General features: G+C 44.8%; 1 protein-coding gene across 5 annotated transcripts; it reads right to left on the bottom strand.

The window, feature by feature from the left end:
• Nucleotides 1-25,722: 25,722 nt before the first annotated feature.
• On the bottom strand, nt 25,723-51,963 carry TMEM250 (transmembrane protein 250). 5 transcript variants are annotated; one of them, XM_077468210.1, is made up of 4 exons: nt 51,797-51,963; nt 45,332-45,470; nt 41,312-41,441; nt 25,723-26,324 (listed from the first exon to the last, which is right to left on the bottom strand). In XM_077468210.1, the coding sequence occupies exon 4, from the start codon at nt 26,189-26,191 to the stop codon at nt 25,772-25,774; it is 420 nt and encodes a 139-aa protein (XP_077324336.1). In that variant the 5' UTR covers nt 26,192-26,324; nt 41,312-41,441; nt 45,332-45,470; nt 51,797-51,963; the 3' UTR covers nt 25,723-25,771. The 5 variants fall into 5 exon arrangements, with proteins under 5 accessions (XP_077324336.1, XP_077324339.1, XP_077324337.1 ...); XM_077468213.1 differs by lacking the exon at nt 41,312-41,441; XM_077468211.1 differs by lacking the exon at nt 45,332-45,470.
• Nucleotides 51,964-72,089: the final 20,126 nt, after the last annotated feature.

Genomic DNA, 72,089 nt, shown 5'->3' with positions numbered 1-72,089 from the left:
TCTCCTTGATGGTTTTAAGGAGGATTTTTCTAGGTTGAGTATCCAACTCAGATTCCAGGTAGTTTACAGCTGTGATCAGACTCTGGTTTAGACCTGAGACTGAATGATCTATTAAAAAAGTAGATAGTCTAAATAGGCTAGGACCGTTATGCCTTGAGCCCTTAATCTGGCTAAAGGAGATACCAGAATATTTGAGAACACCCGTGGGGCTGTGGCTAGACCGAATGGCAGGGCCACAACTGAAAATGATGATTTTCTATTTCAAATCGCAAAAATTTCTGGTGAGCGGAAAATAATGGCACATGGATCTATGCATCTTTGATATCGTCTGAAGCCAAAAACTCCCCACCTTGCAGGATGGACACAACCGATCGGATTGACTCCATGTGAAAGGATCGGATGTATAAGTGCCGATTCAGACCTTTGAGATCTAGAATGGGTCTCACCTCTCCATTTGGTTTTGGAACCGTGAAAAGGTTTGAATCAAAACCTGTGCTCTGTTCTGCTAAGGGAAATTCTGATATCACCGACTGGGATAATAAATGATCCAGAGCCAGAAAGAGAGACTTCTTTTTCTCTGGATCCTTGGGAACATTTGACCTAAGAAAAAAAAAAAAAGAGGAGACGGAAACTCTCGAAACTCTAGTTGTACCCTAGAGAAAACTGCAGAAGCCACCCATCTGTCCCTCTTTGAGAATTGCAGGAGCCTACCCCCCACCCGAGAGAGCGGGGGCACCCCTTTATGAGGAGGCTTTAGCATCCTGCTTTGTGGGCTTTCTGCCCCAAGATCTCTTCTGACCCTGGTGCTGCCCTTGGGGGTCTTCCCCTTGAACCTGACGGTTGAGGCCGTCGAGACTGCCTAGAGGCTGATGCCCCTGGCACAGGAGAGGCAGCACGCTCAAAAGGAGAAATATTTGAACTTCTTTACTGGTAAAAGAGAGCTTTTCCCATTAGAGATCCTTTGGATGTATTTTATCCATATCGTTAACAAAATAGCCATTCATCACGAAAAGGGGAAACTGGCTATGAGCTTTTTACAGGGTGCTTCGGCTGACCAATTTTTTTCAGCCATAGAACTCTGCGAGAATGCACTAGTCCAAGCATAAGCCGTGAGGCTTAAATGATAGAATCTTTCATAGCATCTACTGTGAAACATAGTGCGTCTGATACACCAGCTCATTGCTGGGCCTGCTGATCAGGCAGAATTTTAAGTATCTCCACAAACTGTTCCTTAATGGACTGGGATACACCAATTGCAGCAAGAACCGGCTGCGCTACTGAACTTGCTAAAGACATATTGCTTTTAGAAAGACGTTCCAACTTTTTATCTGTTGGATCTATCGGCGCATTATCCACCAGACATGTGAGATTCTTGTTCACTGAGGCGTTTGCAGCATCAATTGCTGGAACCCTCCCATTGTTTTTTTTTTTTTTTATAGAAAACCTCTTCCATAGGATAAAAAGTGTGGAGAATTCTTAGGAGGATAATATTGTTTATCCGGATGTTCCCATTCAGAATACATAAGCTTTTTTTTAGCCATACATGAATAGGAAAAACATTGCCAGATGGGGGAGGTTCTAACGAACCCAAATTAGAGGTGGGTTCCACAAGAGCCTGCCCTGCAGGCAGCAAAAAAAAGGTTGAACAAACCAATTTAGTAAGGGAGTGCACAAGCAACCGATCTTGTGATGGTTACTCCTTCTATATTAGGATCCTCGGAAGAGGATAAATAAGTATCTTCCAAATCTTTGGGAAGATGTACCTGATCCCCAGCCTCCTGCACCTCAATAAGAGGGTCCTGAGCACTGGATGGGAATCTGCTATGTTTGGCCCGACTATGGAGAGATATCATAGCATCAATCTTCTTTCCAAATTACAAATGGTAGAAGAAAAAACCTCTTGTGTGATATATACAGGGACTGAAGTGTCTAGCGCAGCTGCAACAACAGTTCCCCCTGACGGCTCAATCTGACCAGCCGCATCACTCTCAGAGGAAGATGACATTCTTTTGGAAAAGGATTTAGTTTATTGTGAAACCATAGACCCCTTTAGAGGAGTTCCTGGTCCCAATACCACCGCCTGAAGCATAAAGCAGAGGCACTACCAGCAAAAGAACGTACACTGCTAGGTTATGGTCCAGCGCTAATAGCTGATATTAATCCTAGCCTGGTAAAGTACAATGTGTCAAAGGGAAATGCCTGTGTCACCAACCTGAAATAAGCCATCCTTCTGCTCTGTCCCTCCACAGCCAGCAGCAGCTACATGCATACAGTGGTTTAACAACTTCCTGCACATGTGGCCGACGTCTGACATTGTTAGCCACGCCCCCAGCATGAATTACGGTCCCCCTTTCCTTTCAAAGGAAAAGAGTTTTCTCGGGCGAGCGGCGTCCTGTGAAACAGCAGACATAGCGGGGGGTAAATCCTCCACTGAGCAGCCGGTGCGGTCTGTCTCCCTTTTTTTAAAAAAAAAAAAGAAAAAAAAAAAAACACAACATTGGGAGCGCAGGAGGAGAACCAGACCCCCCTTTCTAGTAGCTGGAGAGGAGAAATTAAGGCTTCTACGCTGTTTCCAGCATCAGGACAGTGAGTGCTCAATACAGCCCCCAGTGGTGACACACATGCATGACAGCATTATAACTTCACGGTGGGCTCCGAAACCTTCAGGAACAGGGGAACCTCAGGTTACCCACAATCCTGGACCTGCGACAGCACCCTGCCAGTAAAAAACGTTATGGCCTTACTACCAAAAAGTACTGGATCCCAGGGTCCAGCTCTCTAAAAGAGAAGCGTTCGGAAGCAAAACCTAATTTCTTCGGACACGAGGCCTGGGTACCATTCATTTAGCCCATGAAAAGGACATCAGAATGGATCCGGTCAGCATGGCTAGCCCCAGCAAGGAAGCTTCCAGTGGAGCTCAGCACAGCATATCTTTACTTGTTACCAACACCTTAGACGCTGGCGAAAAAACTGAGGACTCCCAGTAGTGGGAGGGTTATATAGGGAGTAAACTTCTTGCCTTAGGGCATGCCAATGTAAATCACCCATCAGTGGCCCTATAACCCACATAGTAACTACTATGGCTCTGTCTCCCCTGATGTAAGAAAATAAATAAAAAAATTTCTGCTTCAAAAACGCTTCAAGACTAAAATAGTGTGCATGGACACATAGGATAACACAAATTTGCTTCTAGAAGTAGATTTTTTTTTTCAAAATATGCTGCTTAGAGCATTTATTTAAGCTAGTGTGCAAGGAGCCTCAATCTGGTTAATGAGACAGGTAGCACCAGACATCTCTGTCCATTAAAATGCCATAGCTTGGCAGGCATGGCATGCATTACTCATAAGACCTGCTGCCAGAGGGATTGTATATGGACCTCCAACCACCCTCCCTGGCAGTTTTACCATTGCTTACCAAATTTAGGTGGAAGTTGGCTTTACAAACATAACTCAACTTACCAAACAATTGTTTGGGCAAGGAGAGCATTAGTCAGAGAAGCAGCCTCATGGTAACTCTGGAGGAGCTGCAGAGATCCACAGCTCAGGTGGGAGAATCTGTCCACAGAACAAATATTAGTCGTGCACTTTTGGAATTCTGGAAGTCTGGCCCTCATGGAAGATTGGCAAGAAGAAACCCATTGTTGAAAGAAAGGCATAAGAAGTCCCATTTGCAGTTTGCGAGAAGCCATGTGGGGGATACAGCAAACATGAGAAAGAAGGTGCTCTGGTCAGATGAGACCAAAATTGAACATTTTGGCCTAAAAGCAAAATGCTATGTTTGGCAAAAAAAATAACACTGCACATCTCCCTGAACACACCATCCCTACCGTGAAACGTGGTGGCAGCATTATGCTGTGGGGATGCTTTTCTTCAGCGGGGACAGGGAAATTGGTTAGAGTTGACGAGATGATGGGTGGAGCCAAATACAGGGCAATCTTAGAAGAAAACCTGTAAGAAGTCTGCAAAAGACTTGAGACTGGGGCAGAGGTCCACCTTCCAGCAGGACAACGACCCGAAACATCCAACTGGAGCTACAATGGAATGGTTCAGGGGTCTCAAACTGGCGGCCCTCCAGCTGTTGCGGAACTACAAGTCCCATCATGCCTCTACCTATGGGAGTCATGCTTGTAACTGTCAGCCTTGCAATGCCTCATGGGAATTGTAGTTCTGCAACAGCTGGAGGACCACGAGTTTGAGACCTCTGGTTTAGATCAAAGCATATTCATGTGTTAAAATGGCCCAATCAAAGTCCAGACCTAAATCCAATTAAGAATCCTGTGGCAAGACTTGAAAACTGCTGTTCACAGACGCTCTCCATTCAACCTGAGAGAGCTTGAGCTATTTTGCAAAGGATGAGAACAAATTTCACTCTCTAGATGTACAAAGCTGGTAGACAGATCCCCAAAAAGACTTGCAGCTGTAATTGCAGCGAAAAATTATTCTACAAAGTATTGACTCAGGGGAGCTAAATATGCACGCTACACTTTTCAGATATTTGTAAAAAAATTTGAAAAACATTTATCATTTTCCTTCGACACTTTACAATTATGTGCCACTTTGTGTTGGTCTATCACATAAAATCCCAATAAAATACATTTACGTTTTTGGTTGCAACATGACAAAATGTGGAAAATTTAAAGGGGTATGAATACTTTTTCATTGCACTGTACCTTAAAGATCGGCCTTTACTCACATCTAGATGTTCCAGTGCGCCTGTAAGACTGTTAATGATAACGCCCCTCTGATACTGTATTCAGTTTGTCACTCTGCTTGCTATTGTTAGGACATGTATTGCTAAATTAATCACATGAAATACAAAACACAATTTTTTTTGACAAAGGGCAATCTCTGCCATCAATTCTAAAGTTGTTCAGCAAGTGAATGGTTAACATCATTATTCCCCCCAGCTCTGAGAACTCCGCAGTCCTCCTCTCCCAGCACACACGGTTTGAATTTTTGATTTGCCGCGGATACATTTGCATTGCAGTTAATGCGTGTGTCTAGACAGACAGCAAACTCCTGTTCTTTGTTCCATCATATAACACGCACAGCTTAGGAGGGATCAGTCCTATTGTTTAGACAGTGCTTTAAACTATACACTGCCACAGCCCTTCCACTGTCCGATGCAGACACAACCAAGGTTACACCGCAGTGACAGTTTAGGTTGTGGCTTTGGAGAGAGGGCTCCCAAATTCTCCCTGCAGATCTGCAACTGTGCACTTATTCTGTGTTTTTAAAACGACAACCTTAAGAAAGTGCTATTTTTTCTCCACATAAAGAGTAGTAGTTTTGCTTTAGAAGTACGTGAAGCTGTCAGGTCACCTTGAGGCGAGGTGACAGATGCACACCGTAGGGATCAGGAGTGCACCGCAAGGTTGTGGACCCTACGGCTGACTGCTGCGGACGGGAGACAGGTCCCACCGGGGTTAGAGCGTAAGATTCCCTGGGGCGCAGAGTCTAAGAGCCAGCAGGTGTTCACCAGAGCTTCGAGTGGTGATGATGGACTTGGCTGCAACTGGCTCCAGGTCGCGACCCCCAGGGTCCCCCAGCTCACACCCACAGTAGGCAACAGGAGGATAGGGATGGTGAGGGACAAAGCCAAGGTCGGGGCCACAAGCAGACAGGAATAGTCAGGGACACGCCAAAAGGTCAGGATCACAGGCAAACAGGGATAGTCAAAGACACGCCAAAGTCGGTAACGGAAAACAGAAGAGCACACGGCAGGTAACAGGAAGCTAACACACAATTAATACACAATGGTTGATCAGCGGGGTTGGCCTGCAGTGCACAGGTTAATATAGAGTTGTCTGATAGGAGCTAGGGTGGAGTCATGCCAGAGGATGGATTACAAAAGCAGTCAGGTGAGGGTCGGCTGGTCTCTAGAGATGAACACATGGAAACAGGTAAGCAGACCAACTCTATTGCATAACCATGACAGAAGCTTCTAATACCATGGGTAAAATAAGTATTGAACACGTCACCATTTTTCTAGATAAATATAATTTCTATATTATTTAATTCACATTAAATTTTCACCACATGTCGGTAATAACCCATGCAATCCATACATACAAAGAAACCAAAACAAATAAGTTCAGAAATTAAGTTATGTGTAATAAAATGGAATGACACAGGGAAAAAGTATAAAACACACAAAGAAAGGGAGGTGCAAAAAAGGCATGGAAAGCCAAGACACTAGTGGAAATCTATCAGTAATTAGAAAGCAATTTAATATCAGCTAGTTCAGTCTCAACTGATGGCCTTTAAAAAGATGTCTCATTACCAAGGTGTCACACAAGAAACATCTCATGATGGGTAAAAGCAAATAGCTCTCTCAAGACCTTCACAAGCTTATTGTTGGAAAACATAATGATGGCATTGGTTACAGAAGAATTTTTAAACTTCTGAATGTTCCAGTGAGCACTGTTAGGGCCAAAACCTGGAAGTGGAAAGAGCATAATTTTACCATAAACTGGCCACGACCAGGTGCTGCTTGTAAGGTTTCCGACAGAAGAGTGAAAAGAATCACCACTTGTGGAGAGCTTCAGAAAGAACTGGAATCAGCAGGTACAATTGTTTCAAAGAAAACAATAAGTAATGTACTCAACCGCCGTGGCCTGTATGCACGCTTACCAAGAAAGACTCCATTGCTAAGGAAAAACACGTTGAAGCTCATTTAAAAGGTTTCTGCACATTTAGACAAGCCTGTGAAAAACTGGGAGAATATAGTCTGGTCAGATGACACCAATCAACAGCAGAGAGGGGAGGCGCCAACTGGATGTATAAAGTTCAGAAAAAAAAGTGTGTGCAAAATGAACACTTACACAGTCCAAACAGGTGAAGATGCCCATCAAGATGATCAGTCCTGGGGTGATCTGATGCAGCAATGTGGGCTCTACTGCCGGGCCCCCAGCAGTTGGGGATGTAGATCTTGTTACTGGCTGTATTGTGTGTCCCAGGAAGCTCCACGTTGACCAGTCTGAAATGCAGAAGCGGATGTGACGTCACCGAAACTGGGCAGGCATCAGAGCTGGGGGCTGTCCATCTGAAAATAACAGGCTATGCGCTTGGAGCCAACAGTTCCTCCTACTGGCCTATAGGAGTTGTGAGCTCTGATTGCGTAGCCTATGTTATTTTCAGATTGACAGCCCCCAACCCATCAAATGCAGCTTCACTAGCGCCCATCAAATGCAGCCTCACCGGCGCCCATCAAATGCAGCCTCACCGGCGCCCATCAAATGCAGCCTCATCGGCGCCCATCAAATGCAGCCTCACCGGCGCCCATCAAATGCAGCCTCACCGGCGCCCATCAAATGCAGCCTCACCGGCGCCCATCAAATGCAGCCTCACCGGCGCCCATCAAATGCAGCCTCACCGGCGCCCATCAAATGCAGCCTCACCGGCGCCCATCAAATGCAGCCTCACCGGCGCCCATCAAATGCAGCCTCACCGGCGCCCATCAAATGCAGCCTCACCGGCGCCCATCAAATGCAGCCTCACCGGCGCCCATCAAATGCAGCCTCACCGGCGCCCATCAAATTCAGCCTCATCTGCGCCCATCAATGAATGTTTGCTTGCTTCCATTCATTTTGGAGTGGGAACACAGACACAGTCCTCCGCCGGAGCTGCTCCTCTGACAGTATGTGCGAACAGAGTGGCGGCTGCCTGCTGATGCTGAGACTTAGTTGCTTGCTGCAGATAGGAGAGTAGGAACACCAGTGGCTGGGCACCCTAGGCAGCAGTGCGCCCTAGGCGGCTGCCTAGTTTGCCTAGTGGTAGCACCGGCCCTGATTGGATTTTCGCCAAACATATTGTTTGGTGTTGAGGCCAAATAATAAAATTTTAGTCTGAACTGACAACACCACCTTTTTCCATCTGGCCTCAGAATCTTCAAGGTGCATTTTGGAAAAGCTCAGTCATAAATTCACGTGGCCTTTTCTTGAGAAATGGCTTTTTTTTCTTGCATCCCTCTCATACAAGCCATAATAGACTTCACTGTGTTTCTAGGCGCTAATAAAGCCTTTGAATTTTTTTTTGTATCCATCTCCTGACTTGTGCCTGTCCACAACTTTATCCCGGAGATCTTTTGACAGTGCCTTGCCTCCCATCAGTGTGGCGGTCAGCGGCTTCCCTTGCTCAGCGGCAGCTTTCCCTTCCCCTGCTCTACGCGGGCATTGGGGCGGCTTTCCTTTCCTTCCTCCTCCTCAGCCAATCGGAAAACAGGTGTCAGACCTGCTTTTAATTGGCTGGATTGAGCATCAGTGTTCCAATAGCGAATATTCATTCACTGTTGTAACACCTGGGTGAGCTCCTGGCGCAATGCTCTGCGCCACGAGCCCACCCTATTTTGAAGCCTATTAGATCTGGCTCTAATCAGGTTCTTCAGAAAAACACCCCCTTAAAAGGGGCCGAATGCATGAATAGGGGGTGGCCATGTTCTGTTAAAATAGCGGCCATGGATAGATAATGGGGGTGGTGGCCGTGGATAGAGGGGAGGCGCCCAGGCGCCCCCAATAGACGGGCCGCTAATGCCACCCATAGTTTCAGTTGAATTAAACTACCAGGGACTGAAATGCTCCAGCAAAGCTCTTTTCATGCTGAGCTAATCAAAATGACCACAACTAATAACAGTTGAAAGTCAAGTTGGACTGTTAGAAGATGAACCTTCGCCCCAGTCTGGGGTCCAGATAACTCTGGAGCAGGTTTTCAATCAAGGATGTCTCTGTACATTGCTGCATTCATCTTTACCTCAATCCTGACTAGTCTCCCAGTTCCTGCTGCTAAAAAAACATTCCAACAGCATGTTGCAGCCACCACCATGCTTCACTGTAGGGATGGTACTGGCCAGCTGATGAGCAGTGCCTGGCTCAATTTTGAGTGTCATGGCAAAGGCTGTGAATACTTATGTACATGTGATCTTTTTCATTTTTTTATTTTTAATGAATTTGCAAAGATTTCAAATCAAACTTCTTTCACATTGTCATTATGGGGTATTGTTTGTAGAATTGTGACGAAAATAATGTATTTAATCCATTTTGGAATAAGGTTGTAACATAACAAAATGTGGAAAAAGTGAAGAGCTGTAAATACTTTCCGGGTTACACTGTAAGTAAATACAGCTGCATAAAACAAAAACAGTGTCTGTCTTCATTTTAGGCTGCAAAGCAACAAAATAAGATTTTAAGGGGGTGATTATTTTCTATACCCACTGTACTTTAAAGTTGTATTGTTTCTTTAAGTATATGTAGACCTTAAAGTTGAACTAAAACCTCCTGTCCTTTACAGCCAAAGGAAGCTACCATCTTAGCTTCTATTTGATCTGCAGTTGCCATGGTGCTGCACATGTGATCAGTTTTGACACCAGCCACTGGATGGCTCCACAGTTCAGTTGAGAGCACAAGCAACACAAATGGTTGTTTTGCAGCATAACCTTCAAAAGAAGTTGGTCGGTTTCTGCCGAACAGACAGTGTTACACACGTACAGAGAGTTGCCCAGTTCTTGCTGACCTAGGCAATTTTCAGTAGGTGTGCACCCTGTAACTCTTTTGGTAAACAGTTAAATCAATGGGGTTAGTTCTGCTTTAACTGAATGGCAGGGAGGTTGATTTACTAAATCCAAATATACTGTGCATTACTAGTGCAAGTGCAGTTGCAATACATCTGAGGGGAAGCTCTGTGGATTTCTATCATCCAATCATGTAGAAGTAAAAATGTACGTACCTCTCAGATCTAGAATCTAGAGTACTTGAAGGTGCACTTGCAGTCCACACTATTTGCCATTAGTAAATCAACCTCACTGTGTTGCTAATGCATGGTATATCAAACAACCTCTTTTTTAATAAAATAGTTCTTCCTTTGTTACATCTTAGGGCTGATCTCCTTCCCCTTCTTCCTTTCTACATGTTCCCCAGTGATAGCTCCACAGCATTTCTCCCAGCGGGTTTCTTAACCACTTCCCGACCGGCGCACGATGATGTATGGTTGGCAGAATGGCACGGGCAGGCAAATGGGCGTACCTGTACGTCCCTTTAAATTCGCCGCCCTGCCATCGCGAGCATGCCGCCGGTGGCGCGCTTGCGTGCCGGTCAGGACCCCCGTGAGTCCGGTCGCGGGTCCTGCGGACTCGATCGCCGCGGGATTCCCGCGATCGTCTCACGGTGCGGCTGAACTAGGAGATGCCGTTGTAAACCGCATCTCCCAGTTCTGCTTAGCAACAAGTGATGCTGATCTCTGCTCCATGCGATTGGAGCAGAGATCAGTGTTCACTAAAAGAAAGCTAAGCCCCCAACAGTTAGTAACACACCCCTAGGAACACTTAACCCCTACACTGCCACCCTCTGGTTAACCCCTTCACTGCCAGTGTCATTTACACATGAATCACTGCATTTGTATAGCAGTGATTGCTGTATAAATGACAATGGTCCCAAAAATGTGTCAAAAATGTCCGATGTGTCCGCCATAATGTTGCAGTCACAATAAAAATCGCTGATCGCCGCCATTACTAGTAAAAAAAATAAAAATTCTTAATAAAAATGCCATAAAACTATCTCCTATTTTGTAAACGCTATAACTTTTGCGTAAACCAATCAATAATCTCTTATTGCGATTTTTTTTACCAAAAATATGTAGAAGAATACGTATCGGCCTAAACTGAGGGAAAAAAATGTTTTTTTATATATTTTTGGGGGATATTTATTATAACAAAAAGTAAATAATGTGTTTTTTTTCAAAATTGTCGCTCTATTTTTGTTTATAGCGCAAAAAATAAAAACCGCAGGGGTGATCAAATACCACCAAAAGAAAGCTCTATTTGTGGGAAAAAAAGGACGTCAATTTTGTTTGGGAGCCATGTCGCGTTGTCAGTTAAAGCGACGCAGTGCCGAATTGCAAAAAGTGGTCTGGTCTTAAGCCAGCAAAATGGTCCGGGGCTTAAGTGGTTAATCGTGTACGAAAAAAATAAATAAACACACTTGCGGTCTTTACCAGAAACTTATGTGACATGGTGACAACGCAGGTGCAGAATTGGAAGAGAAATAGAAAGTTGTCATACTCTAACAGGAAGTACCTGAATAAGTAATTTCAGGGCGAGATCACCAGATACTATTTAAAAAAAAAAAAAAAGTGCATATTTAAACTTAGGCCGCGTACACACGAGAGGATTGTCCGCCCAACTAAGTCCGTCCCACAATCCGACAGACAGTCCGTCCTACTTTTGAATGAACGGACTTGACCACACACGATGAACAGACAGTCCGTCGAAAGCTTGCGCGATGACGTGTACAGCACGTACGACGGGACTAGAAATACGACGTCCAATACACTGCAAAGCAACCTTCGGCCGTGTAAATCCTTTCTGAGCATGCGCCATACTTAGTCCGTCCAACTTGCCTACTCACGAGCGGACTGTCCGCTGAAACCAAGTTTGGACGGACAATATTACGGAAATTCCGAAAGACTTAGTCCGCCAGACTGTCCGCTGAAAAAGTCCGCTGAAGCCCAAACACGAGCGGACTGTCCGCTGAAACTAAGTTGGACGGACAATCCTCTCGTGTGTACGCGGCCTTACAGAAAATTGCTGTTAAAATTACAATAATGTGTTACTGTAATTGGGATTACATGTACTTTAGCAGATGGCTCTGTATTGAAGATCATGCATTTCCCAAGAGTCGTGGTAATATTGTGAGGTACACCAGCAGTGAAGGCACTACAAGGCTCAGCATGCCCTAGCAGTCTTTTTGGCTTGGCTTCCTGTACAGAAGTTTGCAAATACAGCATTCCATCACCCGGCCAACTTTATTCAGGCTAAGTGTGTTTATTTTTCAGCATGCGTCTATTGTCTGTGCCCAATACCTAGCAGCGCTTTGTTGACACATCTTGACTAGATTTAAAAAAACATATATTTCTATCCACACACTTGGTATAAAGCTACAGAGTCCTTTTTCCTTAGAAAAGTGTTTTGATTTACAGCTTCAACTTCTGTTGGTACTCGTTCAAATCAGGTAACAAAGATTCAACCACATGCATAGTCCGTGTCGTGGTCATAGGGGATGTGACAGCATGCTAAACCTTCTGCATGGTTAGAGCATAGGTAAGCAAGTCAAAACTATTTTTTAGTTTTGGATATAGTAAAACCTCTTGTTTTGTATTTATTTACTGCTTGTGTCCCTTTGGGGAAATTTCCCTTCAATTCCCATCCTGGAGATAGGGTTGCCACCTCATCCCTTTAAACTAGGGTTGCACCGATACCGAGTATTTGCCCGAGTACTTTTACTTGGGCAAATGCTCCAAATACCTGACCCGATACTTTTTGTATGAAGAGGCGGCTCCCAGAGGTCAGTGGGTGGAGCGGAGAGCGAGTCTTGGCAGTGGAGAGCAAGTCCTGGGCTGGCAGCACCGGAAGGTAAGCTGGCTGGGGGCAGGGGTGTGGGTCGCACTCGCAGCCGTCAGAATCAGTGACGGGGGCCGTCACATTCGCGAACGGAAGGGAAAGCCCCGGTGATTGAACAGTGCCACGCCCATCTTGGTACACCTTGCACCTGGCTTCAGTAAGCCAGCAGTCACAAGGTGGCAGTGGACATCTTGTTACGCCCAGTGTAACAAGATGTCTACGGTTGCCTTGGGTGTACCAAGATGGGCATCGCAGCATTTATATGCTCGAGAAAGTTTTAACTTTGACTGTTATTGATCGTCTCCCTCATCATTTTATTGCCACTGCCTGCCCATCAGTTGCACCTATCAGTGCCCATAAATGCCGCCTATCAGTGCCCATAAATGCCACCCATCAGGACCAGCATATCAGTACCCAGTCAGTGCCAGCACTGATATGCCCATCAGTCAGTGCCACCTATGAGTGCCCATCAGTGCTGTCATGACATAAAAAAAAAAAAAAAAAAGTATAGGTGTCGGCGAGTACTTGAAAAAGTACTTGTACTCGGTCTTAAAATAGTGGTATTGGTGCAACCGTACTTTAAACTAGAGCTGTGGAAATTGAAGATTAATTCCTCGATTAATTTTTTTGATCGGTACTCACCTCTCCGCCGGCTTCCGGGTCTTCAGGGAGTTCCATCGGAGATTCGGTGAGGTCACAGACATCAACGTCACTGGACTTAATCAGTAACAGCCGTACTTTAAACCCAAACACATATTAATTACACAGGTTCTGTGGCTGATTAAGGTGGTAATTAAACTCACTTGGTGCCTTATCTGCATCAAATTAGCCTTAGAACCTGTGTAATTAAACGTGCGTTTGGGTTTAAAGGGATGAGGCAACAACCCTACATGGAGTCACAACAGGAAGTCAAAGGAAGTCTTCCCAAAGTAAGATGAAATCACATCTTAGACAGCTGTCAACAGAACCAATGCCCCCCTGCTGGAAGATTCCACTCTATTTTTGTTCCTGTGACAGGCATAAAATACACATTTTGTCCCGGTGTTTTATCACCAGCTCAAGTAGAGAGCGTGAACCTTCGCAGTGGAGGCAAAGAGTAAAAAGTAAAAAGCTGACTGGGGTTCAAAACTTCTTCCCTCTATCAATTAAAAAAAATGTAGAACTCCAGGCTGGAACACATAATTATCCTTGCAGTGGGGTCCCCCACATTGTAAGGGTTGAATGCTCATTATTGCCAGAGGTAGAGAAACAAGCAGTATTACTTACCCTGTTCTAGCAGGCTCCAGCTCTGTCCTCTGCGCCCCCAAAGGTCTGGCCCCTCTGCATCATTCGGAAACCCTGCAATGCATGTAAGTGTCAGCTGTGAATGGCTAATGCCACGTACACACGACCAGACTTTTCAACATCAAAGGTCCGACGGAACAATTCCGGCAGACCATTCGATCGTGTGTGGGCTGCAGCGGACTTTTGATTTGCAAAAATCCGACAGACTTTAGAAATGGAACATGTTTCAAATTTTTCCGCCGGAACTCCGCCGGACCCAGTTCCTACCGAGAAATCCGCTCGTGTGTATGCTAGTCTGACGGACAAAAACCGACGCGAGGGCAGCTACTGGCTATGAACTTCCTTATTCTAGTCCGGTCGTACGTCATCACGTTCAAATCCGTCGGACTTTGGTGTGATTGTGTATGGCCAAGTCTGTTCATTCGGAAAGTCCGTCAGAAGTCCGTCAGAACGCCGTCGAAAGTCTGTCGGACCTAGTCCCTCGAAAAGTCCGGTCGTGTGTACGCGGCATTAGAGAGAAGGCTGCACCTTGTCGCCTAGATAGAGGGAGCCTGCTGGGGCATGGAATAGGGTAAGGCTGGGTTCACACTAATGCGAAGGTTTCCACGCATCCAATTCACAGGACAGAAAATTGTGACCGGCTCTCTATGGAGCCAGTTTACAAATCTCCAGGGCGGCTGTGGAGCAGCTTTCACAGAAATCATGTGAGTCTTTGGCTCAGTTTCAGGGCCGAATTGAGGCAAAAATTTGTCCCCGATTCGTCCCTAAAACAGAGAACAGGGATGCACCGGGCCCCTGCTGCGAGCCACGGCCATCTTAGATGTGAACCCTGCCCAAGTATTTCTCCTTATCCTGGCACCCTTAGACATAACAAGCATTTAAGATCTTCTCTGTGGATATGTCAGAAATAAAGTAAAAAAAAAAAAAAAAAAAAAAGAAGTGTGAGAAAAGGAAACGCTTCAGCAGATGCTTTGCAACCACTAGGGGAAAGGGTGTAAATCTGTCAAAATAAGTTTGCCAGATCTATTTCTTATCCAACATGCCAGCACGGATGTACAGCAACTAATATCAACCAATCAGATTTCTCGGTTTAATAGTGTTAAGCAGTCAGTACAAGGAAACATGATTGCTTGCTCCATCCATTGCATTTTGTAATATTAAATAAATTAGATGGACAGGACATGCCTACTGCTCTACTGATATCTGCTGGAACAGGCAACATTCGCTTAGAGCCAAACTGAGTTCACACCGCCAACCCCTCTACCGCCATAATGCCCTCCACCCTCATTGGAGTAAACCCGCACCCTTTAATAAAAAATAAAACAAAACTTATATATACATAGATACACACACACACACACACACACACACACATATATATATATATACATACATACCTTTGTTTCAGGTGTCTTTGGCCTGATCCAGTCATAACCTCTTAACGCTCTTCTCACTTCTGCGATGGGCAGATCCTAAAAACTGCATAGCCGCACCATGTAATGATGTGATGCCCCTCTCTACATGATTCTCCTGTGAGTCCAGGGTGGAATATGGAGCCTTGACACCCTGAGCTCAGTGAAAGTGGGTTGAATAACACTGGCCACTATTCAATCTGAAACAGGAGGGGCATCACAACAATGGATGACTAGACTGCAGGGTACAGTGCCAGAGATCAGATGAGTATGACGGTAATCTTAATTGCGATTGGCCTAGGACGGAATTTGCAAAGTACAGATTTCTTGGCCAGCCAATACCATAAGATGCAACATATAAAGACAGATGCTCATCCAGTACAAAATTATTGTCGAGTGATCACTTAGGTCCCCATCTTAAAGGAAACCTATGCCGATCAATTGTCTTTAATACTTTTAGATTCACTGACCTGGATTAAGTATGCAAATAAGGCCTTCTAGATTTGGTGTGTATCTACCACAGGGTGGTCCTGAGAAAACATTGCAAAATAAAGCCCCGGTGTGTGGCTACGGACATGCTAAGGGTCCCCCCCCCCAGGACCATTGGAACCCTAATAGGAAGCAGCTCCTTTATATACTGAAAGATCGACTTACAACTGCCGACCAGGATAAGATCCTTTCCCCCCATTCTGGTATCCTGGACGGTTGTAATTTGGAGGAGCATAACAGATTGGAGGATTATAACTATCATGGTTTACACTTTCCTCTCTTCCTTGTCCTATTTTTCTGGAGTCTTCGGTTTCCTCTGTTTTTTATATACCGTATATAGGCTACACTACTGCCCATATCTTTGTAGAGACACTTTTCTCCCTGGCTATCTTTAGGGAATAAAAACGTCATAAGCTCCTGATGAAGCGTTTTAGAGAACGCGTAACATGTAGAGCATCTCTGAGCCGAGTCATTTATGATACATTGTTTTGTAAATTTTATTTTCTGTATTGATGGTTCTTCTTTGCTAATGTCCCCATGTTGCATGTATATGGGAATATATGTAAAATGTGATGTACCTTTATTATACTAGACAGTGTAACTATTATGCTCCGAGGATCGGTTCACACAGGGGCGACCCGTCAGGCGACTTAGCCGCCTGACAAGTCGCGTCCTGCTCTATGCAATGGAACCGTTCTAATCGGAGCGACTCAAGTCGCTCCGACTTAGAAAAAGGTTCCTGTACGACTTTTGGGGCGACTTGCATTGACTTCTATACAGAAGTCATTTCACAAGCCGCTGCTAAAGTCGGATCCCGGTCGCCTGAGGCAGTCGCGCTGCAAGTCGTGCTGCCTCAGTGTGAACGGGCTCTGAGGCATTGAACATATGTTTGTTTGTTTTTAGAAATAAAACATTGTTTAAAATTATTCTTTTTTTATCTACGTTTATGCCTAAAAAGTCCATCACGATCAACATTAGTTGTGTTTCTTACTAAATCCAAATAAGGCCTTCTGACTTTGCTGTGATTTCACTGGCTGCATGCACTAAAGGGAAAGGATCAAGCAAGACAAGAAAGGCAGCAATGACAGCCTCCATGTTTTTCTTTAAACGGTTTCCATTTCTTACAATTCCAGAGCAATTAAAAAAAATTAATTTTCTTATGGCAGAGGCCCTGTAGAATAAAATCATGGTAGTTGCCTATTTTCACTATTATTTACCAAACTAAATGCCAGTTTAAGTGCACACCAAACACAATATAATCCCAATTTTTTGGTAAAATATAAAAAGATAAAAGGTTGTGTTTAATAAATAAATAGATACCAAATATTTTGCCCCCAAACTGCATCCACCTGCAGAATAGCAGCAAATGCAAAAGGTGTCCATAAGTGACATTTTAGAACCATTCACAGCTCATTAAAAGTTAACCATAAAAATTGATCATAGACATTTTTAGTCTCACTTAAGTGTGTGCTGCAATACCTAAAATGTGTTGTGCAATTGTTGTCTATGCATCTAACACAGGTTGGAGGGTAGAAGTGATTGGGTGACTGCAAAGAATCACTTCTATAAAAAAGCTGACAGCACCACTGAAGAAATGTATTCAAACTCTCAGCTGCTATTATGGCCATGAGTTGTTTACATGCCGACACTGCTGCTGTTGTGATGGTTACAGTGGTGGCGATAGAAGGGTTAAAGAGGAAGTAAACCCTGATGGGTGTTATTTCCTCTTTGATTCCCTGCAAAGGTAAAGCATAATGGACTACTATGCATCGCATAGTAGTCCATTAGATGTCACTTACCTGACACAGGAGTCAGCGAAGTCACCGCTGTCCCCTGTAGTCCGAAGCCTCCATCTTCTCGGTGGGTCTCGCTGCTCTGCCGACGAAGCCGCGCATGCGCCGTAGACAGCGGTACCTGTCTTTCGGCAAATATCTCCTAAACCGTGTAGGTTTAGGAGATATTTCTTATGCCACGTACACACGACCGGACTTTGAGGGACTAGGTCCGACAGACTTCTGACAGACAGACTTCTGACAGACAGACTTCTGACAGACAGACTTCTGACAGACAGACTTCTGACAGACAGACTTCTGACAGACAGACTTCTGACTGACAGACTTCTGACTGACAGACTTCTGACTGACAGACTTCTGACTGACAGAGTTCTGACAGACAGAGTTCTGACAGACAGAGTTCTGACAGACAGAGTTCTGACAGACAGAGTTCTGACAGACAGAGTTCTGACTGACAGAGTTCTGACAGACAGAGTTCTGACAGACAGAGTTCTGACAGACAGAGTTCTGACAGAGTTCTGACGGACTTTCTGAATGAACGGACTTGGCCACACACAATCACACCAAAGTCCGACGGATTCGAACGTGATGACGTACGACCGGACTAGAATAAGGAAGTTCATAGCCAGTAGCTAATAGCTGCCCTAGCGTCGGTTTTTGTCCGTCGGACTAGCATACACACGAGCGGATTTCTCGGTAGGAACTGGGTCCGGCGGAGTTCTTTCGGAAAAATTTGAAACATGTTCCATTTCTAATGTCTGTCAGACTTTTGCAAATCAGAAGTCCGCTGCAGCCCACACACAATCGAACGGTCTGCCGGAATCATTCCGTCTGACTTTTGATGTTGAAAAGTCCGGTCGTGTGTACGCGGCATTAGACCTACAGGTAAGCCTTAATCTAGGCTTACCTGTAGGTCAAAGTGGTTTGTAAAGGTTTACAACCACTTTAAAATGAAACACATCATGAGTTAAACCTAGGGGCGGCAATGCATTTGAAAATACTAGTAGTCTTCCTGTCATACCAACCCACTGGATTTACACCTGGAGTGACTGACATTGAACAAGTATGAAGATAAGGAGTCCTGACATACTTTCGATGAGTCTGCAGTTCAGTGGTGAGCAAAACAGCCAAGCAACTAACATTTTTAGGAGGCCAGCGATGGCAGAAAACAGATTTCTAATGACAGGTTTACATTTAAGTCCAGTGGGATCTTTAGCGAAACAGCCTTATGCACAAATCTAATTACCAAGCTCACATTTTCCACAGTTTTAAACCAGTGTGAGGACACTCCATAAAAAACAGCCGCCTGTTTGAAGTTCAGGGCAATTAAAATGCAATCTCTGTATATCAAGTAATGTCTTTTACAACAAGTAATATGTTTCAGCTTCATGGCGCGGCAGAGCAGGGAAGAAGTGGGTGAGCTCAGCGGAGAAGGGCAGTTGGCAGTTGTTGCAAAATTAAAGAAACCCTGTTCAAAATACATAAAGCTCTATCATTACAGTTCCTAATGGCAGGCTTGTTTAGATAGTAATAATTTCTGTTCCTGAAAGGGTAGGACTACTAAGGTGACAACTGATCTCCATTCACAACAAAGAAATCGGTAGCATTAATGTAAGGAAGTCCATTCATTAAGCACGGGCTGCCAACACACAACGGATTAAAAAAAAAGCATGCTGGACCCTTCTTTTTTTTTTTACCAAAATGCAGCACATCACAACACAAGTGTTTTTGAAATGTGTTTTTCTGGATATTTTTGTTCTTATTCTGTCTCTCACTGTTAAAATAAACCTACCATTAATATTATAGACTGATCATTTCTTTGTCAGTGGGCAAATGTACAATATCAGCAGGGATCAAATACTTTCCCTCACTGTATTACCATAAAACGCACACACACAGGTTGAACTTGTTTTTTTTAGCCTCACCAACTATGTAACTATAATACCAAGAGTATTGTGACGCCTGCCTTTACACGCACATGAACTTTAATGGCATCCTAGTCTTTGTCCGTAGGGTTCAATATTGAGTTGGTCCACCCTTTGCAGCTATAAACAGCTTCAAGTCGTATGGGAAGCCTGTCCACAAGGTTAAGGAGTGTGTCTATGGGAGGGGTAGGCAACCTTCGAGAGATGGAGATCTACTTGAACAACACTAATGAAGTCAAAGGTCACTGCGCAGTAAGTCAGTAAACCTGACCTTTTTTTTTTAATATTTTATTTTAGTTCTGAATGAAACTATTTTAAGTATTACAAGAGTGCAGGGTTTAGGAGTGCGTTATGCAGAGAATGCAAGGTTCACCAGTGCATTACGCTCAGAATGCAGTGATCATGAGTGTATTACACTCAGAATGCAGGGTTAAGGAGTGCGTTGTGCTCAGAATGCAAGGTTAAGGAGTGCAACATGCTCAGAATGCAGGGTTAAGTAGTGCGTTGTGCTCAGAATGCAGAGATCTGGACTGCGCTTTACGCTCAGAATGCAGGGATCAGGAGTGCATTTTACGCTCAGAATGCAGGGATCAGGAGTGCATTTTATGCTCAGAATGCAGGGATCAGGAGTGCATTTTATGCTCAGAATGCAGGGATCAGGAGTGCGTTGCGCTCAGAATGCAGGGTTCAGGGGGTGATGTGAAGGGTGGTAGAGGACACTGCTAGGGGGGTGACCCTGCCCATAACACTGTCCTCTGCCACCTTCACATCACCCCCCCCCTCCACGCACACAGTGGTGTCTTCTGCCCCCCCTTCCCCTATAGCAGTAACCCGGGATGGGATAGAGTGGCGGAGCCGGCTGGGAGGAAAGGCAAGGACCGGCACTTAGAAGGCAGGGGTCAGCGGCGCAGGAAACTGTTCACAGTCCACCTGTCACCTGTAGGCGGTCAACAAGTGGACCGCGATCGATGGGTTACGGACCCCCAGTCTATGGGAATGTTTGACCATTTTTCCAGAAGCGCATTTGTAAGGTCAGGCACTGATCGCAGTCTCTAATCTAAATAATCTCAATGGTGCTCCATCCGGTTGAGGTCAGGACTGTGCAGGCCAGTCCAGTTCCTCCACCCTAAACTCACTCATCCATGTCTTTATGGACCTCTTGGATCTATGTCTCATACAGGCAGTAGGGGGCAATAACTGCAAAAGGGGCCAGAGACAGCAGTAAAATTTGACAGCGCGTCCAAGACTTCTGCACTTCAAAGTGTTTTGAAAGTAAAAACCTTAATTTTATTTTGGAAGTGGGGAAGGCTCAGAACCTTTGTCAGGTTGATGTCACTGTTGTGGCCCAGCTGGGAGATTTCCTTTTTGCGATATGTCCTGGAGACAGCTGCCACAGGGACAGAAAATGTGAAATCCGAAATATTACAGCTGTCGTGAAGCAAGGTTTCCAAAAGCAGACAGATGAGATTATCGCGTTACAATGGCACCCAAAAGCGGGTGGGATATATTAGGCAAGTGGGAACATGTTGTCCCTAAAGAGAACATGTTGAAGGCTGAAACAATGGGCAAGCATAAAGGATTTGAGAGACTTTGAAGAGGGCCAAACTGTGAAAAGCCTTTAGTACCACTTTAACCCTTTCATGCTGGAAGTACGCATATATGTGGCATCTCAGCAGGTGGGACTTAATGCTGAGTGGCTGCATATATGCATACTACAATGTAAACAGAGCTGTGCCGAGAGTGCGGGCCCTGCACGCTCACGGAGCAGTTACCTGCAGGTAATGGAAAGCTCTCGATCTCTACTTGCGATCGGGAGCTTCCTGATCATGTAACCGCTTTGAAAGCCAACCACAGATGATCAGAAACCTCTTAGTCCCTGTACACACGGTCGGAGATTTCGACAACCAAATCCGTCGGATTTTGCCCGTCGGATCTTGTCCGAAACTGTTGCATACACACGGTCGGACTAAGTTGTCGAAAAATCCGATCATTCAGAACGTGATGACGTAATTTCGTTACGATGGGACTACGTTCAGGCTAGTAGCCAATAGCTTTGATGTAGGAATTTGATCTGAGCATGCGTGGCACTTGGTCCGATCAAAATTCTCTACACATGATCGGAGTATGTCCAATTGAACCAGTTGGTCGGAAAATATTTCCAACATGTTGGAAAATTGGGTCCGACGGATATTCCGACGGAATCAGTCCGATGCATACCACACACAGTCGGATTATCCGACAACACGGTCCGATAGGACACATTCCGATGGATTCTCCGACCGTGTGTACAAGGGCTTAAAAGGGCTAGGAGGCGCTGGCGTTAAGTAGGTAAAGTAGAACTAAAAGGCAAAACATTATTTATTTTTTTGTGGATTGAGTAAGGGAGGGTTATAACCCCTGTAAAGTGCATTTTTTGTCTTTCATGTCCTATTAGGGAGATCTGCCTGTGCTATAACCAAAACAGGAACGGAGGGAATCCCTCCTCACCAGAGCTAATGTGCCCATTGGAAGATATCCCCAATATTTCTGTTCTGGGGACAACCCAAAAACTTTGGGATTTTTTTTTTTACTTTACTTTCAGAGAAAATAGTAAACAAGACTAAGAGAGGGTGTTCTTCCCAATGGGGGCACAGACAGCAAAAAAAAAAACAGACAGATGTTCTAATCCTTCTCCATTCCATCCAAATCTAAAAAATAAATAAAAAAATAAATAAATAAAAATGTTTGCTTTTAGTTACACTTTTAGAAAGGCGTCAGGAGTTGATTTTCTGAAATTATATTGTCCCTGTATAATAGAGTCAGCTTAGATGCAAACGGTGCTTAAAGATTTTCTAAAGTCGAAAGGTGCATTTAGGGGTTAAAAAAAAAAAAAAAAAAAAAGAAAAAAAAAAAAACCCTTTCACCTTTTGCTCCCTCCTTCTTCCTAAATACTTACCTTTTTTTGGAACCAGCACTGTGCCTGTCTGCAGAAGAGCTGCTCTTTTGCGCTTTTCTGGTCTCACAGGACAGATTGATAGCAGCGAGAGCCATTGGCTCCGGCTGCTGTCAATTAAATCCAGCAAAGAGGGAGTAGGGCCAAGCCCCTTTGTGTGTGTTTATGGCGCACACAGCCCAGCTCAGGAGCAAGCCCGCATGAGTCCCCCCCATAACACACAGCTTGCTATCAAAGCGTTCAGAGGAGAGTGCTGGCAGGGCACCAGATGAGTAGGCAAGGGGCTGCTCTGTGCAATACCAGTTGACAAAGCAGGTGTATAAACTGCTCTTTTTTTTAATTTTTTTATTTTAGGTAAAAACATTGGCATCTTTAGAGTCAATTTAACGCAGATCCGTCCCAAATTTACGGCATTTTGGGGAATTATGGAAAAAACAAAAATCAGTTGTAAGCAAGGGTCCTTAGATAAGCAAATCGCATAAACGGCCAAAAAACCTAACATGGTCAAAGACCAGGCTTTGAGGGGGCATTCATCAAAATCAAGGAAATACATAGTCCAAACAGTTCAATTTACATGAGTGTAAATTTATGCAAAAGAATGTATAAAGTCTGTAAAGATCACCTCAACTGTACACGCTAGCAAAAAAAAATTTCTCTTGTATTTGAGCTCATAAAAAAAAACTGCAGCAAAGGCAAAATAGTGATGAGGTATTTGCTTTCCCAATGTAACTTGGGCTTGAATAGGATGACTTCTGACATAATGCTATAGGCAGTACGGTACTAAAAGAGAGCGTATGGAAGAGAAATAGCTGCTATTGCTGCAGGTAAAGGGTGCAGGCTCTGGATCTGTCATTCCAACCCTGACTTCACCAACTCCTGGGTTGATTAGGTAAGAAAGCAGGGATCAACTTGACAGACCTGGGGCCTGCAGGGAATTGGTTTGGGTTTGCAAAAGAAACACTACTAGAGTTCTTCCATTTTTTTTCATGGCTTTTCTAACCTATACACTAGAGTTGCACGATTCTGGATAAAAATGAGAATCACAACTTTTTTTGCTTAGAATAAAGATCACGATTCTCGGTGCAATGCCATCTTTCACGTTATACAAAAAAAATTGGGCTAACTTTACTGCTTAGTTTTTTTTTTTTTTATTCATTGAGGTGTATATTTTTCACCCCAAAAAATTAGTCTAAAAGACCGCTGTGCAAATACAGTGCGACATAAAATTTTGCTACAAATGCCATTTTATTCTCTAGGGTCTCTGCTATAAAAAAAAAAAAAAAAAATACATAACGTTTGGGGGTTCTAAGGGTCCTTTCACATTGACGTCCCGTTCAGGCCCGCCTGTCAGTTTTTCAGGCGGACCTGAACGGGTGCTCCATAGAGGTCTATGGAGCGTCGGATGTCAGCGGTGACATGTCCGCTGACATCCGACCCGCTCCGATCCGAAAAAGTGTAACGGAGGAAAAAGCTATTTTTCCATCCGTTTGTGGATCGGATCGGGTGACGACGGGCACTGTGGTCCGTCGTCATCCGATCTCCCATAGGGGAGAGCGGCGCTGTGACAGGTCCGTCCCTGCACAGTGTGCAGAGACAGACCTGTCATCTCCCTGCTCAGCGGGGATCGACGGAGTGATCCCCGCTGAGCAAACGGATATCCACGGGGCGGATCAGAACTGATCCGCCCCGTGTGAAAGGACCCTAAGTAATATTTAAGAAAAAAAAAAAAATTATGATTTTAAAGCAGAACTTCAGTCATTTTTTCATCTTTCCATCTATTAAATCTTCTGCCCTCGTTTTAACTTGGGATAGTAAAACATTTTTTTTCTACCAGTAAATACCTTATACAGTCCACTTCCTGTTTGTCTGGTAAAAAGCCTAGGCTTATGGCACAGCGCTCTCTCAATCTCAGGAGAGTTTGCTAGGAAGGGGGGGGGGGGGGGGGTGAGTCATAAGCGGGCCAATGAGAGCTGGAGGTGTGCCTCTGTGTAAATTCAGGACGTGAACAGGCAGCAGCTTTAGCTGCCCACTGTTGAAACGTTGCAGCCAGAGAGGGAGATTTCTGCAGCATATTTGGCAAGTACAGAATCACAGTATATATAAAATAATATGCAAAGTGGTTGGAGGTAAGCTTCAAAATGGTAAAGTTTTTTTTTGTTTTCTTTTAATTATGTGAGCAGACTGCAGTTCCTCTGTAAAGAGGGAGTCACGCGATTTATTTATTTTTGTTTTAAAGTCAGCAGCTACAAATACTGCAGCTGCTGACTTTTAAAATAAGGACGCTCACCTGTCCCAGGGTCCAGCGATGTCGGCACCCGAGGCCAAACCGTCCCTCAGTCCTCGGATGCTGCCTCCATCTTCGGTATGGGAATCAGGAAATGAAGCCTTGCGGCTTTAATTCCCGGTTCCCTACTGAGCATGCGCGAGTCGTGCAGTGCAATGAGAATGGTCCGCGCTGTCTCTGGGACCCGTGTGTCTTAGGAGACAGTGCGGCGGGACAGGAAGAGGCATAGACTCCTGCAGGAGTCTATGCCGGGAAGTGGGTGCAAATACCTGTTTTAGACAGGTATCTGCACCCCCTTCCCCCCGAAAGGTGCCAAATGCGACACCGGAGAGGGGGAGGGTTCCAAAAAGCGGGAGGTTAAATTTTTGTGTGAACCTCAGCTTTAACTTGTAAGCAAGTGTCAAACTGACCTCATTTACAGACCAAAGTTCTTCCCTTTGATCTCTAAAAGAACAGATGGATACAATGTTTCTTTTTCACTCGCTTTCAGCAGCTGCTTTTTTTTTGACAGCTTTGAGCGGGAAAACTGCTTTGCACAGTTTACATCAATCATGGAAATGCTGGGATTAAGATTGTGAGGGAGAGTTGAATCAAGATTGCGATTTTTTAACAACTAATACATATACAAATTTACTAGTAATAGGCATAAATATACAAGAGAAAAAAAAAAAAAAGAATGACAAAAGAAGACAGGCAGAAACCTTTCTACTGCTTAGAACACCCAAATTGTCACCATGAATTTAACGCAGACACACTAAGGTGCTAGCATGTACCCTGCCTTCTGGGAGCCCTGGAACATTCTAACATGCAAACTTTAAGTCAAGTGATGGCCTTCCCACTCACACAACACCTTGTTGGACACTGTGGCTGGCCATCACTTTGAACAGCTGATATTCTGAGATGGGCCAGCCCTTGACTTTCTCAATAAATCTCAGATTTCCCAAATTTAGAGCACCACAGTGGGGGCGGGGGGGGGGGGGGAAGCACTCTTGCAGCGTTTGAGAGGCTATAACAAAGTATGAAGACACATCAGAGGACGCCTTCCTTTAATTTATGCTGGCAGTTTAGGGGCTGTAAGCAATGGCTAGGATTACTTGAAATTATTGACTTATCCAGCTAGACTACTGCCTGCCTTCCTGATGTGTAGTTACATGCATTTATTATAGAAAAAAGTGAACTTTTTCATCAATAAATAAAAGAAAAACACAAGAACAGCTCATACTTCATCTGCCAAGGAGCAGTGTTCTTCATCGGCATGCATTTATTTACATATCTATAAACACCATAAAACACCAGCCGAGTCCACCGACAAGCAGCATGGTTACATGAATCCCATAAATAAGCAGTTCGTTCAGGAGGCTAAAGTCGACCCGCCTCCGCCCTAGCAGCAGAAGGATGATGGACAGTTTGTACTGTAAGCGTAGGAAAATTCGGATGCCAAGATACTGAAGGCAAAATAAGATCGAGAGTGCCACCCAGAGGATGGAAGTGAAAAGGCTGCAGCTGAAATACAGCAGGAAGCGGATGAATCCATACATCCATCTGGACTTCAAGTAGATGTCAAAGTTGTTGTACTTGGTGCGCACCAGGTGCGTGGTCCGGACAGGTCCGCAGGCGGAATGCAAGCAGGTAGTGTGGGGGCCGTGGAAAGAGCGAACACGGCGGGGAATGGGGATTACAGGCATCGAGCACCCCGGCGTATGCAGAGTCGCAGGGGAGGGCGTAGTAGGTTCATATCACCAGGTTGGCAGGTTGCCATGAAACTGAGAAGAAAAGAAATAAGGGACAAGGGGGTCGGAAATCCAGCATCATCCTTACCTGGAAAAGGAGAAAGGTCTTAAAAGCAAAAATTCTGGCTTAGCTCATACGATCTTCATTTATTACAATTGTAACATAACTAACCATGTCATGTAAAAGTCATTCGCTAATTTAAGCTGTAAAATGTATAAAAATACACATCAAGAAACAATTTGTTATTATTGATTTCAGGTTTCTGACCTAAATGGCTATACTTGCATCAATTCTTTTTCACAAGTGTAAAAAAGGTGCTTTAAGCGACACATGAATGAAATGCAGTGAAAGAACATCTCCTTTTTATCTTCGCTCTCCCCACCCTATGCCTCCCTACCCCCCCCCCCCCCCCCCCTTTTATTTATTTTTTCCATTTTGATTTGTCCGTTAGTCTTAGCCCTTGTACACACGGAATGTGTCCTATCGGACCGTGTTGTCGGATATTCCGTCTGTGTGTGGTATGCATCGGACTGATTCCGTCGGACCCAATTTTCCAACTTGTTGGAAATATTTCCCGACCAACTGGTCCGATTGGACATACTCCGATCATGTGTAGAGAATTTTGATCGGACCAAGTGCCACGCATGCTCAGATCAAATTCCTACATCAAAGCTATTGGCTACTAGCCTGAACGTAGTCCCATCGTAACGAAATTACGTCATCACGTTCTGAATGATCGGATTTTTCGTCAACTTAGTCCGACCGTGTGTATGCAACTGTTTCGAACAAGATCCGACAGACAAAATCCGACGGATTTGGTTGTCGAAATCTCCGACCGTGTGTACAGGGGCTAAGCATGTCTTGGACCTCAGAGTCCAGTTACTCATTCCCACTTCCGGCTCAGTCGCTGGATGCTTTTACCTTTTGCCTTTACATTTTTAAATATATTTTGTTTGTATTTACATAAGTGATGTTTTGTTCCCCTGTGTGGGACCACTTTGCATTGTTTTTCCTCAATAAAAATTTATTGCACTAGAAATGCAGTTAAAAGGGTGCCAATTGAAGTGCTGGAGAAATGTCTTTTATGTCTTTTATAATCCACATTATTATAAAATTTATAAATAAAGCAAATCCATTTTAGGGGTCAGCAAAAAACTCCAATGGATAATCCATAATAGATGATTTCCAGTACCTTTAATTGCAGTAGTTACCCTCATACCAATAATCACAAGCCTGAAAGTACCATTGTTCCTGCTCCTAATACCAAACACCACTCAGAGATGTGAACAATTTCAATCAAAGATAATGTTACGTGATCCAGCAATACCTACTAGCCTTCGGAGAATAAGAAAAGCAATATACTAACTAAATAAAACTTATACACAAGTATTTTTATGCATTTTTTTTTTTTTTTTTTTTTTTAGGTTTTGAGACAGATAAAAATGTATAGAAAAAAGCCCAAAACATTGTTCTATAGAGCTGCACTTCATTTATACCTGTATTTGAAATGTTATTTAAAAGTTCCTTGTCACATATCCCGTTTTTTGGAAACTGCTTAAACACATGAATGTGTTCTCAACAGGACCTCGGTCTGTAATAGTATTAGCATCATGTAATTCCATACACAGCAGAAATCTGACGGAGAGACATGGGCAGGGGTCAAGTGCTGGGGAAAAAAGTGTGGGAACTCCCACCCAAGATCCCCTCCCCCACAAAAAAAAAAAAAGATACGCTCATATGCACGAACGCTTCAAAAGTGGTATTTTTCGTCCAATTTTCGTATTGTGTGTATGAAGCTTAACTGTTAGTACATAAAAAAAAAAAAAAAAAAACAATCCTCAATAAACATAAATACGGTAATTCTCTGAATAATCACCATTCATTCAATTGTGCTTCCATGTAAATGTGAACATCATGTTCTGATCTTTATTGGGGATGTTATTTTGTATATAGAGTGTTTATGTGGTGAGTTTACACTTTTCATTGAACAGAGTTTGGATAACACAGGGTTAAACGGAAAGGTCATAAATGAACTGCACATTATCTGGACAGAATGCTTGGGGAGATAGTTATGTGTTCCTGCTTAGGAGATGTATGTTAGCTTGGGGGGGCTGCAAACTCTGCAGGGGCTCCAACACACACTCGCTGCTATTCCAACCCTTCACATATTTCCACATAAACTTCCCTCCTGGCATTAAACTTTGCCAGGTATTGTGCCCAGCTTACCACCCCAAACTGATGTTCCTCCCTCAGCTCACCTCTCTCCCTGCATGTCCTGTGAGCAGAAAAGCTGATCTACCCGTCAGATAGACCTAGACCTGATCTACCCCTCAGATAGCTGTGATTGACAGGTAGATTGAAGCGGAAGCTGTCATGGGGCCTCCTACTGGCAATGCCTGAATGGTTACTATTGCGAGCTGTGTCGGCGGCTGCTGGTGTAGTACCTGCCACACAGCTCACATACTTCAAAGTCTTGCAGGACGCGGCTGCTAACGGGAACTGAGTTCCTGTTGTGGAAAAAGTACAGGAACTCTGTTCCCATGCGTTCCCGCAGGACTTGAGCCCTGCACATGGGCAACACCAAAAGACATCCAGACCTTTCTATATTAGACAGTACACAGGGATGACAACATTGTGTTGGTGTTCCTTCGCTATCCAATCACAGGTGGGATGGTCCTTGACCAAACTGTAATGCTTTTTATTGCAGTAGAGAAAAGTAGAGTCAGAGCCTGGCTGCACTGCGCTTAGAGAGATGCTTGGAACGGAAAACTGGGCTGCACAGAATTAGAATTTTTTTTGTCTGCCTAAAGTTTCACTTTCAAGCCCAACTTTAGCCAAAAATGTAGGTTATGATCTGATACATTTTTTTTTTCATGCATTTGTCAGGACGGTTCACTAGCCCACCTGCAGAAAACACAAGATCCGAAAATTTAAAAAGGATGCCAGGAGCCATTATCTTACATTGATAGCAAGCCCTGTCTTGGATAATTTATGGAAAGGGATTTATCATCAGGTACTAACTCCCAAATCATCCTCCATGACGGTTCACTAGAGGGATATGTTACTGTTTGAGTTGATTTTATGTATTTAATTTATATTGCAGCATGTATTGACTAATAAGATACCTGCGGTATTATTAAGCACTAGAGCACTTTATTATTATTTAACCACTACAGATCCGCGCTATTGCCAAATGACGGCATTAGCGCGGACCTACATTTCCGGGACTACGTCTATTGACGTAGTCCTGGTTACGAGCGGCCTGCGCGCCCCCTGAGGGGCGCGCGCGGCGCGCTCTGTGATCGGCGAGTCCGTGAGACTCGCCTGATCACCGATCCGTGTAAGGGGTCGATCCCGACCCCTTATCACGTGATCAGCTGTCAGCCAATGACAGCTGATCATGTGATAGAACGGAGCCGGTAATCGGCTATTATTCCTCCTCGCGCTGACAGCGCGAGGAGAGAAAAAAAAAGCCGATCGCCGGCGGCCGTGATCGGGACATCGGTCCCGATCACGGCCATGAAAAAAGGGACCACCTGCCACCTGCCTGTGCCCACCTGCCTCCCGCAGTGCCATCCTGAAATAAAATAAAAGCAAAAGTAAGTGCCCCCCGTCAGTGCCCCCCCTCAGTGCCCACAGTGCCACCCACAGTGCCACCCACAGTGCCACCCACAGTGCCACCCAATCTGCCTCAAAGGTGCTGCACCCCAGTGCCGCCCATCAGTGCCCAGCAGTGCCGCCCATCTGTGCCCAGCAGTGCCGCCCATCAGTGCCCAGCAGTGCCACCTATCAGAGCCATCTATCAGTGCCACCTATCAGTGCCCATCAGTCTCATCTATCTGTGGTACCTATCAGTGCCCATCCGTGCCACCCATCCGTGCCACTTATCTGTGCCACCCATCCGTGCCATCTTATCTGTGCCCATCTTTGCCCATCAGTGCCGCCTTATCTGTGCCCATCGGTGCCGCCTTATCTGTGCCTATTAGTGCCGCCTTAACTATGCCTATCAGTGCCCACCGGCGCAGCCCATCAGTGCCCACCGGTGCAGCCCATCAGTGCCCACCAATGCAGCCCATCAGTGCCCACCAATGCAGCCTATCAGTGCCGCCTAATCAGCGCACTTCAATGAAGGAGAAAAATGACCCGTTTGCAAAATTTTATAACAAACTATTAAAACATGATTTTTTTTTTTTTTTTTTTTGCATCTTTTTTTGTTTGTTTAGCAAAAAATAAAACTCCGAGCTGTAACTAAATACCACCAAAAGAAAGCTCTATTTGTGGGAAAAAAATGATAAAAATTTCATTTGGGTACAGTGTTGTATGCCCGCGCAATTGTCATTCAAAGTGCATCAGCGCTGAAAGCTGAAAATTGGTCTGGGACTGAGGGGGGTTTAAGTGCCCAGTAAGCAAGTGGTTAAGGTCTATTAAGCACTTTATTGTTGTTATTTAACGTTTATTATATTCAGCGCCCCCCTTATCACTTACAACCCACACTAGAGGGACTAGCAAGTTGTTACCCAAGGTTACCTAAAAAGCACCTTCCGCTTGAAGGCTTGATCTTAATTTGAAAGAAGCTTGAAGTAAAGCTTTAGCCTGGAAAAGAAGTCCCGATAGATTACTTGAGGTCTGCCCCTTTTGCGGGTATAACATTAAAAAGAAAGTTCCTATACTGTTTAACCGCTTCCCGACCGGCTCAGCGATGTATGTCGGCAGAATGGCACGGACAGGCAAATGGGCATACAGTTACGTTCCTTTGAATTTGCCGCCGTGCCATCATGTGCGTGGCGGTCGGGACCCCGTGAGCCCGACCGTGATAGGAGCATCTGTAATTGACAAGGGTGTTTAAAAGTCTACTTAATACTATCGTCCGTTCCCAAGTATTATAAGGACCTTTAAAGGTTTATGCCCAAGCTTTAAAGAAATGCCCGACTGTAAGGGGAGAGGGTAATTGGAGAGAGTTTTATTGAGAAAATACTGATGCATGGGCATTGATAGTAATGGAAACTAGACCCTTAACCACCCCTTTGTAGGAAAACCCAATACTAATTGAACTCTTGTAGTTTGGATCAACGTGGGTCCAGAATGACTTTCAGGCCTGGCAAAAATTTTAGAATCCATGCAAACAATTTTCGCTTCAACAGATAAAGGTATAGGACTTGGTGTTGTGAAGAGAGAGCCTTCCTGTTCAGAAGCATACAGGTGTTTTCTGCCATCCTCAGGGGGATTGAGGACAAAGCCCTCCTCAGGCATGGGGGATGGGGGGCAATCAGGATGATTCTGAAATGCTTGTATTAACTTCCTTGATTACCTTGTGGGCTAGAGCATACAACCCGATAGGTTCCCTTGTGGATTCAAAGAGAAAAACATTTGTATTTTGGCTTTTTGTAAAAGTAGCAAATAGGTCCAATTGAAGATGTCCCCATCTTATCACTAGTAAATGTAATATCTGTTGGTGTAGGGCCCATCGCCGTGGGGATACCCGCGATCATCTCATGGGGGGGGGGGGGGGGACCAGAACGGGGAGATGCTGATGTAAACAGCATCTCTCCGTTTTGCCTAGCAACAAGTGACACTGATCTCTGCTCCCTGCGATTGGAGCAGAGATCAGTGATCTGTAAAACACAGCCACGCCCCTCCGTTAGAAACACGACCCTAGGACACACTTAACCCCTATACTGCCACCTCCTGGTTAACCCCTTCACTGCCAGTGTCATTTACACAGGAATCAGTGCATTTGTATAGCACTGATTGCTGTATAAATGACAATGGTCCCAAAAAATGTCCGATGTGTCCGCCACAATGTTGCAGTCACAAAAAATAAATAAAAAATAAGTCGCTGATCGCCACCATTACTAGTAAAAAAAAAAAAATATTAATAAAAAATGCCATAAAACTATCCCCTATTTTGTAAACGCTATAACTTTTGCGCCAGCCAGTCAAATCGCTTATTGTGATTTTTTTAACCAAAATGATAGAAGAATACGTATCGGCCTAACCTGAGGAAAAAAAAAATGTTTTTTTATATATTTTTTGGGGATATTATAGCAAAAAGTAAAAAATAATGTGTTTTTTTTCAAAATTGTCGCTCTTTTTTTGTTTATAGCGCAAAAAATAAAAACAAACACCACAGAGGTGATCAAATACCACCAAAAGAAAGCTCTATTTGTGGGGGAAAAAAAGGACATCAATTTTGTTTGGGAGCCACGTCGCACGATCGCACAATTGTCAGTTAAAACGACGCAGTGCCGAATTGCAAAAAGTGCTCTGGTCTTAAGCCAGCAAAATAGTCCGGTCTAAAAGTGGTTAAAATCCAGTAATGCACGGTCTCATTCTGATCCGTACATGTTCAGCTGTTCTCTATTACGTGCCAAAAACCAGAGCCACTAGAGCCTCATCTGCTGGCAGCCTAAGGATTTACTGCTGCTCAGGGGCTTTGGGCTTCAGCAAAATAGAAGCCTCTGGCAAGAAGAAAAAGGAATAATTCTGAAGGCAATTTACAGCACACACTAAATTTGGTAGCACAATTATTAATGTAGAATGTATGTTGCTTGCTGAAGAACATTTTTTTAATCAAGTTGGGTAAAGGTCTGCTTTAATCTGATGTGTGGTTAATTAGTGCGTTAATGGTAGTTCATGTGGCTGTTTTACAGATCTGCTCAACAAAAAGGCAGTCTCTTTATTTAGGCACAGTTTTGTAGGTTATGTTAATCTCTAGATTCAGCTTACAATGAATATTGTGGATGCTTTATTTCCTCTCTTAGATTCATCAAAGAGTATAAAGAGGGTCTCATATTTTTTCACACCTGGACACTCTTGATGCATTGGAGCATGCAACTTCTAACATCTAAGGAGGCAAACTTGTTTGATAGGAGCATCTGTAATTGACAAGGGTGTTTAAAAGTCTACTTAATACTATCGTCCATTCCCAAGTATTATAAGGACCTTTAAAGGTTTATGCCCAAGCTTTAAAGAAATGCCCGACTGTAAGGGGAGGGGGTAATTGGAGAGAGTTTTATTGAGAAAATACTGATGCATGGGCATTGATAGTAATGGAAACTAGACCCTTAACCACCCCTTTGTAGGAAAACCCAATACTAATTGAACTCTTGTAGTTTGGATCAACGTGGGTCCAGAATGACTTTCAGGCCTGGCAAAAATTTTAGAATCCATGCAAACAATTTTCGCTTCAACAGATAAAAGGTATAGGACTTGGTGTTGTGAAGAGAGAGCCTTCCTGTTCAGAAGCATACAGGTGTTTTCTGCCATCCTCAGGGGGATTGAGGACAAAGCCCTCCTCAGGCATGGGGGATGGGGGGCAATCAGGATGATTCTGAAATGCTTGTATTAACTTCCTTGATTACCTTGTGGGCTAGAGCATACAACCCGATAGGTTCCCTTGTGGATTCAAAGAGAAAAACATTTGTATTTTGGCTTTTTGTAAAAGTAGCAAATAGGTCCAATTGAAGATGTCCCCATCTTATCACTAGTAAATGTAATATCTGTTGGTGTAGGGCCCATCGCCGTGGGGATACCCGCGATCATCTCATGGGGGGGGGGGGGGGACCAGAACGGGGAGATGCTGATGTAAACAGCATCTCTCCGTTTTGCCTAGCAACAAGTGACACTGATCTCTGCTCCCTGCGATTGGAGCAGAGATCAGTGATCTGTAAAACACAGCCACGCCCCTCCGTTAGAAACACGACCCTAGGACACACTTAACCCCTATACTGCCACCTCCTGGTTAACCCCTTCACTGCCAGTGTCATTTACACAGGAATCAGTGCATTTGTATAGCACTGATTGCTGTATAAATGACAATGGTCCCAAAAAATGTCCGATGTGTCCGCCACAATGTTGCAGTCACAAAAAATAAATAAAAAATAAGTCGCTGATCGCCACCATTACTAGTAAAAAAAAAAAAATATTAATAAAAAATGCCATAAAACTATCCCCTATTTTGTAAACGCTATAACTTTTGCGCCAGCCAGTCAAATCGCTTATTGTGATTTTTTTAACCAAAATGATAGAAGAATACGTATCGGCCTAACCTGAGGAAAAAAAAAATGTTTTTTTATATATTTTTTGGGGATATTATAGCAAAAAGTAAAAAATAATGTGTTTTTTTTCAAAATTGTCGCTCTTTTTTTGTTTATAGCGCAAAAAATAAAAACAAACACCACAGAGGTGATCAAATACCACCAAAAGAAAGCTCTATTTGTGGGGGAAAAAAAGGACATCAATTTTGTTTGGGAGCCACGTCGCACGATCGCACAATTGTCAGTTAAAACGACGCAGTGCCGAATTGCAAAAAGTGCTCTGGTCTTAAGCCAGCAAAATAGTCCGGTCTAAAAGTGGTTAAAATCCAGTAATGCACGGTCTCATTCTGATCCGTACATGTTCAGCTGTTCTCTATTACGTGCCAAAAACCAGAGCCACTAGAGCCTCATCTGCTGGCAGCCTAAGGATTTACTGCTGCTCAGGGGCTTTGGGCTTCAGCAAAATAGAAGCCTCTGGCAAGAAGAAAAAGGAATAATTCTGAAGGCAATTTACAGCACACACTAAATTTGGTAGCACAATTATTAATGTAGAATGTATGTTGCTTGCTGAAGAACATTTTTTTAATCAAGTTGGGTAAAGGTCTGCTTTAATCTGATGTGTGGTTAATTAGTGCGTTAATGGTAGTTCATGTGGCTGTTTTACAGATCTGCTCAACAAAAAGGCAGTCTCTTTATTTAGGCACAGTTTTGTAGGTTATGTTAATCTCTAGATTCAGCTTACAATGAATATTGTGGATGCTTTATTTCCTCTCTTAGATTCATCAAAGAGTATAAAGAGGGTCTCATATTTTTTCACACCTGGACACTCTTGATGCATTGGAGCATGCAACTTCTAACATCTAAGGAGGCAAACTTGTTTGATAGGAGCATCTGTAATTGACAAGGGTGTTTAAAAGTCTACTTAATACTATCGTCCATTCCCAAGTATTATAAGGACCTTTAAAGGTTTATGCCCAAGCTTTAAAGAAATGCCCGACTGTAAGGGGAGGGGGTAATTGGAGAGAGTTTTATTGAGAAAATACTGATGCATGGGCATTGATAGTAATGGAAACTAGACCCTTAACCACCCCTTTGTAGGAAAACCCAATACTAATTGAACTCTTGTAGTTTGGATCAACGTGGGTCCAGAATGACTTTCAGGCCTGGCAAAAATTTTAGAATCCATGCAAACAATTTTCGCTTCAACAGATAAAAGGTATAGGACTTGGTGTTGTGAAGAGAGAGCCTTCCTGTTCAGAAGCATACAGGTGTTTTCTGCCATCCTCAGGGGGATTGAGGACAAAGCCCTCCTCAGGCATGGGGGATGGGGGGGGGGGGGGGCAATCAGGATGATTCTGAAATGCTTGTATTAACTTCCTTGATTACCTTGTGGGCTAGAGCATACAGCCTGATAGGTTCCCTTGTGGATTCAAAGAGAAAAACATTTGTATTTTGGCTTTTTGTAAAAGTAGCAAATAGGTCCAATTGAAGATGTCCCCATCTTATCACTAGTAAATGTAATATCTGTTGGTGTAGGGCCCATTTTCCTTGTCCGATTTAGGTTTGGGCTCAGTAAGATTGCCATGATGTTTTCTTTCCTTAGGATATGGATATTGTGGCCAAGCTTTCCTCCATCCAGGTCATTACGGGATTGACCATATTCAGAAATGTCTTGGACCTGGTACCCCCTGGTGATTTAGGTAGGACACGGTCATAATTTTGTCTGACAGTATCAGTACGTTTTGTTAAAATCCTGGGTCTAAATGCCTGGTGTTCACTTATCATTTGATGATTTGATGATTGTAAAGCAAAGAGAGGTGGCTATCTGCCTTGGGCAGGGCTGTTGATGAAGTGGTGGACTTCTGGTGCTGGCATCCATAGTAACTTTCAATTGAGTTGGGTAGCACCAAAACCTCCCTTGACTGAGATGGCTCTTCTCAGTCCACCATTTCAGGATATTTTTCACTCTCTTGGTCATATTTAGAAGTCTGTCTAGGCTTTACTTTAAGGTCATTTCATTTTCCTAGGTCTAGGTCCTTAACTGGTCTACAAATGAGCCTGAGCACAACCCAACCCCCCAGAATGGCCGACATCATGCTGCCTGAAATAGACAAGGCTTTTCGTGTTGGTAGTGCATCAAGGTTCTGCACCTTGCCAGGGACAAAATCTTTGACATGTCATCTTCCATAAATTAGGGTAACCTAGAAAAAGTGCAGAAAGAAAATATAGCTTGATCAGGGCTTGAACTAGATTAAAGTCAGGGTCAGAGTTCATGGTTAGGGGCTTTTTTTTTTTTAGGTATAAAAATGTGCACTGTTTCTTGGCCCAACTATAGTTACAAACAAAAAATAATGTACACTTGTATGGTATTGCTGCCAACATCAGGAGTAGGAGAGTTTATTTATTTTTTTGTAGAACAAAAGACCAGGGATAATTCACTTGGATACACTAAGTTGTTGCAGTGATCTGAAAAGTTTTCCTAACACATGCCAAAATTACAAAACTGTTCAGGAAATAAGATTTGTTTTACCTTTCATCATAAAGAGGATAAGATTACCATCACTTCTAACATTATCTTTGTGAAAATTCTTATTGCTGGGGGCAGGCCAAAATGAGAGCGCCTGGAAATGGAAATAATGCTAAGGTGGCCATGACTACTTTTGGGGGAAAGAGATTTCTTATTGTATGCATGCTTTCCATCCTAAATCTATTTATCTCACTACTTGTTTAATTTTTTTAAAGTTGTTACATAGCCCCCCCCCCCCCCCCAGTGGTTTCTGATTTGCTGAAGGAGTTTCCTGATCTTGTTGAAGGAGTTCTATTAAAGGCTGGTTCATATTTGTGGCTAATGTTGGGTTTAGGGGAATTTGGCGAGGAAAGGTTTCTGGGGGCTGGTCGCAGCAATTTAGGCTTGTAAACTTCTACGGATTAGATTCAGGAAGGAAAAAAAATAAAAGTAGGAGCATTGCTGCTCCCAGTCATTTGGATGAAGCCCCCTCAATCTTACACCAATTTTTCCGCATTTAGCTATTCTTCCGAAAAATAACCTTCCTGTCTGCTGTTTTTTCTAATATTTTCTAAAGCTCCAAGCAAAAGATCTGTTTTTTGGTATGTTGTGCTTTCCAGCCTCGGCTGCCACCACTTTAGAGATGAATGGAATAGACTCCATTGCATCTTCTTCTGTAGAGATTTGGAATAGGTGTGCTGGCATCTCTTTAATCCAGAAATCCAGGTTCCTGGTGACGCAGGTATTGGCCTGTTAGCTTAAATGCTCAAGCAGATGTTTTCCATGCCTTTTCTTTAACAAATCTTTTTCCTGTCTATAGGATATGTCCGCAAAATGATAAATCAGATTTTATTTTTTTTTGATACCTTGACAAGACAAGTGTCTTTTTCTTTTGGAAAAATTAGCCTATTTGCTGGGTCGATTTGCTGGGTCTGTTTATTTCCATAGTATGATATTCTTCACAAACTACACGGTCCTTTGGTTCTCCTCTTTGTCAGTGTACAGTTGGTCTTGAATGATCTTTGCTCCTGGACCTGTTCTGTAGAGTTTATTACTTTGAACAGTTTTTCAGGTTCTTCAAATGGAAATATATATACTCTATATCTTCAAGTACAGGATTCTTCCCTTCCCCTTGTTTCTCTTTTCTGAGGAGGCTAAAAGTTATGAGCTGTTCTTTGCCCCTTTTCTATATTCTGAAAGTCTTTAGAGTCTGCCTCAGGCCTGGATTCTCTTGGTGTCATCTGTTGCAGACATTTAGGTGACATTTGTGCAGGTCTATGTCCCGTTTTAGGATGCCCATCACATCTTTATAGGAAAAGGGAGTCTCCACTGCCACAATTTTGTCAAGGTATGATTACCAGACAAGGATACAAGCATAAAAATCTTGGAACTGGAGGAAGATAAGCTCAACACCAGGGACAAGGAAAGCCTGAAATAAGTCAAAGGGTGAAGTGTGTGACCCCAGCTAGGTACCCTCCCTTTGGACCCCTCTGCCTTAGGCTTGTAGTTCCATAGACCCAAAACGTAGCCTCTGCATCTTACCCAAGAGGAAAACAAAATAAGCAAACCAGCAAGCTGGTTGCAGAAGGCAGGAAGCACAAAAACCAAAGGAAATGGCTCCTGTGAGCCTTCCAGACACTGTGATCCTGTTTCCTGCAGGTGGGTGGAGACTCGCTCTTGTGAATCATTCTCAAGGAGGATTTGTAAACTTTTATTTAATAAAGTGGTAAAGGGTTCGAGACAGAGTTTTATTACTGTGTCACCAGAAGGGAGATTGTCCCTCTGATGCTTTCACAGAGCTATGTTAAAGGGGTTGTAAAGGTTCGTTTTTTATTTTCTAAATAGGTTCCTATAAGCTAGTGCTTTGTTGGTTCACTTACCTTTTCCTTCGATTTCCCTTATAAATGTTTTTTTTCTTTGTTTTCTTTGTCTGAATTTCTTACTTCCTGTTCCTCCTCAGTAAGCTGTTCAGTAAGCTGTTCTGGCTGACTAACCACCGCTCGAATGATGGTGAGAAGTTTACTGAGGAGAAACAGGAAGTGAGAAATTCAGGCAAAGAAAAAAAACATTTAGAAGGGAAATCGAAGGAAAAGGTAAGTGAACCAACAATGCACTAGCTTAGAGGAACCTATGTAGAAAATAAAAAACGAACCTTTACAACCCCTTTAAATCCCTTCAATCAAAAGGCAAAAATTGTAATGAAGGGTTAGAACTTCGACCAGCTTTTTACTGCTGTTGGTGTCTTCCTGCCCAGTGAGCTCTGTTTCTCCAATTTGTTGTCCTGGTGATATTTGTGTGTATATATATATATATTTTTTTTTTTTATTATATAATATATTATATACACACAAAATGCCACGTGCAGTCTCTAAGTGTACTGCTAAATGTACCACAACACTTGGCTCAATTGTAAACAATGGGCCAAAGCTGAAATATACTTATCTTAATATGAGACTACTTAGAATCAAAATAAGCCTTGCAAGCACCAGCACTTTTGCAATTCAAAAAAGAAAAAGAAAAAAAAAGGAACAAGCTCCTAAGTATTTGATATTATGTAGCTTTATTTTTATGCTACTGGATTGCTGCTTTAAAACAGAAGTGTAGACAAAAAGCAAAATAAACATATGAAATACACATTTATCAATTATCCTACCTGCCAAAAATGCATAAAGTTTTTTCTAATCCAGAAAGCCCTGATCGCGGACTTTTCTAAATTGTATTTGAAGAAATATAGCTTGGTCAAAGCTGTGCCAGCTTACTAGTGGGGTGTTCCACATGCTTTCTCCTCCAATCAGCAAACTCTAATTGTTATATTTAAAGCACTGAGCAACATAGTAACTCCTGATTAGCTAGGGCATTGCTATGGTGCAGGGGATTACCAACAACCAGTACAAGTACTATTCAAAAATAAAATTTTTAATGAATAACTGAAACAAATAGGGGAGTCTTAAATTGCTGCCTAAGCTTACTCTTTGAACTATTTGCTACCACCACAACTATTATGGCAGCATCAGCATGTAAAACAATTCCAGCCACTGTGGCGGCCCTGAATTTGTTTACCTTTTTACTCCTAGTTAAGTAGTAAAAAGTTATTTGGGAGGCTGTATACCTGCCACTATGTACCACTTCTACACGGTGGGTAACATGACAGGCTTCCCCCCCCATTATGTGTCTTAGTAGTGAACATGTCAGAGTTACACAATCACCCCCCTCCTTCCCCACTATGTGTCCTGGACTTCTGGGCTTAAGTGTCAAAACCTCCATGAGGAAGAAGAGCACCAGGAGATGAAAATCTGTCACCTGCTCTATGCTATCATATAAATTAGCCCTCTTATGATAACTTTAAAATTACGTTTAAAAAAATAAATTAAAATAAAATTTTAAAAAAATAAATAAATAAATAATAATAAAAAAAAAAAAACACCCTCCAAAAAATAAATAAAAAATAAATAAAATATTGAAATCCCCCCACACCCACAAACATATGAATGCAAAAGCATTGGGTTTGCATACATATAAAAGAAAAAAAAAATGTAAAATTGCGGTGCATGCCAGAGTGAGAGCAATAGTTTTAGGGGCATCAATTATAGTTAACTCTAAACTGATAAGCTTTTAAAGATACACCTGTGGACAATTTTAAGTATCAGTCTTTGTTTCTTCCCGTCAGCATGCAATTTTGAAGCTTAAGGCCCCTTCCACACACGCTGTCTGATCAGGGCCGTCTGTCCCTTTTCCAGGTGGACCTGATCGGACACTCAATCCACCTCTATGGAGTGACGGATGTCAGCAGTGTCCGATCTGGTCCACCAAATCCAGACGAATGAAGGTCCTATTTTTCATGCAATCTTGCGGATCGGATGAAAAAAGGGACTGTCTGTCTGTTTTCATCTGATCTCCCCGTACAGGAGAGCGGGGCTCCGAAAGATTTGTCTCCGCACAGTGAGCGGAGAGACGGACCCGTCATCCACCTGCTCAGCGGGGATCAGCGGATCGATTGCTGCTGAGCAAGTGGAGTCTGTCAAAACGGACAAGCCCTGTGTGAAAAGGGGCCCAAGTTATTTTATATCTATTTATTCAACATAGCCTCATCTTTTATATTTTACACGACATGGGGATTCGATAGTATTTGAGCACTAAATAAGTAATTATTTTCAGTAAAAAAAATAGTTAACAGTAGAGCAAATATCACGAAACATAAAAAAAAAATAAAAAAAACACACACACACACACACACACACACACACACACACACACACACACACACCACCACCACCACCACCACAGCCGCTATCACTGCTTTTCTACAGTCTCTGATTTCATAAAATATATAATATTAAAATACTTTTAAAAGTTTGAATTTTAGTACCGTATGTGTGCAAAAAAAAAAAAAAAAAACAACAAATGGCTCCGGCAGGAAAAGGTTAAAGTGAACCTGTGCTTTCCCAGGTAGGACAAAGCCACGGGTTAATATCCCCCTTCCCAGAAGAAGATACTTGCCTTCATTTTTCTAACCCCCCCCCCCTTTTACACACCTTTTTCTCTGCAGTCTTCAGGCCCTTCTATTACGTCAGTCTAGGATTAATGTGTGCCCAGGCTGCGTGATGTCCATAGCAACCTGGATTCAAAAGGAAGTGTGTTGAATGGCCCTGGCCATCATTTAACCTGGGAGAGACCAGCACGAAGGAGAAGAAAGTAAGGGTCAGTGCCAAAAAGTGGAGCGTTTGGCCATATTTATTTATTTTTTTCAAACAGGAAGGGGTTATAATTAAAAAAGGAAACGCTTGGAGTAGTTCCGTTTTTAACAGGACTGACTGTCTCCCCACACCCATATAACAGTCCTGGGTCAATCACCACTGTAAAGCCCCATACACACTATCAGTTTTTCTGCTGAGTTTTTCCTTCAGGATTTACCAAAACCATAGAATATGGAGGTCAAACTTTAGGAGTTTCAATTTGCATGCAATCAGGTCGGCCCTTGCACTACATGGTTTTGGTAAACCTGAAGAAAAGACTCAGCAGAAAACTGATAGTGTGTATGGGGCTTAACACAAAGGGAAACACATACTCCTTCATGCCCGGAAGTAATGGGTATTTGCATCTGTCCAGGTTGTCAAACAGTGCGAAAGGGAGCGAAGAAAGGCGAGTATATGCCATGGGGGGGTTAAAAGCTAAATCAATTGTTATAAGAATTGAAGATGCACAGGGAAAAGTGACAGTGTCTGTAAATGGGCTAACCCTTACCCACTAATGCTCACCTTGCCAGCGCTACCTGCCACACCTTTTTCTGCTGCAGCTGGCAATAGTATTTTGTTTTTCCAGATTTGGGAGAGCATAGTTAAACCTTGCAGAAGGTCTTATGCCGGGCCATACACGGTTCGAATTTCTAAAGAATTTTCTTTTGAAAATCGTATCTAAGAATTTTCGTATGAATTTCGCACCATTAGTAGGGCTGCAGCAACAGCCGATTTTTGTGTGGAAATGAAATTTGAGGAAATCGGACATGTTGGAAATTTTTTGAAAAACAAATGATTTTCTAAATCAATGATGAGAGAATCGTGCGAGAAATGTAATAAGAAAAGAAAATTTACGGAGAGAAAAGAAGATTCCCGGCCACGAAAATTATTTTCTGTAGCATTATGAGGTGAAATTGAAGGCTTGGTCAGCCGAATTTCGTAAATCAATGGTGGCGCCATCGGATCACAAAAAAAAAAAAGAATTCTCAGATTTTGAAAAGAAAATTTGTTCGAAATTTGACTGTGTATGGCCTGCATTACCTGACTGAGTCAACTGTTGGAGATTAAAAGGATTTGGAATCTGGATTCACTGCCATGCACTCCCTACAGCTGACTGCTAGCAGCTTAAGACCCCTTTCACACCACACTGCCCATAGCGTGAGCGCTAAAATACTGCTATTTTTAGCAGCGTTTTCCCGCCGGATTTGCGGCGCATTTCGGCCGCTAGCGGGGTGCTTTTACCCCGCAATAGCTGCGTTTTGCCGGCGGTATTACAGCGCTGCCCCATTGATTTCAATGGGGAGCAGCGGTGAAGGAGCGGTAAACACACCGCTCCTTCACCGCTCCAAAGAAGCTGCAGGCAGGACTTTTCCCTGACGTCCTGCCAGCGCACTGCTGTAGCGTGAAAGCCCTCGGGGCTTTCACACTACAGACAATGGTGCAGCTTTTTTAGGGCGGATTGCAGGCGCCATTTCTAACGCTATAGCGCCTGCAAAACGCCCTGGTGTGAAAGGGGTCTTATGCTGCTCCACGATGAATCGTAATTTTACTGTACTGGTGAGTCAAAGGTTTAGCAATACTACTGTGTCCAAAGACTTTGTGTACAAAGTATTTATGTTTTGCTTCTGACTTGGATTTGTAAAACACTTTGACTTATATAAAAAGCGGTAATTACATTTTGAAATGGACCATATGAAGCAAGATTCACTCATATTTGTTGTTGCTTATGCTATGTAATGCTTCCATTGCACTATGCAGGTTAATTAGAATGTGATGTAAACATGGGGGAAAAGGAACAGTGAATGCATCTCAAACCCATCGCAGATGCAAGGCACTTCTTTGCAGAAAACATATTGTGAATGGCTTTCATTTTCGTGTAAAGCTCACATTTGCCAACTCTAACAGAGAAAAGCCAGACGCAGATCAATAAAAGCAAACCTCTGGGTGATAAAAACCCCCTTTGTCAGAAAATATTCAACCAATTCGTTTTAAAGAATAACTCAATCACAAACAAATCAGGCAGCCTGTTCAAATCAATGACAGGCGGCTGTCTGCACAGAACTTTATGCATATCCTGGAGTGTACATCTGTGTGGGTCCGATGCCTAGATCGGAATGCAGTCTGTCTGTGCCCTAATAGGTGCATTGGACCTGCATGGATGTGCACGAAGGTGCATGCAGACAGCCGCCTGTCACTGATTTGAAAAGGCTGCCCACATGCCTTTGCACAGAACTACCTGTGCATCCTGGGTGGCTGAAGACAACCCATCCCATGGGCGTAAGGATCGGTACCTGTGTGACTGAGGCCCTAAAGTGTAAAGTGGGGAAGGATCAAAAACCCTATCCGTTTATGTTTTCCTGTCTTTGTCTCTTTGTGAGGTTTCCCTATACCAGTGATGGCGAACCTTGGCACCCCAGATGTTTTGGAACTACATTTCCCATGATGCTCATGCACTATGCAGTGTAGTGGAGCATCATGGGAAATGTAGTTCCAAAACATCTGGGGTGCCAAGGTTCGCCATCACTGCTATACTTTGTGTCCTGGAGACACAACAGGAAATGTAAACAAATTGAGACAAATTCCCTTGAGACAACTGTCACCAGAACAGGCGTCCCCACTGGAAGATCACCCCTCACCTTTTGTTCTGGAGAAAACTGTAAAAATTATGTATTTCCCATCATTTTGTGTTTGTGACAATGGTCACCAGAATAAATAAAGAGGGTAAAACTACAGTAACATAGCAGACACAGACATCAATAAAATATTGGCAGGGGTTCTAACTCTTTGCTACTGTATAAAAATAAATATAGTTTGGGCTATACATAAACCCAAAAAGAAAATTGTAACATATTGCAGCTGTCAAACAATGATAGAGGTGGCTACAATATTATTTTCTCTTTTTGTAAGGAAGAGTGCCGCGTTAAATGAAATAAATATACCCCAGGAATCTGGTCAAGAACACATTTCCTCTTTTAGGGTGGCAATACTCCTCTAATATCTTTGGAGGAGCACTATGGCCACCCCTGGACAGCGGTATTGTCAGCCTGTAGAGAGGCTAGCGTTAGATGTAATATGCCGCGTACACACGATCGGAATTCTCGTCAGAAGAAGCTCTGATGGTTTTCCCGAAGGAATTCCGCTCAAGCTGTCTTGCCTACACACGGTCACATCAAATTCCGATAGTTTAGAAAGCGGTGACGTACAACACGTACGACGTGACTAGAAAAAGGAAGTTCAATAGCCAGTAGCCAATAGCTTCCGTCTCGTAGTTGAATCTGAGCATGCGTGATTTTTTTTGGAGTGTCGGAAATTGCATACACACGATCGGAATTACCGATATAAAGTTTTTCCGTCGGGAAAATTGAGAACATGCTATCAATTTTTGGCTGGCGGAAATTCGGAACAGCTAAATTCCGATGGAGCGTACACACGGTCGCATTTTCCGATGAAAATCTCTCATCGTTTTTTTTTCTGGCCGGAATTCCGACCGTGTGTACGCGGCATTAGATTTAGATAGACTTTACATAAAGTGACTAACAACTTAAAGCCCGATTTCTGGCAAAAAACAATCCCCTCTCATGCCTCCCGCTACCCTCTAGCCCATGGGTGCTCAACCTGCGGCCCTGCAGCTGTTGCAGAACTACAACTCCCATCATGCCTCTGCCTTTGGGAGTCATACTTGTAACTGTCAGCAGCTTGCAATGCCTCATGGGACTTGTAGTTTTGCAACAGCTGGAGGGCCACAGGTTGAGCACCCATGCTCTAGCCGATTGCCAAATCGTAAAATAAAAACCCTATCAAAATATCCTTTTTATTTACCTAAGCCTGCGGTCACCTGACTTTCAGGTCCTGATCATTCCTTGTTTTTTTTTTTTTCTGCTGGAGTCCTTCTTCAGGTGTTTATATCACTGTCTGCATGTCGTGGACATTTTCTATTAGCTTTCCAGCGGCAGGTTCACTTAGGAGACAAAAGAGGACTAAGGTCATTGCAAGGGGACAGTAGGGGACTGGGAGAGTGAGGGATAACTTGCACATCTAGATCAGTGGTTCCTGCAGTGGTAAACAGCACAGGCAAGGGACCCTGGTGGCAGATTCTTCCTATCTTCCTTCAAGACAAAAAAAAATAAAAAAATGGCTTATGTGATCGTTTAGAGGGGGTGGGAGGTAGACATGGGTGAAATAATTTTCATTTTTGCCTAGAGATGGGCTTTAACACCTAATTCCACCTAAAACTTTGTAAAGGAGATCTAAAAATCACAGCATTCATCTTCTCTTTTATAATATCAGCATTGTAATAGAAATACAAATCGTTATTTTTGACAATCCATTATAAGCTTACTTGTAAAAGATCTCCTTTCACGTTGTGATTTCTGCCTGTCTGCTGCTCATCTTTCCACAACTTTCTGGATTTTCTGCACACTTTGTGGGTTCTCCTATGCCGTTTCATTTCTAAGGACTATATCCCATTACACCTTACTACCTGCAAGCAGTGATGATGTTGTGTTGTCTGTACAGTATGTGACTCCTTAACCACTTTCAGACCGGACCATTTTGCTGGCTTAAGACCAGACCACTTTTTGCGATTCGGCACTGCGTCGCTTTAGCCGACAATTGCACGGTCGTGCGATGTGGCTCCCAAACAATATTAATGTCTGTGTGTACTCCTCTCTAGAAAACCAGCATTTTATCAGCGCATGTAGTCAATGCCTGCATCTCTGATCTGTATATTCTTACTAGGGGAGCCCCCACTGTCAAGAAAAAAAAATGGCGCAGCAGAGGTGATCCCTGCGTCCACATCGCTTGTGTGGATATGGGGATGTCACTTTTTTTTCCCATTCAGCTAGCATATATACCATGCTTAAAGTGGCTGTAAAAGGTAATTTTTTTTTTTTACACAAACATCTCTATGCTCACCTGCTCTGTCCAATGGAATTGCACAGAGCCACTCCAAACCTCCTTGACACAGACAGTGGGACCTGCACCCTCGTCACTGGCTTCAATTGACAGCACTGGGAGCCAATGGCTCCTGGTGCTCAAGCAAAGCCAACGAGACCCGGAAGTGAGGGGAGAGAAGAGCTGCAGACCTGCACAGGGCTGGATCGAATGAGGGCTCAGGCAATAATGGGGGGGGGGGGGGGGGGAATACTGATGCCTAAACATTTCATACCCTAATGCAAGGAATGCATCAAAATGAAAAAGATTTAGTGTTTAGAACCACTTTAGGCCTGGAAAAAACACGCATTGACATACCTCCCAATAGTCCCCTGAATGTGTGGGACTGACCTGCGTTTTCATAGTCCTGGAGCTCCTTGGTCCTCTGTCCCTGTTACAGCATGACCATGATCTGAATTGCACATTTCTAAGGCCGCGTACACACGGGCGGATTGTCTGCCCAACTTAGTCCGCTGAACCGTGTTTCAGCGGACAATCCGCTCGTGTGTGGGCTTCAGCGGACTTTTTCAGCGGACAGTCTGACGGACTTTGTCTTTCGGAATTTCCGTAATTTTGTCCGTCCAAACTTGGTTTTGTCCGGCCAAACTTGGTTTCAGCGGACAGTCCGCTCGTGTGTAGGCAAGTTGGACGGACTAAGTATGGCGCATGCTCAGAAAGGATTTACACGACCGAAGGTTGCATTGCTGTGTATTGGACGTCGTTTTTCTAGTCCCGTTGTACGTGCTGTACACGTCATCGCGCAAGTTTTCAGCAGACTGTCTGTTCATCGTGTGTGGTCAAGTCCGTTCATTCAAAATTTGGACGGACTGTCTGTCGGATTGTCTGACGAACTTAGTTGGGCAGACAATCCGCCCGTGTGTACGCGGCCTAAGCCCTTTATTCTCTGTGTTAGGCAGTCCTAGGAGCTGCACTCTGTGCATTATGTACTCCGGACCCTTGCTTACGATCCCTTTTACACTGGGGCGCTTTTCAGGCATTTTTGCACTAAAAATAACGCCTCTCAAGCCATCCCAGTGTGAAAGCCCGAGTGCTTTCAAACTGAGGCGGTGCGCTTGCAGGATGGGAAAAAAGTCCTGCAAGTGGCCTCTTTGGGGCGGTGGAGAAGCGGAGTATACACCACTCCTCCACCGCCCCTGCCATTGAAATCAATGGGCGGCACTGCCGAAGTGCCTGCAAAACGGTTCAGTAGCTGCGGTTTGCAGGCGCTTTTAACCCTTTATTTGTTAAAAGCGACCCGAAAAGCATCGCTATAACAGCGGTAAAGCGCTGCTAAAACTAGCGGCACTTTAGCGCTACATCCCCCCCCCCCCAGTAGCTTAAAGAGGAAGTAAACTCTCCCACTCTGATGCTTCTTTTCATTTAGTCCATTATAATAAGTAATTATCAGACTATAGCCACTGTAATCCAGCCCAAATCGCATATTACTTACTGTTTAAATAAACTTTAAAAAAACTTGTTTCCAGGGGTTAGGCAGCACCATCTTAAGTATTGTTTTCTGAGTCCACAGTGGAGAGTATTTCCGCCCTTACATTGAGCACTTCCTGTACTGTTAACCAAGCCTCCTTCTCAATCCAACGTTTCTATAGCAACCCTCCTTCCCTGTTCATAGCTTACTTGTTTATTTCATAGTATTTAATTGTGATGATGTCTAAGGTTTGCCTTTGTCAGACATATCAGCTTCAGCTGATAAGACTGCAGTAATGGCCAAGTTTAGACTGTATGTGAGGTCACATGGTGTGTAGGAGGAAGCTCTGAGTGATTAACAGTTTAGTGCTGTGCGGTAGGAAGTCCTGATAACAGATAGATAAGCACATAGAGAGTGTGCCGTAAATCAGGGGAGATCTGGGCATGCTCAGTGACTTCATTCTACAGAACAAAAAGGATTACAACAATACTAAGCAAGTGAATGAATGAAATATTTGTATAGCGCACAACGCGAACTGAATTGCCTCAAGGCGCTGTAAGGAGATATCTACAAGCAGTGTTCATTAGGGGTTTTTATGCTGATTTACATGGGACAAAGTTGGGGGGGAGGGTTTACTTACAGACCGGACCATTTTGCTGGTCAAAAACCAGACCACTTTTTGCGATTTGTCACTGTGTCGCTTTAACTGACAATTGCACGGTCATGCGACGTGGCTCCCAAACAAAATTGACGTCCTTTTTTTCCCACAAATCGAGCTTTCTTTTGGTGGTATTTGATCACCCCTGCGGTTTTTATTTTTTGCGCTATAAACAAAAATAGAGCGACAATTTTGAAAAAAACGCATTATTTTTTACTTTTTGTTATAATAAATATCCCCCAAAAATATATAAAAAAACATTTTTTTCCCTCAGTTTAGGCCGATACGTATTCTTCTACATATTTTTGGTAAAAAAAAAAAAAAAATTGCAATAAGCGATTATTGATTGGTTTGCGCAAAAGTTATAGCGTTTACAAAATAGGGATAGTTTTATAGCATTTTTATTAATAATTTTTTATTATTATTTTTTTTACTAGTAATGGCGGCGATCAGCGATTTTTATTGTGACTGCGACATTGTGGAGGACCCATCGGACATTTTTGGGACCATTGTTATTTATACAGTAATCACTGCTATATAAATGCAGTGATTCCTGTGTAAATGACACTGGCAGTGAAGGGGTTAACCAGTGGGTGGCAGTGTAGGGGTTAAGTGTTCCTAGGGGTGTGTTACTAACTGTGGGGGGGTTGGGCTTTCATTTAGTGAACGCTGATCTCTGCTCCAATCACATGGAGCAGAGATCAGCGTCACTAGTTGCTAGGCAGAATGGAGAAATGCTGTTTACACGGCATTTCTTCCATTCAGCCGTCCCGTGAGACGTTCGCGAGTATGCCCGCGGCGATCGAGTCCGCGGGTCCCGCGACCGGACTCACGGGGGTCCCTACCAGCGCGGGAGCGCGCCGCCGCCGGCGCGCTCCCGATGGCAGGGCGGCATTGAAGATTGGACGTACATGTATGCCAATATGCCTGCCCGTGCCATTCTGTCGACGTACATCGTCGTGCGCCGGTCAGGAACCGGTTAAAGAGGAGCTCCAGTCAGTCTTGTGTTTAGTAAAAGTCAGCAGCTAGAGAGAGACTGCAGGGAGGGAGAGAGGAGAACTTCTGCCCGGATCGCCTAGGTGATCTGAGTGGGACCTAGCAAAAACGTAAAAAGCCAGTGGTGATTAAATACCAACAAAAGAAAGCTCCGTTTGTGTGAGCAAAATGATAAAAATGTAATATGGATACAGTGTAAAATGACCACACAATTAACATTGAGGCTGGGTTCACACCGCTGCGATGCGGGAACGCCGCGAATCCGCGGCGTTTTCCCGCATCGCACACCTCCCGCCGGCAGTTCACACTGCCCTATGCGGACGGCTGGGAGTGTCAATGATATGTTAATGACACCCCCAGATCCGTCCGCATATCGCAGTGCGATCTGCCGACTCGCACAGGAATCGGATCGCATGGTGTGAACACCCATGCGATCCGATTCTGTTGCGGACCAAAAAAAGGGTCCCGTGCGAGTTTGCTGCGGGAGCGCTGCGAATTCAGCCATACTATCTGTATGGCTGAACTCGCATCGCTACGGAGATCGGATGTGATTTGCGGTGCGAATCACATCCGGATCTCCCCCCGCAGCAGTGTGAACCCAGCCTTAAAGTGTGACAGTGCTGAAAGCTGAAAATTGGCTTGGGTTCTGAAAATCAGGCTGCATTCACAACGGAGTGCATTTTTCTGCCTAAAAAGAAGATCCTGCATTTTGAGCCTCAGGCGTTTTGCTTCAGGGGACAGAACGCTCAGCTGTGAACAGGTGCCATTGAAATGAATGGGATTTTGCTTGTTGGATGTTTTTACGAGCTGAAAACACCCAGGTGTGAATGCAGCCTAGCTCCAGGTGGGATTCTTATCAAAGCTGCCGTAATCTTTAAACCACACCCGCTTTTCTCTGGCCACACCCATGGTTTCGCACCACTGTGCCCAGTCCGGTCATATTTATAACTGTCCACTTAGTCTGTTTGTAAAATTGGGAGGTTATACACTAAACACTTTATACAATGTAAGGGTCGCTCGTATCTCTGCACTGCGATATTTTATTTTAGCACATTTTAATGGATCATGTTAAAATTTAATGCAACTTACAATGCATTTTTATTGCGTTTTCCCCCCAGTCACCTGGGAAAATTGACACGTGAACGCGATTCAAAAAGCACATGGTGTGTATTTGGTGGGCGCCCATAGATGTCAATGGAAGGCGCATTTCTGGTGCATTTCTGGTGCATTTCTGGTGCGGTTTCCCAAACGGGGACTGAAGGTGCTGCAAGGAGGACTCTTGTAAAGTGAAGAGCGGCACAAGCAGCACACATGGGAAGACGTGGGAAGGATCTACAGGGGAATATTTATCATTGGCTGTCCATACACTGGGAAGGTTTTAGTGCAGCAAATGTGTGCAGAGCCCAAAACAATGCAGTGCTTTACAAAACACACGGCTGCGCGTTATCACACCGTATTCTATGTGCACTGACACCTTCATCGTAATGAGACCCCCACAGCCCGGTGACCCCTCATAGTCAGAGCTCCCCTCTCCCACCACAGCCCCTCACAGAGCTCCCCTCCTCCACCACAGCCCGGTGACCCCTCATAGAGCTCCCCTCCTCCACCACAGCCCGGTGACCCCTCATAGAGCTTCCCTCTCCCACTACAGCCCGGTGACCCCTCATAGTCAGAGCTCCCCTCTCCCACCACAGCCCCTCACAGAGCTCCCCTCCTCCACCACAGCCCGGTGACCCCTCATAGAGCTCCCCTCCTCCACCACAGCCCGGTGACCCCTCATAGAGCTTCCCTCTCCCACTACAGCCCGGTGACCCCTCATAGAGCTCCCTTCCCCCACTACAGCCCGGTGACCCCTCATAGAGCTTCCCTCTCCCACCACAGCCCGGCGACCCCTCATAGAGCTCCCCTCCCCCACTTCAGCCCGGTGACCCCCTCATAGAGCTCCCCTCCCCCACTACAGCCCGGTGACCCCCTCATAGAGCTCCCCTCCCCCACTACAGCCCGGTGACCCCCTCATAGAGCTCCCCTCCCCCACTACAGCCCGGTGACCCCTCATAGAGCTCCCTTCCCCCACTACAGCCCGGTGACCCCTCATAGAGCTCCCCTCCCCCACCACAGCCCCTCATAGAGCTCCCCTCTCCCACTACAGCCCGGTGACCCCTCATAGAGCTCCCCTCCCCCACCACAGCCCGGTGACCCCTCATAGAGCTCCCCACAGCCAGTCAGCCCCTCAGTGACTCCCCCACAGGCTCCCCTGTGTCCCTGCACTTACACGGGGTTTCCGGCCCTCGGGAGCCCCGCAGTCTCCGGCCTTTCCATTCCCGGTTCTCCAGACAGCCGGTGTCCTGCCGGTATCACGCCCCCCACATGATCCTGACAGCCCAGCAGGCTCCCTCTCACTTCCTACTTCCGGGCTACAGCTCTCGCGACATTCCGTTACCTTGGATACCAAAGGTGAGCGCTCCCGTTACCATGGAAACCGCCGCGCCAGACAGACCGTAGTCACGTGAAAAGTGCTGGGGACAGCGACTGGCATCGAGTCACGTGGGAGCTGATGGGGGCGGCTTTCCCAGCTATTGAGGCGACGAAGACATATCTATGTGTGTGAGAGGGGGGCAGGATGTATGGGGACCCCTATATGTGTATGAGAGGGGGAAGGGATGCATAGGGACCCCTATATGTATGTGAGAGGGGGAAGGGATGTATAGGGACCCCTATATGTGTGTGAGAGGGGGGCAGGATGTATAGAGACCCCTATATGTGTGTGAGAGGGGGCAGGATGTATGGGGGCCCCTATATGTATGTGAGAGGGGGGCAGGATGTATAGGGACCCCTATATGTGTGAGAGGGGGAAGGGATGTATAGGGACCCCTATATATGTGTGTGTGAGAGGGGGCAGGATGTATAGGGACCCCTATATGTGTGTGAGAGAGGGAAGGGGTGTATAGGGACCCCTATATGTGTGTGAGAGGGGGCAGGGATGCATAGGGAACCCTATATGTGTGTGAGAGGGGGCAGGGATGTATAGGGACCCCTATATGTGTGTTAGAGGGGGAAGGGATGCATAGGGACCCCTATATGTGTGTGAGAGGGGGAAGGGATGCATAGAGACCCCTATATGTGTGTGAGAGGGGGCAGGGATGTATAGGGACCCCTATATGTGTGTGAGAGGGGGAAGAGATGCATAGGGACCCCTATATGTGTGTTAGAGGGGGAAGGGATGCATAGGGACCCCTATATGTGTGTGAGAGGGGGCAAGATGTATAGGGACCCCTATATGCGTGTTAGAGGGGGAAGGGATGTATAGGGACCCCTATATGTGTGTGAGAGGGGGCAGGGATGTATAGGGACCCCTATATGTTAAGATGACCAGATTTTTAAAATAAAATCCGAGGACATATATATATTTTTTATTATTGGCAAACTATTTTATAAGCAGTGGTGTCACTAGGGGGTGAATATTGAGGCTAGAGCCCCGAATCTGGGGCCCATAGCCCCGAGTCCAGGGCCGGTGTTCTGACGAGAAAGGTCCTCCGTCGTATAATGTGCGCCCTGTACCTGCGCAGTACGGAGGACAAAGGAGCCGCGGAATGTCTCTGAACACGAGCAGCTGTTGATCATCTGTACACGGTGCCTGCACAATTAAGACTACATTGTGCCACGCGCTCCCGATGCTCGTGCAACTCTGCAAGGGGCGGGTGTATTATTCATTGAACTCTGCAAGGGGCAGATGCCTACAGAAGAGGCCGCATGATGGGCAGAGCTCATACAATGGGGGTGGATTTCTCACAACATTGAACTACCCGCCCTTATCAGCTCCGACCATCATTGTAAAATACGGCCCCTTCTGTAGGCAACCACCCCTTACACGCTTCTCAATAATACATCCGCCCCTTTGAGAATTCCACCCGCATCGTATGAGCTCTGTCCATCATGCGGCCTCTTCTGTATGCATCCGCCCCTTGCAGAGTTGCACGAGCATTGGCAGCACGTGGCACAATGTCATCTTGATTGCGCAGGTGCCATGTACAGCTGATCATGTTTGGAGATTTTCGGTGGCTCCGTAGAGCTCCGTACTGCACAAGCGCTGCGGCATTATCCCATGGGGGACCTTTGCGGCACAACACCGGCCCTACCGTGAGAGTGTTGCGGGCTGCCTGACACTGCGCTTCCCACCCAGCAGCTCAGTCTATTCAGTGCCTATCAGCTCAGCCTGTTCAGTGCCCATCAATGCAGTCTATTCAGTGCCTATCAGCTCAGCCTGTTCAGTGCCCATCAATGCAGTCTATTCAGTGCCTATCAGCTCAGCCTGTTCAGTGCCCATCAATGCAGTCTATTCAGTGCCCATCAGCTCAGCCTGTTCAGTGTCCAACAACTCAGCCTGTTCAGTGCCCATCAGCTCAGCCTGTTCAGTGCCCATCAATGCAGTCTATTCAGTGCCTATCAGCTCAGCCTGTTCAGTGTCCAACAACTCAGCCTGTTCAGTGCCCATCAGCTCAGCCTGTTCAGTGCCCATCAGCTCAGCCTGTTCAGTGCCCATCAGCTCAGCCTGTTCAGTGCCCATCAATGCAGTCTATCCAGTGCCTATCAGCTCAGCCTGTTCAGTGTCCAACAACTCAGCCTGTTCAGTGCCCAGCACCTCAGCCTGTTCAGTGCCCATCAATGCAGTTTATTCAGTGCCTATCAGCTCAGCCTGTTCAGTGCCCATCAGCTCAGCCTGTTCAGTGCCCATCAGCTCAGCCTGTTCAGTGCCCATCAGCTCAGCCTGTTCAGTGCCCATCAGCTCAGCCTGTTCAGTGCCCATCAATGCAGTCTATCCAGTGCCTATCAGCTCAGCCTGTTCAGTGTCCAACAACTCAGCCTGTTCAGTGCCCAGCACCTCAGCCTGTTCAGTGCCCATCAATGCAGTTTATTCAGTGCCTATCAGCTCAGCCTGTTCAGTGTCCAACAACTCAGTCTGTTCAGTGCCCATCAATGCAGTCTGTTCAGTGCGTCGTGTCTACGCTTTTCGCTGTAAAGGCATCCTCAGGACACGGAAAAAGGTTCAAAGACGTAGCAAGAGAGAACAACAATAGATATCACTATCTTCAAATGAGCTGCACCTCAAGTACAAATGTCGTAGCAACCAGGACAGATCCAAATATATAAACAATATGCCAACCACACTGTGATAGAGTGGACAGCAAGTGACACATTCTGATGAGTACAAACAGAAATTGATAGTTGCTTATAGCAGGGGCAGGAAAGAAGCCTCAGTCAGTAAATTACCATCAATGGGGACGGCCAATAGAGGACATAATCCCATCCACATAAAGCTTAGATCCTGGTGACACATATTATGGCCAAACAGCATATAAAGACTAAAGGTAAAAGTATATTTATGGAGACAATGAAGGCATACCCCTGGGAGACAGCCCAATGCTGTGCACTCAGAATGTGCCACTTGCTGTCCACTCTATCACAGTGTGGTTGACCGCTCCATATATTTGGATCTGTCCTGGTTGCTATGACATTTGTACTTGAGGCGCAGCTCATTTGAAGATAGTGAGATTTATTGCTGTTCTCTCTTGCTATGTCTTTGAACCTTTTTCCGTGTCCTGAGGAAGCCTTTACGGTGAAACGCGTAGACGCGACGCACAAGGGCTCAATGTACAAATTATATAATTTCATATGATTTTTATATTGCTTTGAACACTGTTATGATATTGCATTTTTCAATAAAATATATATATATTTTTCTACTTTCCTGTTTGCTTCCATGCCTTAAAAGTCCGACCTGTTGGTATCTTCTTTGTTTTTCCTTGATACATTACGGATGTGGCATTGTGGGTGCTCCCTTCTTCCTATTTCTCCACCACAAATATTACAGTATACTCCACCGCAAATATTACCGTATATTCCACCACAAATATTACAGTATACTTCACCACAGATATTGCAGTATAAACCACAAATATTACTGTATACTCCACCACAGATATTGCAGTATAAACCACAAATATTACTGTATACTCCACCACAGATATTGCAGTATACTCCACAAATAGCACAGCATGCTTCAATACCCACCAGCACACTTCTGTATCCCCCAGCACATTTCTGCACCTCCAAAACACCCCATACCCCCCGGAACCCCTCAGCAGATCTTTGTATCCCCAGAACACCACTGTACTCCCCAACATATCTCCGTACCCCAGCATGCTTTTGGACCTCTCTGCACTCCCAGAATGCCTCTGTGCCCTCAGCACATCTCCATATCCATATTTTATCCTTGTATCCCTGCAGGACACCTCTGTACCCCCTTGCTTATCTGTGCACCCCCACACACATATTTACACCACCTTGGTGCCTGAAAAAATCTGGCCCCTTTCACTCCAGTATGAAAGCCAGAGGGCTTTCACACTGGAGCGGTGCGCTAGCAGGACGGTGAAAAAAGTCCTGCTAGCCGCATCTTTGGAGCGGTGTAGTCACTGCTCCTAAACCGCTCCTACCCATTGAAATCAATGGGGCAGCACGGTGCTTTGCGGTTGGCTTTAACCCTTTTTCGGCTGCCAGCAGGGGTTAAAAATGCCCCGCTAGCGGCCGCATACCGCCGCTAACACGACAGTAAAGTGGCGCTAAAAATAGTGCAGCTTTACCGCGGACGTCGCTCCCGCCCCAGTGTGAAAGGGGCCTTAGCGGACCGCTAGCTGTTGCAAAACTACAAGTCCCATCATGCCTCTGCCTCTGGGTTTCAAGCTTGTGGCTGTCAAAGTCTTGCTATGCCTCATGGGACTTGTAGTTCTGCAACATCAGGAGGTCTGCTAAGTGCATATCCTTGCTATAGTCCAGGGGTATGCAATTAGCGGACCTCCAGCTGTTGCAGAACTACAGGTCCCACGAGGCATAGCAAGACTTTGACTGCCACAAGTATGATACCCAGAGGCATGATGGGACTTGTAGTTTTGCAACATCAGGAGGTCTGCTAAGTGCATATCCTTGCTATAGACCAGGGATATGCAATTAGCGGACCTCCAGCTGTTGCAGAACTACAAGTCCCACGAGGCCTAGCAAGACTTTGACTGCCACAAGTATGATACCCAGAGGCAGAGGCATGATGGGACTTGTAGTTTTGCAACATCAGGAGGTCCGCTAAGTGCATATCCCTGCTGTAGACCATAGGGGTTATGTTATTGTCAGAGACCACCTGAGAATCCTTTGCTAGGTTAAAGTCTTTGTTTTGCCTAGAGTTCATTCATACTGCGATAGAGTTAAATGGAATTTTTACATCTGTAAGGGCTCCATTAATCTAAAAGTCATTAATATGCCATGTCACACTGTATCTGAACTGAATTATTAATTCACTCCAGACACTGCAGTGTTTGAAGAAAGCTGTCGGGCAGAACTAACAGAGGAATGAGGTATATCTCAGTCTATTACAGAAAAAAAAAGTCTGCGCAGCTGCTAAATATCCCCAGGTTTTGCCTTTTTGTCATTGCAAATTTTAAACCCTAAAAATGTTCCAAATTTTAAAGCAAGTTTTCATATTTAGTAAAAAAAAAAGTGAGAAACGCAAGAACATGCAAGTTAGGCTGTGAAGTCAAGGCTCTCTGTAAACCACATGCTCAGAATTTAGGAGCTTCCTGAGTGCACACAAAACTGGCAGAGGATTATCAAATATAATTACACTCTGGCAGTATTTTTGGTTGGGCCCATTAACCACCCTGGGGGGTATGATTATGTCAGATTTTTGCATCTCAAAGCGGTACATTGTTCATAGAAATTTGGCGTTTTATATTGTAGGCCTGTAATTCTTATGTCGCGTACACGCGATCGAATTGTCCGGCAGACTTAGTCCGGCAAACAATCCGCCGGACTTTCTAACGAACGGACTTGGCCACACACGGACACTCCGAAAGTCCGAAGATTTCTAACGCGATGACGTACGACGGGACTAGAAAAAGGAAGTTCAATAGCCAGTAGCCAATAGCTTCCTTCTCGTACTTGCTTCTGAGCATGCGTCATTCTAATGCCGCGTACACACGAGCGAATTGTCCGGCGTACTTAGTCCGCCGAAACGCGGACAATCCGATCGTGTGTGGGCTTCACCGGATTTTTCCAGCGTAAAGTCCGGCGGACTTAGAAAGTAGTTTTGCACTCCAATCTTTCCGCCGGACTTGGGTTTCAGCGGACAATACGTTCGTCAGTGTGCTAGTCCGGCGGACTAAAGCCGTGTACACACGGGCGGACTGTCTGTCCAACTTAGTCCGCTCGTGTGTGGGCTTCAGCGGACTTTTTCAGCGGACAGTCTGGTGGACTAAGTCTTTCGGAATTTCCGTAATATTGTCCGTCCAACTTTGGTTTCAGCGGACAGTCCGCTCGTGAGTAGGCAAGTTGGACGGACTAAGTATGGCGCATGCTCAGAAAGGATTTACACGGCTGAAGGTTGCATTGCAGTGTATTGGACGTCGTATTTCTAGTCCCGTCGTACGTGCTGTACACGTCATCGCGCAAGCTTTCAACGGACTGTCTGTTCATCGTGTGTGGTCAAGTCCGTTCATTCAAAAGTAGGACGGACTGTCTATCAGGTTGTCTGACAGACTTAGTTGGCCAGACAGTCCGCCCGTGTGTACGCGGCTTAAGAATGACGCATGCTCAGAAGCAAGTACGAGAAGGAAGCTATTGGCTACTGGCTATTGAACTTCCTTTTTCTAGTCGCGTCATACGTGCTGTACGTCATCGCGCTAGCAAACACCAGACTTTCTGTGTGTCCGTGTGTGGTCAAGTCCGTTTGGTAGAAAGTCCGCCGGATTGTTTGCCGGACTAAGTACGCCAGACAATTCGCTCGTGTGTACACGGCATTAGTCCGCCGGACTAGCACATTGACGGACGGATTGTCCGCTGAAAGCCAAGTCCAGCGGACAAATTTTGAGTCAAAACTACTTTCTAAGTCCGCTGGACTTTGCGATGAAAAGTCCGCTGGAGCCCACACACAATCGAATTGTCCGGCGGAACAATTCGATCGTGTGTACGCGGCATTAGTAATAACACACTTAAATCTGTCCAAACAAGAGTCTAGTAGATATCACGGGTATGATAACGTTTGAAACACAAAATCATAAATTATAATATAATAAATATCTATAAATAATAATAAAAAAAATAATATAATAAAATTAATTTCCCCAAAATTCACTATGGCTCAATTCGGCAAGTGTTCTAATTTATTATCGCTGTTTTCTAGCTGGTGTAAAACCACTTTTGACGTAAAGGGACACGTTTTAGTTGCTATGGACAATCTCAAGTTTCCAGGCAGAAAGAACTATATATATATATATATATATATATATATATATATATATATATATAAAATATAAAACTGCAGGCAGGGCATTGGACAAAGCATTAGGGACAAAAGGGAGGTGAAATGATTTCATACAGTAATGTAATCTGTAAGATAACAGTGTTCTGTATGTGTTATGTATTTTCAATTGAATTTGCCGCCGGGCTCCGCCCCTGTGCGTCGCAACGCTCGCAGGGAATAGAGCGTGGCACACAGGACATCGGGGCGGAGGACAGAACCCGCAGACGCAGTGGGAGGACATCGCAGGGTCCTGGGGACAAGGTAAGTACACTGCACCAGGAAAATACAAACAAAAAAGAGGTTTCCCCATGGGGTTTTTTAGCAGCAAATGAGAAACAAAGGAGTTCTAAAAAATGTATTGGTTTTATTATCCAAAACACTGATTAGTTAACATGAGGTACAAAAAGTATTTATTAAAACATGAGCTCTGGTATACATAGTGCGAAACATTAATATTGGTAGAGGGAAATGCATATACAATTTCACCGTTCAGAAAACGAATATATTAAATACAGATAAATTCCCACACTATATAATTTGAATCACCATCTGATATACAAGATACCTCAATGCATTTCGACCTTGGAAATATTGCGGTCTTCTTCAGGGGGGGTCGGACAAAGTTTTTGGAAAATCTGATCGTTCGTAACGTGATGACGTTATTTCATTACGACGGGACTACGTTCAGGCTAGTAGCCAATAGCTTTGGTGTAGGAATTTGATCTGAGCATGCGTGGCACTTTGTCGGAATTCAAATTGTCCGATCGGATCATGTTGTCGGAAAATTTTATAGCCCAGCTCTAAAACTTTGTCGGTCGGAAATTGTCCGATGTAGCCCACACACGGTCGGATTATCCGACAACGCGGTCCGATCGGACATTTTCCATCGGAATGTCCGACCGTGTGTACAAGGGCTAAGAGAGCACAATTTGGCATAAAATCATTCATGCTCTGTGAATCCAGCACTGTTACATATGGAATTCGATCCTTTACACCGTGAAAGGAACCAAGTTCAATGAAAGATTCAGTAATTATGGAATGGCAACCGCTTCCGTTCTTACTTTGATTGAACCACTGCTGAATCAGTGCTACTATGTAACCACAGATCATTTTTACACTTCTCCAGAACTCTATGCCCCTGTGTACACACGGTCGGAGATTCTGCCAACCAAATCTGTCGGACTAAGTTGTCGAAAATCCGATCTTTCAGAACGTGATGACGTAATTTCGTTACGACGGGACTACATTCAGGCTAGTAGCCAATAGCTTTGATGTAGGAATTTGATCTGAGCATGCGTGGCACTTTGTCCGATCAAAATTCTCTACACATGATCGGAGTATGTCCAATCGAACCAGTTGGTCGGGAAATATTTCCAACATGTTGGAAAATTGGGTCCGACGGATATTTGGACGGAATCAGTCCGATGCATACCACACACAGTCGGATTATCCGACGACACAGTCCGATAGGACACATTCCGACGGATTCTCCGACCGTGTGTACAAGGGCTATGAGTTCCTTCTACAGCATAAGATGGATGCCTATGGGACCGTTACAGCGAAACGGCGTGACATGCCACCAACCTTTGACAATAAAAAGCTCAAGGCAGGAGAAATAGTTACAAACAAACCCAAGGATAAACCGAGGAAAAAACCAAGCTGTACTTACCACCAGCCCACAGACAACCAAGTAACCTGTCTAAGCCCCTGTACACACGGGTCGGACATTCCGACAACAAAATCCATCGGATTTTGTCTGACGGATTTTGTCTGAAACTTGTGTTGCATACACACGATCAGACAAAATTGTCGGAAAATCCGATCGTTCAGAACGTGATGACGTTATTTCGTTACGACGGGACTACGTTCAGGCTAGTAGCTAATAGCTTTGGTCTAGGAATTTTATCTGAGCATGCGTGGCACTTTGTCCGATCGGAATTCTCTGCACATGATCGGACAAAGTCCGATCGGATCATGTTATCGGAAAGTTTTATAGCCCAGCTCTCAAACTTGGTCTGTCAGATATTCCGACGGAAACAGTCCGATGGAGCCCACACACGGTCGGATTATCCGACAACACGGTCCGATTGGACATTTTCCATCGGAATGTCCGACCGTGTGTACAAGGGCTAACAGTATGCGTTAAAAACAGGGGTTTAGTCTGCACACATTTGCAAAGAAGAAATAGTTACCTGGCAGAAAGACAAAATGATGGCACTGAGATGGCGCAACAAAAAAGATGTGTGCCTAATGAGTACTATTCACAACACCTCTACTGTCATGGTACACACAAAAGGTGGAAAAGACGTAATGAAACCACAAGTCGTGATGGACTACAACCACACCATGGGAGGTGTTGACAGAGCTGACCAGACCATGACTTTTTATCCAGCTATGAGAAAGCAACAAAAAAAAATTACAAAAAAATCTTCAGGCATCTTCTTGAACAGTGCCTATGGAATGCTTTCATTCTTCTAAAAAAAAAAAAAAAAAGGAGTGAGAAGCCTGTGGTCCATGCGGACCTTGTTTGGAAAGTTGCTGAACTTATATTTCTCAAGCACCAAACACCAATGACTGTAAACAGATCTGGACGTCGTGCTGCCGGCGTTGTGAACCCGAAACGCCTGACTGGTCGTCACTTTATGGACCACATTCCACCAACGGAAAAGAAGGCAGCACCCACAAGGATGTGTGTGGTTTGCTGCTCTAAGCGTGACGACGCTGGAAGGAAAATCAGAAAAGAAGCCAGGTTCTACTGTCCTGACTGTGACGTCGGACTTTGTGCTGTACCATGTTTTAAAATTTTTCATACCCGGGACGTTTACTGAAGCAATATGACTACTAATATCGCACCCTTTGAATTTATTAAATAAAAAGTATTATTATATTATTATTTGTTATTATTTATTATATTATGATTTTGGGTTTCAAACTTTATCATACCCGAGATGTCTACTAGACTCTAGTTTGCACAGATTTAAATCGGAGGTCCACCCTAAAGTGGACCTTCCGCTCATTGGAATCCTCCCCCCCCTCCGGCGCCACAATTGGCACCTTTCAGGGGGGAGGGGGGTGCAGGTACCTGTACAGTACAGGTATCTGCACCCACTTCCGGGATAGCTCTCTGCGGAAAGGGGCGTAGATTATGCCCCTTTCCGAAAGTCCCCCACTGCCTGCTGGGAAACACACAGATCCCAGAGGCAGCGGGTCCATCCTTATTGCGCATGCGCAGTAGGGAACCGGGAAATGAAGCCGAAAGGCTCCACTTCCTGATTCCCATACCCAAGATGGCGGCGGCAGCACCCGAGAGACGATCGAGAGATCGGCTTCGGGTGCCGACATCGCGGGCGCGCTGGGCGGGTAAGTGTCCTTATTTTAAAAGTCAGCAGCTGCAGTATTTGTAGCTGCTGGCTTTTAAAAAAAACAAAAAACGGCGGGACTCTGGCTTTAAGTGAGTTATTCCTAAAGCCCCATACACACGATCGGACTTTGTACAAACTTTCCCGTGGACTTTAGTACAAAGGGCGTAGTCCACAAGTTTGTATTGCATACACACGATCTGACTTTTTAGGCAACAAACATGAACGTAGTGACGCTTCAACGTACTGACGACACTTCAAAAGAGGACGTTCAATTACTCCAGCGCCACCTTTTGGTCAACTTCTGTATTGTTGTCTGATCTTTTGCATTGGTTCTGAGCATGTGTGTTTGTACTTTTGCGTACACACGATCGGACTTTGCCCCATCGGACTTATGTTGTCAAAAAGTTTGTCCGTTCGCACAGCCAACAAAAGTCAGATGAAAACGGAAAAAGTTTGTCTGAAGGAGCGTACACACAGTCGGATGTTGCTCCAAAACAGCTAATTTGCATGTTGTCAAAAAAGTCCGACCGTGTGTATGGGCCTTTAGAATTACAGGCCTACAATATCAAGCGACAAATTTCCTTGCAAAATAATGGTACTGCTTTCAGCACCTAAAATCTGAAATAATCACCCCGCCAGGGAGGTTAAAGGGGTTGTAAAGATAAATGTTTTTTCACCTTAATGCATTAAGGTGAAAAAACATCTGACACTGCCTGCGCCCCCAGTCCTCCTGTTTTACTTACCTCACCCCTCAAAAATTCCACGCTCACCCCCGCCGTCCTCTTCAACGCTCAGCCTGGCCGCTGATTGGCTGGAGTGGATGGATGGAAAGCAGCGCAGCCATTGGCTCGCCCTGCTGTCAATCACATCCACTGACGCGGAGCGCCGGGGGGCGGGGCTGCGTGATACAGCCAGCGCCTATAGCCGCTCGCTGTATCACGGGAGCGCTCCCGCAGGTGCTTCTCACCATGTGAGGGAGCTTACATGAACGTGAGAAGTACCTGCGGGAGGAAGCCGAGACAGCCGCCGAGGGACCCCAGAAGAGCAGGTTTGGGACCACTCTGTGCAAAACGAGCTGCACAGTGGAGGTAAGTATAACATGTTTGTTATTTCAAAAAAAAAATAACTTTACAATCCCCTTTAAGTGACCCTTTCTCTTGAAAAGGCCGAGCACCCCTAGTTTAAAGGAATCTACTAATCAGACCCAAAGGAGAGACAGTTGTGAAAGGTCTCTGTGTCTGTAAGCAGCACACTTTTTCTTATTTTCTATTCTAATATGGGAAATAATTCTATTTTCGTGCAGCAAGGCATTGCAGTCATCTTGCTGCAGTACATTTGTTTATACAGATTAGCAGCAATTTAGGGTAACATAGCATGTTTCTTTGTGTATTGTCTATGAGTCACTGTGGCCTATATCACTTTTCTGAGCAAAAAGTCACCAAAATCATCAGAGGTATGGCTGAGTATGGAAGGGGAAAAACAGATAATTGCCAAACTGCAGACAACGGAGAAGTTCTCAGCCACACTATTAAAGACAATTAATGTGATGAAGTTGTCAGGGGGCAAATAGATAGAGCGAGGTAAGGTCAGGGAAGGTAGATTTATGTGCATTAATCTGCACACACATAACACTTCCAGTGCAATTACTTTCCTCTCCCAAGTCTTTACATCTAAATTAATTATAAATCTTCAAGTAATAAACTTTGCATGGAGTTGCATACAAGGAAACCAGGAATCTAGTTGGCAAGTATGTGACTCTGGCTTGCTTATGTATAACTGATCACCCTTGTGGGCCATCCAGGGGCGGACTGACCATTGGGCACTGCCCGAGGGCCCTGAGCCACTAGGGGGCCCCATCAGGGTTGCCAGCCTCAGTAAAACCAGGGACAGTATGTAAAAGTCTGTGTTTTTTTTTTTACATCTGTCTCTGAAATGTCCCTTACCGACATCCTTTTGGTCTAAAAATCCTGAGATTAAAGCTGTCCCACCTCTCCAGTACCTTCTCAGCCAATAGAAACATGTCTGTGTGATTGTATATTGTTTGTGTTTGTATACCGTGTGGCCCCATAATCTCGGATTGCCTGGGGGGCCCCATAATCTCCTATTGCCCGGGGGCCCCATGAGTTGTCAGTCCACCCCCTGGTGCCATCCTTGTGTGCCACCCTCCAGTCCCAGTGATACACACCATTATACATCACATGGATGTTCTTCACTATATGCTTCTGATGCACAGTACCTGACCACCTTTTATTTGGAAAACTACATTTAGTAGTTGGGAGCTGTTCCAAATTTAGGAGTGGTTTATCGCCACCTGCTGGAACTGTAATGTAAAGATTTTTATTTTTATTTTTAATCAGAAAGGTTTTTATTGCTCACTCAATAAATATTACATAACAGAATGAATACTCAATTCACAGACAGTCTTCGGTGTTTCACATATCCATCTTTGGGTACAAGTGCAAAGATTTTTTATTTTTTTTTAAAGGAAATAAAACAATTATGCCATTGCTTTTTAAAAAGTTTATAGTTCTAAAATCCCTGATTTTGCCAAGGACAAATTCCTACAAATTGCTTCTTCAGTGTGTGTTGGTCTGTCTGACTAGAGTAAAATAAAAGCTGTTGCTCGGATCTGTATTCACAGCACAGTAGCTAGTTGGAAGGGTTAAAGAGGAAGTAAACCCTGGTGGGTTTACTTCCTCTTTGTCTCCCTGCAAAGGTAAAGCATAATGGACTACTATGCATCGCATCGCATCACATAGTAGCCCATTATGTGTCACTTACCTGACACAGGAGCCAGTGAAGTCCCCCCTGTCCCCTGTAGTACGGAGCATCCATCTTCTGGGTGTCGCTGCTCCGGCCACTCACAGCGCTGGAGCAGCAATGACGTCACTCCCACGCATGCGCACGGGAGCCACCACTAACGGCATATGGCCGTTAGCAGCAGCATGCTGCTAACGGCGATAGTGCGCCTGCGCGCCGCTGTCTACGGCGCATGCACCATAGACAGCTGTCACTATCTTTTACTAAATATCTCCTAAACCGTGTAGGTTTAGGAGATATTTCCTGGACCTACAGGTAAGCCTTAATCTAGGCTTACCTGTAGGTCAAACTGGTTTGTAAGGGTTTACAAACAACTTTAAAGGAGTTGTAAACCCTCATGGTTTTTCCCCTTAATGCATTCTATGCATTAAGGGGAAAAACCTCCTGTGGTCTGCAGTCCCCCCGAGCTCCCGTTTTACTTATCTGACCCCGATCCTTCACCGGCCAGGAACGAGCACTCTAGCTCTAGCTGGTGTCTCGTTTCCTGATTGGATAGATTGATATCAGCGCAGCCATTGGCTCCTGCTGCTGTCAATCAAATACAATGACGCGGCTCCAGCTCCAGGGGGGTGGGGCAGAGTCCTGCATTCTGTGAATGGACACAGATGCAGGACTCGGGAGCTCGCCCGCACAGGTGTCCACCGTAGGAGAGAGCTTCTCCAGCATGGACACTCGATGCAGTGAGGAGCCAGGAGCGCTGCTGAGGGACCCCAGAAGACGATGTTCAGGGCCACTTTGTGCAAAATGAACTGAACAGTGGAGGTAAGTATGACATGTTTGTTATTTAAAAAAAAAAGAATCTTTACAATCCCTTTAAGAAATAAAAAAAAAAAAAAAGTGCCTTGGTACCATTTCTGAAGTGCTGACATTCCTACTCCTGTATGTGGCATTAAGAAATAACCAAAGCCAAGAACTAAAATCTTATATATTGCAGCTTACAGTTCTTTAGAAGTGTTGGCTGCATTTGTTTTCTTCTTTTTTTGTTTTAGCAAATACAAAAAATACCGGTTGGTCTCGCCGGAAATGCAATGTCCTTGTCATGTCTTGTGTGCTGCACCAAAGTGCTATGTTCTGTAAACTATCAATTGTCCTGCCCCCCATATAATGGAGATGAAGAGATACAGACATGTTTATAGCCCGTATCAAAAGAGTAGACTTAGGCCGCGTACACACGGGCGGACTGTCCGCCCAACTAGGTTCGTCAAACAGTTTGACAAACAGTCCGTTCAAAATTAGCATGAACGGACTTGACCACACACGACGAACGAACAGTCCGCTGAAAACTTGCGCGATGACGTGAACGGCACGTACGACGGGAAGAGAGATTCGAAGTCCTATACACTGCAATGCAACCTTCGGCGTGTAAATTCTTTCTGAGCATGCGCGGAACTTAGTTTGACGAACAAGCCTACACACGAGCGGACTGTCCGCTCAAACCAAGTTTCAGCGGACAGTCTTACGGAAATTCCGAAAAACTTTGTTCGTCAGACTGTCCGCTGAAACTGTCCGCTGAAGCCCACACACGAGCGGACTGTCCGCTGAAACACTGTTCAGCGGACAAAGTTGGACGAACAGTCCGCCCGTGTGTACGCGGCCTAAGGCGACAACCACGGCTCCCTCCATAGATACAGGGGTACCCAGGCACAGGAAATGTGTTATTTGCCAGGTTACCAGGTGAAAATAAAGGAAAGGAAAAAGCCACCACACCAAAGGCTGGTAAGCTGCAATATAATACATTTATGGTTTGGGGTTTATATACCCCCCAAAAAATACAATATAAGCAATATGCTTTTTTTTTCTTCTTTTTTCACAGTTGTTTTCATTGATTTAAAACAGTAATAGGATTATGTTATTTTATTTTTTCACAATAAATGTACAGTATGTTATGTGTCCATTTTCCACTTTAAGAGCCCTTTCACACTGCAGCATTTTTCAGCCATTTTTTAGGCGCTTTAGCTTTAAAAAAAAAAGCGCCTGTAAAGCGCTTGAAAGAAGCCTCATCTGCAGTCCCAATGTGAAAGCCCGAGTGCTTTAACCACTTGCCGACCGCCTCACGCCGATGTACGTCGGCAGAATGGCACAGGCAGGCATAATCACATACATGTACGTGATTTGCCTCCCGCGGGTCGGGGGCCCGATCGGGCCCCCGCCCGGTGCCTGCGGCGGTCGGTTTTCGTTCGGGAGCGATCCCGGACGAGGGGACGGCCATTCATTCATGGCCACCCCCTCGCGATCGCTCCCGACGAATGGAAATCCCCGGTGACATCACTTCCTCTCCTGTAATGTAAACACAGGAGAGGAAGTGATGTATTCTCTCCTCCGTGTCGGTATTTTTCGTTCCGACACGGAGGAGAGCGGATCAGTGAGTTGCACCAACACATCCCACACACAGTAGAACATGCCAGGCACACTCACACCCCCCCTTTACCCCCCGATCACCCCCCCAATTACCCCTGCCCCCCAGTCACAGTGACACCAATGTCATTTTTTTTTTTTTTTTTTTTTTTTTTGCATTGGTGTCATTTGTGACTGTAATAACTGTTAGGGCAGTTAGGGTTAGCCCCCTTTAGTTCTAATGTACCCCCCTAACCCCCCCAATAAAGGTTTAACCCCGTGATCACCCCCCGTCGCCAGTGTCACTAAGGCTGGGTTCACATTGCAGCGGTTTATGAGAACGAATGTGATTCGCACCGCACTGCAGTGCAAATCACATCCGATCTCTGTGCGATTCGAGTTCAGCCATTCGCCGCACCCGCCGCACCCGCCACACCCGCCGCACCCGCCGCAAATTCGCACGGGACCCTTTTTTTGGCCCGCAGCAGAATCGGATCGCATGGGTGTTCACACCATGCGATCCGAGTTTGCAGATCGCACTGCGATATGCGAACTGATCTGGGGGTGTCAGTAACATTTCACTGACACTCCCAGCAGTTCGCATAGGGCAGTGTGAACTGCCGCCGGGAGGCATGCGATGCGGGAACCCGCCGCGGATTCGCGGCGTTTCCGCATCGCTCCAGTGTGAACCCAGCCTAATAAGCGATCATTTTTCTGATCGCCGTATTAGTGTCACAGGTGACGCTAGTTAGGCAGGTAGGTATTTAGGTTCGCCGCAGCTTTTTATAGCGCTAGGGACCCCCATATACTACCGCATAAAGCCCCCTGATTGCCCCCTAGTTAACCCTTTCACCAGTGATCACCATATAACTGTTACAGGTGACGCTGGTTGGTTAGTTATTTTTTTATAGTTTCAGGGCACCCGCCATTTATTACCTAATAAAGGTTTAACCCCCTGATCACCCGGCAGGTGTCATTTGTGACTAATAACTGTTAGGGCAGTTAGGGTTAGCCCCCTTTAGTTCTAAGGTACCCCCCTAACCCCCCCAATAAAGGTTTAACCCCGTGATCACCCCCCGTCGCCAGTGTCACTAAGGCTGGGTTCACATTGCAGCGGTTTATGAGAACGGATGTGATTCGCACCGCACTGCAGTGCAAATCACATCCGATCTCTGTGCGATTCGAGTTCAGCTATACAGATAGTATGGCTGAATTCGTGTCGCACCCGCCGCACCCGCCGCAAACTCGCACGGGACCCTTTTTTTGGTCCGCAGCAGAATCGGATCGCATGGGTGTTCACACCATGCGATCCAAGTTTGCAGATCGCACTGCGATATGCGAACTGATCTGGGGGTGTCATTAACATTTCACTGACACTCCCAGCAGTTCGCATAGGGCAGTGTGAACTGCCGCCGGGAGGCATGCGATGCGGGAACCCGCCGCGCATTCGTGGCGTTCCCGCATCGCTCCAGTGTGAACCCAGCCTAATAAGCGATCGTTTTTCTGATCGCTGTATTAGTGTCACAGGTGACGCTAGTTAGGCAGGTAGGTATTTAGGTTCGCCGCAGCTTTTTATAGCGCCAGGGACCCCCATATACTACCGCATAAAGCCCCCTGATTGCCCCCTAGTTAACCCTTTCACCAGTGATCACCATATAACTGTTACAGGTGACGCTGGTTGGTTAGTTATTTTTTTATAGTTTCAGGGCACCCGCCATTTATTACCTAGTCTCACTAGTGTACCCCTAAATTTAGGGGTGTCTACTTTCTAAAATGGGGTCATTTGGGGGGGGGGGTTTGTGCCATCTTGGCATTTTATGGCCTTCAAAACTGTAACGCCCTTAGAAAGCCTGAAGGCGGTGCTTGGTTTTTGGGGCCCCGTACGCGGCTAGGCTCCCAAAAAGTCCCACATATGTGGTATCCCCGTACTCAGGAGAAGCAGCAGAATTTATTTTGGGGTGTCATTTCACATATGCCCATGGCATGCGTGAGCAATATATCATTTAGTGACAACTTTGTGAAAAAAAAAAAAAGTTTGTAATTTTCCCGCAACTTGTGGCAAAATATAAAATATTCCATGGACTCAACATGCCTCTCAGCAAATAGCTTGGGGTGTCTACTTTCTAAAATGGGGTCATTTGTGGGGGTTTTGTGCCATCTTGGCATTTTATGGCCTTCAAAACTGTAATAGGTAGTGAGAAGTGAACTCAAAAAATTACGCCCTTAGAAAGCCTGAAGGCGGTGCTTGGTTTTCGGGGCCCCGTACGCGGCTAGGCTCCCAAAAAGTCCCACATATGTGGTATCCCCGTACTCAGGAGAAGCAGCAGAATTTATTTTGGGGTGTCATTTCACATATGCCCATGGCATGCATGAGCAATATATCATTTAGTGACAACTTTGTGAAAAAAAAAAAAAAAAAAAAAAAGTTTGTAATTTTCCCGCAACTTGTGGCAAAATATAAAATATTCCATGGACTCAACATGCCTCTCAGCAAATAGCTTGGGGTGTCTACTTTCTAAAATGGGGTCATTTGTGGGGGTTTTGTGCCATCTTGGCATTTTATGGCCTTCAAAACTGTAATAGGTAGTGAGAAGTGAACTCAAAAAATTACGCCCTTAGAAAGCCTGAAGGCGGTGCTTGGTTTTCGGGGCCCCGTACGCGGCTAGGCTCCCAAAAAGTCCCACATATGTGGTATCCCCGTACTCAGGAGAAGCAGCAGAATTTATTTTGGGGTGTCATTTCACATATGCCCATGGCATGCATGAGCAATATATCATTTAGTGACAACTTTGTGAAAAAAAAAAAAAAAAAAAAAAAGTTTGTAATTTTCCCGCAACTTGTGGCAAAATATAAAATATTCCATGGACTCAACATGCCTCTCAGCAAATAGCTTGGGGTGTCTACTTTCTAAAATGGGGTCATTTGTGGGGGTTTTGTGCCATCTTGGCATTTTATGGCCTTCAAAACTGTAATAGGTAGTGAGGCGTGAAATCAAAAATTTACGCCCTTAGAAAGCCTGAAGGCGGTGCTTGGTTTTCGGGGCCCTGTACGCGGCTAGGCTCCCAAAAAGTCCCACATATGTGGTATCCCCGTACTCAGGAGAAGCAGCAGAATTTATTTTGGGGTGTCATTTCACATACGCCCATAGCATGTGTGAGCAATATATCATTTAGTGACAACTTTGTGTAAAAAAAAAAAAAAAATTTTTTTTTTGTCATTATTCAATCGCTTGAGGCAAAAAAATAAAATATTCAATGGGCTCAACATGCCTCTTATCAATTTCCTTAGGGGGTCTACTTTCCAAAATGGGGTCATTTGGGGGGGTTTTGTACTGCCCTGTCATTTTAGCACCTCAAGAAATGAGATAGGCAGTCGTAAACTAAAAGCTGCGTAAATTCCAGAAAACGTACCTTAGTTTGTAGATGTGACAACTTTTGCGCAAACCAATAAATATACAATTATTGACTTTTTTTTTACCAAAGACATGTGGCTGAATACATTTTGGCCTAAATGTATGACTAAAATTGAGTTTATTGGATTTTTCTAATAACAAAAAGTAGAAAATATCATTTTTTTTCAAAATTTGCGGTCTTTTTACGTTTATATCGCAAAAAATAAAAATCGCAGAGGCAATCAAATACCATCAAAAGAAAGCTCTATTTGTGGGAAGAAAAGGACGCAAATTTTGTTTGGGTACAACATTGCATGACCGCGCAATTACCAGTTAAAGCAGCGCAGTGCCAAATTGTAAAAAGACCTCTGGTCATTTACCAGCAAAATGGTCCGGTCTGAAAGTGGTTAAGAGCCCTTTCACAATGTCAGCGCCCGAAAAACACTCGTAAAGCGTCGCTTAAACTAGCAGCACTTTACCAGCGTTTTTCGAGCATTATCGGGGCGCTTTTAACCCCTGCTAGTGGACAAATAAAGGGTTAAAAGCGCCCACAAAACACTGCTGCCAATAGCGCTTTTCGACCCCTTTCACACTGGGGCGTTTTTTGGGCGTTTTTCAGGAGCTTTAGCGTTAAAAAAAGCGCCTGTAAAGCGCTTGAAAGAAACTGCAATCCCAATGTAAAAGCCCGAGTGCTTTCACACTGAGGCGCTGCGCTGGCAGGGCGTCAAAAAAAGTCCTGCAAGCAGCTTCTTTGCAGCGCTTTTGGAGCGGCGAATACACCTCTCTTACAGCGCCCCCTTCCCATTAAAATCAATGGGAAGCGCCTGTAAAACGCCTGAAAAGCGCTATTGGCAGCAGCGTTTTGTGGGCGCTTTTAACCCTTTATTTGTCCACTAGCAGGGGTTAAAAGTGCCCCAATAACGCTCGAAAAATGCTGGTAAAGCGATGCTAGTTTAAGAGGCGCTTTACGAACGTTTTCCGGGCGCTGACATTGTGAAAGGGCTCTTAAAGCACTTGGGCTTTTCCATTGGGACTGCAGATGAGGCTTCTTTCGAGCACTTTACATGCGCTTTTTTTTTAACGCTAAAGTGCCTGAAAAACGCCCCAGTGTGAAAGGGGTCTTCAGGCGTTTTACAGGCGTTTCCTATTGATTTCAATGGGAAGGGGCGCTTTAGGAGAGGTGTATTCACCGCTCCAAAAGTGCTGCAAAGAAGCTGCTTGCAGGACTTTTTTTGGCGCCCTGCCAGCGCAGCGCCTCAGTGTGAAAGCACTCGGGCTTTTACATTGGGATTGCAGTGCAGCTTCTTTCAAAGCG

Source organism: Lithobates pipiens, unplaced genomic scaffold (assembly GCF_037356315.1).
Source record: "Lithobates pipiens isolate NorthernLeopardFrog02 unplaced genomic scaffold, aLitPip1_a1.2 Scaffold_11, whole genome shotgun sequence".
In the NCBI taxonomy this organism is placed as follows: domain Eukaryota; kingdom Metazoa; phylum Chordata; class Amphibia; order Anura; family Ranidae; genus Lithobates; species Lithobates pipiens.
The sequence above is the reverse complement of the archived record's forward strand: the minus strand, read 5'-3'. Positions and strand labels throughout refer to the sequence as shown.

Excerpts from the sequence above, each read along its gene's own strand:
- TMEM250 (XM_077468210.1), bottom strand. The coding sequence starts at position 26,191 with ATGCCTGTAATCCCCATTCCCCGCCGTGTTCGCTCTTTCCACGGCCCC.